We start from the raw sequence: 69,750 nt of genomic DNA, 5'->3' as shown, positions 1-69,750 counted from the left end.
CCAGGAGGGAGGGGACCAAATGGTATGGGGAATGTGGAGGACTCCCTTGCTGGAACACTTCTGCTAGAGACTGTGAGTTGTGATGGTGGCAGGCAACCTGGCAGGGCTACAACACCTGTGGTCCCTATATGGGCTAGATTAGGGAAAAGTCAGGCTTGGTTGACTGTCCCTACAGGTGGAAACATAAATCAGAGTGGGTGAGGGTTGGTTGGGCTTTTCAGAAGCATCAGCTTGCAAATGCTGGCACTGAGCGTTAATTCTGTCAAGTTAAACTGCAGAAACACCTGGAGAGTGCATGATCTGGGGGTGGAGGACACCCAGTAAGGATATAATGGGTACCTCCCTGATGGGTTATCACTCCCACTGAAGAGCATGAAGAGAAGGACTGGGGCAGACCTGGCTGGACAGAACAGCTTTCGCCAGCATGTGTGGGCCTGTTTGAATTGAACTAGGCTTCAATGCCTTTTCACATGTACAAGAGCTGAATAACATGTGGGACAGATTGAACAAGACTGCTATACATACTGGCAAGCACGGGAGCTAGGGCCGGGGCAGGACTGGTAGGGTTATTGTGGGTCGCTCCAACTAGGCTCCAGCTCCCACTGGTTTGGGTGAGGGCCAAGTGTGTGCTAGGCAGAATCGGGCTGGACTGTAACACCCATTGGTTTGTGTGGAGGACAGGGCTGGAAACAGATCTCACCCAGTAATTGCAACCACCAGCATGTGCATAAGCTGATTGGGGTGACAGAAAATGAGAGATCCTATACTGGCAAGCTCATGCAACAATCAGGTCTGGGATCACCTCTGACAAAGTTTCTCCAACTAAAATGATGATCTAAGAACACAACCATGAAGAGAAGTGCAGGCTCCATGATTTGGCCATAGAGTGCAAGTGTCCAAGCTGAGCCTCCTCAGAGGCTTAGACAAAGCACTGGACAGCATATCCAGGTGCACGTGGAGGATATTGCAGTCCATCGCAACCTGGAGAGGACAGCAGGTACCTCAAAAGAGGACAGAGGACAAAACAAATGGATCAACATCTCCAGCCATGTCTTGGCAGTGAAAATCCAGGCAAAAGGAGACACTAAGATATACTATGTTAGTCAGGGGATTCAGCTGGCAGGGGCTGGCACTGGGGGCTAAATCTGTCAAGTTTGTTTTTTTTTTTTAAGTTTATTCGAGAGGTAGCATGATGGATAAATCTGTCAAGTTAAACTGCAGAATCACCTGGACAGTGCATGATCCGGGAGTGAGAGTGGCCTAGTAGGAAAATAGTGGGCACCTCCCTCTTGGGTTACCACTCCCACTAGAGAGCACAAAAACCAGGACAGGGGCAAACCTGGCTGAAGAGAACTGCACCCGCCAGTATGTGTGTGGGCTGGATAGTGGGGCTGGTTGAGTTGAACTAGGCTTCAATGCCTTTTCACATGTATGTGAGCTGAATGGGATGTGGGACAGACTGAACAAGTCTGTGGGACATTCTAGCAAGCACAGGAGCCAGGGCTGGGAGCAGGACACTAAGGTAGACTGTCAGCCAGAGATTCTGGAGAGATTACATCATGCTTGGAATGGCAAGATGGCCAACAATTCAGAATTGTTGAACTCTCAAAACCACTTGAGCAGTGCCCTTGGTGCCTGCCACACATAGAGACCCTGGGATGAGAGGGTGCCTGGGTGGGGCTGCTCCCTTTATCTTTCCCTTTACCCCAGAACAAAACAAAATTAATAATGATAATTTGGAAACAATGGTCTTACACACTTTCCAGTAGCCCTTGACCAAATTGGCCCTAATCCACTATGTGAAGATTATCAAGATAAAATAATTACCAAAAGAAAAAAAAAGCTACTAGGGGAGACTGCAGTGTCGTGGCCCAGCAAGTTAAGCTGTTGTCTGCAACACCAATAGCCCCTATGGGCCTTGGTTTAATGCCCAGCTGCTCCAGTTCCCTGAGAACGTGCCTGTGACGTAACTGATGTCCCATGCACTTGGACCCCTGCACAGACAGGGAAGACCCGGATGAAACTCTGGCTCCTGGCCGTTCGAGGAATGAATCAGCAGGTGGAAGACCTGTTGCTCTCTCCTCCAATGCCAGCAGCACAAATGGGTACTGATTCAACTGGCAGTATTTCCTCTTCAGATGCCTGCTGAAGTGTCTGGGAAAGCAGTGCAAGGAGGTTCAAGTGTTTGGGCCCCTGCACGCACAGGAAAGACCCAGCGGGATCTCGGGGTTTCAGGCATTGAACTGACATAGACCCACAATACCTGGTTTGGAGTGAACCAGCAAATGGAAGATCTGTCCCTCTGTTTTTCTCTTTTGCAACGTCTGTACTTCAAAAAAATTAATAAATGTCAAAAAAAAAATGGGTAAATTTTCCAGAGAGCTAATGTTTTCAAACACCCGAAAGACTGCAGGAGGAGTTGCTGTGGAACCCAGACCAGGTCTGCTGGCCTAAAGCCTAGGGAGCCTCCCACCAGAATAGGCAGGGAAAAGCCTTGTTGATTGCATCTTGTGGAACAAGGAGCCAGGAGCCAGGCTGGCTGCATTCCTGAGCTGCCCAGGGGACTGATGGCTGGCAGTTGCAAGGCAGGGAGGAGCAGTGCAGGGTGGGCACCTGTGGGGGCCTCTGCTCCCTCACAGACCCTCCTTGCCAAACAGGGGCCAGTGTTTCCTTTGGAGCAGTGCAGCTGCATCCAGGTGGCCTGGGTCTGAGTCTGAGTGGGGCCTGCTTTGATCAGGTAAAAGGAAGGCCAGCCCTGAGGTGTCAGCTGTGTTCATGGACCTCAGGGTCTGCTGGTCTTGGCTCATTCCCTCTGCACTGGCACTGCAGGAAACATAAGGATATCCAGGCATGTTGTGCCCCTGGAACCTATTGAGGTTTCCACTAGAAAACCAGCCAGGAGCATCCTGGTGGTTGACCAGATGTACAACGTCAGACTGGCATTATGATGCTTTATTGGTTGGGAAAGAGGACAATGCAATGTTGAAACAAAACATGCTCTCGGCAGCAGGTGGGTCCTGGGACAGGGCGTCTCATGCCCGGATCCCATACGCCCGCCATCATGGGCACATGGTGAACCGGGCTTTGGCCTGCCGGGGTTCCAGGGCCGCTTCCTTCGGGGTGAGTACACCGGCCGAGGGGGGAGGTCTCTGGTGCCTGGCTAGGCAGGCCCACCCGCCGCTCTCATTGGGCGGCGGACGGGATTGGGTTGGAGCGCGATCTTGGGCCTGGGAGCTTACACCTCCCGTCGCCTCTCAGCAGCGGGTGGGTCCCGGATCCCATACACCCGCCATCATTGGCACATGGTGAACCGGGCCTGGCAGCCAGGGCGCCAGTAGGTGCCAGGCTTTGTCTGCTGGCCGCCCGGTAGGGGAGCTCTGTGATTCTGGTGGTTTGAATTGCTGCTTATGTGGCTCCACGTTGAACCTGATGTGTTTCTGCAAGGTGAATACATCCTAAAGTTTCCCAATGACAGTTACTCTTCCTTTAAAGAATGTGTTACCACTTAGCAGTGCTGACCACCAAATACCAGTTCATGCTAAAGCTTTGGCATGGATCTTGTCCAGTAGACACACTAACTGGATTAGGGCTACCGCCAAGGAGCACGTGAGCTGGAATGGGGGCTGCATTCTGATCAGGTTACAGTGAAATCCCCCTTGGCACAAGTGTGGACTGGGACTGGACGCACCAGGCTGGACCAGACCCCAGCACTGTCTGGTGCTTCTGGAGGACCAGGATAGAAGTGGGACGGGTTATGCTAGGTCACAACCCCTACTGAACCATGTGTGCGCTGTATGTAGGAATGGACTGGACGAGCCATGGCTGGGCTGAAATATCCAACAACAAGAACCAGCTTGGGTCGAAAGCTAGTCAGGAACTGGGCTAGGGCTGGCTCATGGACCCACTGGAATGCACAAAATCTGGCACTGGGAGAGGTTCTGATGGAGGAGCCTGGGCAACTCCTCTGGCAGGACACAGACCCCACGGGTAAGCGCAAGAAGCATGAATGGAAACAGCCCAGAGCAGGCCACAAGAAGTTTCCCACTGGCATACATTAGGCATGGATTGGGGGCCGACCAGGCTAATCAGTTAACGTCATCACTGGCAAATCCGAGCACCAGAACAGAGTAAGGGTCGAGCCAGGTTTGGTTGCGATAAAAACCAGTCCACACTACAGAATGCCAGGATGAGGTTGACTGTACCGGATGTGACTGCAGTGCCCATCCAGCACATGTGAGAAACAGGAGGGGAGGGGTCAGAGCCAGCGGGGGAATAAGGGGAGGTTCCTGTGCTGGACAGCTACTCCCACTGGAGAGCATGAACTGGGATGGGGGCAGACCAGACTAAGCAGGGCTACAACATCTGTGCGCCTCATGTGGACTAGACCAGGGAAAAGCCAGGATGGGTTGATTGTTCCTATAGGTGCAACCTACAATTAGAATGGAAGAGGGCTGTTTGGGCATAGCCGTAGCATCAGCTGGCAGAAACTGGCACTGGGGGCTAATCCTGTCAAGTTAAACTGCAGAACCACCTGGAAAGTGCACAATCCGGGAGTGAGAGACCTGGGAGGGAAATAGTGGGTTCCCCCCTCTTGGGTTACCACTGCCACGGGAAGGCACGAGAACTAGGACAGGGGCTGGGGTAGCTAGACAGAGAGGCACTCAACGACACCCGTGAAGGCTTGACTGTTGAGCTGGGTAGATGGATCCAAGCTTCAATGCCATTTGTCATGTACGAGAACCAAGGGGGATGTGGGTCAGATTGGACTGGTCTGCCACACATACTGGCAAACCAGGGTAGGGGGTTGGCCTGGTGGGGGTTACTGTGGGCCGCTCTCACCAGGCTGCAGCTCCCACTGGTTTAGGTAAAGACCGAGTATGTGCTGTGCAGAACCAGGCTGGACTGCATCACCCATTGGTTCCAGTAGAAGACGGGGCTGAAAACAGAACCAACCCAGCAATTGCAACTACCAGCTGACCGGGTGATGGACTGTGCTGGGCCCTGTGCTTGCTGGTGCATACGAGTATCTGGCCTGGGAACACCTCAGACGAAGTTTCTTTGGAGATCTACCCAATTGAAATGCCAGACTCAGAACCCTAACCATGAAGGGACAGAAGATGGAACAAGTTAATCAACCACCTCAGCTATAGGTTGGCAACAAAATACGGGGCAAATAGAGACGCTATGATGGACAATGTCAATTAATGGATTTTTCAACAACCTCATCGTGTTTAGAGAGGCAAGACTGGCAGCAATTTCAAAACTGGTGACCTATTGAAACCACTTCAACGAGTATCTCGGAGCATGCCCCACATGCGGGACTTGGGGTGGGTGGGAAATCAGGTGGGGCTTCTCCCTCAATATCCCCCTGTACCTCAGATATATGAAGGAAACAATATGGAAATAATAGTCTTACCCACTTTCCTGTAGCCCTTGACCTTTTATGTACAAATTAACCATGTAAAGATTGTTAAAATAAAAAATATTAAATTTAAAAAAAAATTTAACCTCAAAAAAATAATAAAGATAGTTATATACTCAAAAAAAAAAAAAAAGAAAAAGAAACAAAACATGGAAGGCAACACTTAACCTACTCCACATTAAAATACAAAAAACACCTAGACTCCCATTCTGACTTCCCAGCAACCCTCCACAACCAGCCCAACTCCCTGGTCCTGGCAATTCCTGCTTCCCAGGCTGCTTTGCCCCTTCATGCTGCAGTTAGAGTCTGAGCCCATCCGACCCACCCCAATGCCAGGTCCTTCCTGCAAGTGTCCAGAAGGAAGATCAGGAAATGTGCACTCAATTAGTCCAGCAGGTTGCAGTAGCACAGCTTAAGGTGATTTTGACCAAACACCATCCGTTTTTGGAGAATTCCTGCAGGGCTTAGTGCTAAACACAGCCCTTATACTCTCTCCTATTCTTTCCAGCATACCCATCAGCTTGCTACAGAGATGGAAAATCCTCTCGTGGTGGACAATGCCCTAGATGTCGTAACTCTCCAACGGAATTGGATACAGCTCAAGTTTCAGAGCACTGAGGCTGCCTGTGTGCTCCACAAGCTTCTCCATCATGGCCATGGAGATGCTGTTCCTGAAAAGACTTAAGCTGGTGAGCTGGTAGCACTGGCTCAGGGCAGGCAGGATGGCATTGAGCTGGGTGTCAGTAATCTTGCAGCCCTTCAAGTTCAGAGTCGTGAGGGTGGCTGCCACCCTCTCCAGCAGAACTCGGAGGGGCTCAGGGCTGATGTGGGTCAGTTTGACACCACTCAGGTGCAGGTGTTTGAGTTCGCTGAGTTTTGGACACTGGGACAGATAGCAGACATCCACTTCCGTGAGCAGGCAAGCCGTTACAGAGAGGGCCTCCAGGGGGCTCTTCAGGCACCTGGGGAGACACCAAGAATGATTCCTTCATGATGACACCAAGGGTGAGAGACATCTGTTTGGGCCAAGCCCCAAAGCCCCAGATCCCACTCATGCCCACCCTCACCAACACACAGTGTGCTCCGGCCCAGTGCAGACCCATCCTTCAAGTTAATCACTCTCAGGTTGAGCCCTCCCACTGCCACTGGAGGGACTGGGTCAAGTTCACAAAACCTCTCAAGGTACCTTTCCTCAACTGCCCAGTAGAGTGCCACTCGTCCAGCCAATGAGTGTCCAGGTGGGGATGAGGATAAAGCTCAGACCCTGGACAGGTGCAGCAACAGCCCTGTGGGTGCCCTCCCAGGAGGCCTCACTCACAGCCCTGGACCCCAGAACCACCTGTCACCTTTCCCATGCATGTCTCATAGGTCACACACCTCCCTGGAGCTCCAGGCACCAGACCCAGGCTCACCTTGTCCACACAGGTGCTGAGTGGACAGTTGACATTTTAAGGTTCTCAATTCACTGATTTATTTTTTTAGGACATACTTCTTGAAGAATTGCCACACTCACCCTTAAGATCAGAACCTGCTTTTTCCCCAGGCTGTTAGCTTCCTGTCTAAGCTATATGCCCACATGGAGCCCTCTTCTTCTGTACTCAGGCTCAGCATTAAGTAGAAACCCTCCTGTCTGTCTCACTGGCCTGCGCTCAAAGCCCATTCTGCCCTTCCAAAGTAACTTGCGTTTGTCTCTCACCTGAGCACCAGGTCCAGGTGGTCTGCCAGGAAATCAACAGAGTTCATATGAAGGCGTTGAAGGTGGGGCAGCTTGGCAAACTGGGAGGTGATCTGAAAGATGAACTGCACCTTTTTCTCTGGGGTGATACGGGATGGAACGCAGATATGGGAGAGATAAAATGTGTGAAGGCTGCTCATCCGGCCCAGGTAGGGAGCAAACTTGGCCAGGGTGGGGAGTCGCCAGTCAGAGTTCACTTGCACCTCCTCGATGCAGCCTAGCTCCAGAATGTCAAGGATTTTGCTTATGCTGTGGATGTTATTTACTGAGATATTCAGCTGGTGACAGCACAGGTGCACCAGGCTGGCTCTCTCCTTCACCCACTGAAGCAGGTGGGTGAGGAACTCATTGGGGGTGACTTCGGCGAGGTAGACATTGGCTATGACCTTCAAGGCTGACTTGGGTCCCTTGTGCTCCACTGGCTGTCTCCTCATCTTGGGCTCTGAAGAGCAGGCATCATCCATGCTTTTGGCCCACACATTCCAGAAATTCAGACCAGCATTCCGTAAATCCAGCACGTGCAGCTTCCCTCTCCTGGGGGTCAAACAGAGAAGACTCAGAGAGTAGGCAGAGGGGACTTCTGAGCTGGGGAGCCCACACCTCACACCCCTGCTGCTGGCTTTCTTCCCATTTCCTCTTTGATTTATTTATTTATTTGATTATTTTGTCTTGATATATTTCTTGATCCTGACAGAGGTGAGGGGATGCAGGCTGAGAGACATGAGTCTTTAGGGAGGGAAGGGGCCCTCCCCTCTGTCTTTCATTCATCCCCATTTCCACTCAACTGCAGCATTGTTCCCACTACCCAGTGCATTCAAGTACCCCTTGGAAGAGGCAAGTGCATATCTTCTCTGGCACCTCAAGGAAGCCTTTAACTGAAGGGTTTCAGCACACATGACCTCTCTCAGCTGCCTCTCTTGCCACCCAAAGAAGCTCCTATAGCGTTCAAGCCCTCTACCCTTCCTGAGCCCAACTCTCTTTAATGGATCTCTGTGTCAGTTACCTGCAGTCAGACTTCTGGGTGTACTTCATATCGAGCCCATCCAACACAGCTTTCAGGATGTCCACTTGAGGCTTCTTCATGAGGGCGCCCAGTGGGAGGACTTCAAAGGGCCAGACCGTCACCATGGCCTTCAGGATGCTCAGGAGCCTCCTGTTGAAGGCCTCCAGGAATAGTGCAGGGAACATCTCTCTGGGAAGCTGGTCCAGACTAAGGATGGCCAAGGCCTCATTACCCAGCAGGCTCTTCTGTGCCAAGTGCAGGAGTCTCGAGGGGAATATATCACTCATCCTGTTTAGTCTTGAATGACAACCCTGGGGAAATATCTGGGCAAAAAAGACCGTTCAGGAGAGCTCTAAGCAAGCGGTGCCCGGCCAAAGTCAGGAGCCAGGTCCCACTCCAGTCTTCATCAAGCTGGTCTTAGGGCTCCAAGCACTTGGGCCTTAAGCCTCTCTTTCCCAGGTGCCCCAGCAGGAAGTTCCATTGGAAACAGGTGGGACTCCACCGCAGGCACTGAGGGGGCGTGTGGGCATCACAAGCAGTGCTTTAACTTGCAGACAAGTTCCAACACTTACGCTGCAAATCAAAAGTTAAATCTACTTAAAATTTAACTAAAAAACACAAGAAGAGATAGGAAACTACTGCCAGGGGCATTGTGAATTAAACAGTTTTCAATTCATTACCTGATTGTGTGGAAGACCTGATAAAATACCCATAAGAGCATGTTAAATATGTTTCAGTCAAACTGACTACCTATCGCCCTTTATTACGATTTTAATTTATTTTCATTGGAAAGTCTGATAAACAGACAGGAGGAGAGACACAGAGGATCATCTACAGTCCGCTGATTCACGCCCAACATGGCTGCAACAGCAGAAGCAGAGCTGATCCAATGCCAGGTGTCTGAGCTTCATCCTGGTCTTCCAGGCAGGTGTAGGGTTCCAATGCTTTAGGCTGTCCTCCATTGCTCTCCCAGCCTACAAGCTGGAGAGTACGAAGGCAGGACAACAAGGATTAGAACCATCACCTATATGGGATCCTGTTGCCAGCAGCACGGACATTAGGTGCTAGGCTACTGTGTCAGGCTCCAATACTAATTCTTAAGCCCTGAAAGGCCAAGGACTATCTTTTCTCCCCATCAGAGCACAGGCAGTGCATCAGGCAGTCTCGTCCATAGAAGACTAGGAGGGAAGTCATAAGAAAAAGTGTCTACAGCCCCGCTTGGTAGCCTAGTTGAGAAAGTCCTTGTCTTGCACACACCTGAATTCCACATCAGTGCTCCAGTTCCCATTCGGTCCTTGCTTGTAGCCTGGGAAAGCATTCCAGGATGGCCTAAAGCTGGAATCCTGCATTGGCATGGCAGACCTGTGCAAACACCTGTCTCCTGGCTCAGATCAGCTCAGCTATGGACATTGATGTCAAGGGGGCAGTAAATCAGCTGGCAGAAGATCTTCCTGTCTCTCTTCCTCTTTGCTTTGTTTTTTCTTGATTTATTTTTATTGGAAAATTGTATATGCAGGCAAGAGGAGATACAGAGAGGAAGATCTTTCATCCAATGGCTCATACTCCGAGCAGCTGCAACAGTCAGAGCTGCGCTGTTCCAAAGCCAGAAACAGGCGCCTCATCCAGGTCCCTCACACAGAATAGGGTCCAAAGGCTATGGCCCATTCTCCACTGCTTTCAAAGGCCACAAGCAGGGAGCAGAGGGAAGCAGGGCAATTGGGACTAAAACCATCCAACATATGCTATCCCAGCCCTTACAAGCAAGGATTTTATCCTTTAGGCAAATGCACTGGGCCATGTACATCTTACTTTCTAATAAAAATAAATACATCTTTACATAGATACTGTCTAAGAACTTTACATAAATACTGTGTAGAAACACCTTAAATTAGATATATAGAGCTTCAAAATAAACACAAAAAAATGCTACAATAAGTAATTACAACTCAAGCCGAGGAAGTGATTCAATTAACTGAATTCTATAAAGTTGCAGAATATAGCCCAACTATCCAGGTCCCTGCAACTCAAGTGCCAGGTTTGAATTCAGCTCTATTCCAACTGTGCAGGAGTAAGGGGCTGAATATCTGACTGTTTCCTCTGGCTTTCAAATGAAACAATTCATAGTAACAAACAACAACAGTAACCTTGTGTTGATATTCTTGCCTTGCAAACACCAGGATCCCATATGGGCACTGCTCTGTATCCAGGTTGCTCCCCTTCCCATCCAGCTTCTCCCTTGTGCCCTGGGAAACAGTAGAAGATGGCCCACACCCTTGGGACCCAGAACCTGTGTGAGAGACCCAGAGGAAGCTCCTGGCTCCTGGCTTCAGATCGGCTCAGCTCTGGCCATTGTGGACACATGCATATCCAACTAGTGATTCTTTCTGTGTCTCCTTCTCTCTGTACATCTGCCTTTCCAATAAATACAAACTTTTGGTACTGGAGTGAAGATCATACAAGAAGAGCGTTTGCAAACCAAAGAGTTACTATCCACTATATAACCCTGTGAGACCCAACACTACAACCAAATAATCCAGTTGAAACATGGCCAGGGCACATTCCACCTGCAACACCCTTATCTCATTTGGGGAGTGAACCAGCAAGGACACAAGTCTCTCCCTCCCTCCCTGTAACTGCCTTCCACATGAATGCATCTTTAAAGGAAAAGGAAGAAAAAGGAAGGAGGAAACATCAAGGGAGGGATACTTGGTGATAAACAAGGAGATCTTGTCATTTGTAACCCAGTGGAGACAACTATGACATGGACTTGAGAAGTAAAATGAGCCAGACACAGCAATCAGCTGTGGTGCTTCAGGGAGGTGAGTGCAGGTGTGGGAGAGAGATGATCAGAGGCTGGGAGGGGTGAGGGAGGAGGCTGGGTAGCAGGTGCTAACAGTGAGAGGAGGGAAGGAGTCACAGTGCCCCACGGCATGATGGGAGCCTCAGGTTCAGAGTGAGCCACTCTGTACTTAATCACACAAGAGAAGAGTTCAAGGGCTCCAACTGCAGACAGACGCTCGTCTCTGTCTGGCTAGGACGTCCTGTCCACACGTGCTCAGCTACTACACATCGCAACCCTACAAATGTGCCCACTCGCCATGGCTTAACCAAAGATTCTCTTTAAAATTTTAAATCTACAAGCCCCGGTGCCGTGGTCTAGGGGCTAAAGTTCTCACCTTAAATGCACCGGGATCCCATAAGGGCACTGGTTGTAATCCCGGCAGCTCCACTTCCCATGCAGCTCCCTGCTTGTGACCTGGGAAAGCAGTCAAGGATGGCCCAAAACCTTAGGATCCTGCAACCACCTGGGAGACCTGGAAGAACTTCCTGGATCCTGGGTTTGGACAGCATAGAATCGCCCGTTGCACTCACTTGGGGAGTGAATCATCGGACAGAAGATCTTCCTCTCTGTCTTTCCTCCTCTTTGTGTATCTGACTTTCCAATAAATAAATAAATCTTTAAAAAAATTTTTAGGGCCCGGCGCAGTGGCACAGTGGTTAAGGTCCTCGCCTTGTACGCCCGGGGTTCCCATATGGGCGCCGGTTCTAATCCCGGCGGCCCCTCTTTCCATCCAGCTCCCTGCCTGTGGCCTGGGAAAGCAGTCAAGGATGGCCCAAAGCTTTGGGGCCCTGCACCCGTGCGGGAGACTCGGAGGAGGCTCCTGGCTACGGATCGGCATAGCATCGACCGTTGTGGCTCACTTGGGGAGTGAATCATCGGACGGAAGATCTTCCTCTCTGTCTCTCCTCTCTGTATATCCGCCTTTCCAATAAAAAAATAAAATAAATCTTTAAAAAAAATGTTATTTATTAAAAAAAAAATTTTTTTAAACTATAAGGTCCAGCACAGTAGCCTGGTGTCTAAATTCCTCAGCTTGTACACAGCAGGATCCCATATAGACACTCGTTCTAATCTCAGCGGCCCAGTCTCAATTGTTCTCCAAAATGGTGGCCTGACAGGGAGTCAAGGACAACCTAAACCCTTGGGACACTGCATCCACTCAGGAGACCTGGAAGAGGCTCCTGAATCCTGGCTTCATATATGCACAGCTCGAGCATTTGTGGCCGCCCCTTCGGGGATAAATCTCATCCTCTCAGTATATTTGATTTTCTAGTACAAATAATTCTTTAAAAATTTTTCTCTGTGTTTTTTTTTTTTAATTACAAGCGAAGTTGTCCAGCAGCAGGATGGGCTCCCATCTGCAACACCAGCAAGTCCTCTGATCCACCTGCTGGCAGGTTCCAGCTGCTCCCCTTCCCAGCAAGCTCCCTGCTAGTGTGCCTGGGAAAGCAGAGGATCGTGGCCCAAGTGCTTAGGTGCCCTGTACCCACATGGGAAGAAGACTGGGACACAATTCCTGGGCTGCAGGCTTCAGCCTGGCCCGGCCCCACTTGTTCTGGCCACGTGGGGAGGGAACCAGCACACGGAAAGATTTCTGTCTCTCTCTCTCACTTGACCTTTCACATACATGAACAAATTATTAAAGAATTGGAAAAGCAGAACACATCCTATCTCAGGCAACATATCATAATTAGGCCTAAGATGTCCAACTCTAAGATGGCCCTCCCAGCCCCCACACTCCCAACCACATGCTGAAATCCTGGAGCATCTTGGGACAGTGTTTCACAGAGACCTGCAGCATTAGGGTCAAAGGAAGCCAAGGGAGAAATGGCTCTCACCTTCTGCTGCTGTGTCCTCCCTGGAGATGGAGCCTGGGCCGCTGGGGAGTCCCGTGGAGGCTGGTGACTTCCTGGCTCTGGGCGAAGCTGGGAGGGCACCCTGAGCTCTGGAGGGAGCAGGCACAGGTGCTGGGACCCTTGGTTGTGAGTAGAGCCTTTCCCCAGGTGGGGGCTTTTATTGGGCCTTATCATCTCCTCGGGGTCCCACCTTGCTGCCACACCCATCGCTGCCTCCAATCCCTGGGTGACTCTTTAGGCCTCCTGACCCACCCAGTTAATCCTCATTGGACCTGGACTCTGTCTGCATTGATTCTGTCAAGTATGCTGCCTGAGGGAAAAGAGGCTGATAGGATTCACCTTTTTAGGGTTTTTGTTGTTGTTGTTTTGTTTGTTTGTATTTTTATGAAAGGTTAGTTACACAAGGAGGAGGAGAGACAGGAGGATTTTCCATCTGGACAGGCAAGATGGTGGCAAAAGCACAAACTCATTTGCTAGGACACCAAATTTTATTTATTGATTCATTAAGTTAGTTTGTTTATTTAGACTTCAGTGTTTTTCTTGATCCTTGCAGAGGTGAGGGGATGAGGCGTGCAGACCCTTGTGGGCCTCTGGTAAGGATGGAGAGGCTCAGGAATGGGAGGAGGGCTGAGACCCCTGAGTCAGCAGGGAGGGAAGGGACCCTCCCCTCCACTCTATGTCTGTCTTTCACTCATCCCCATTTGTGCACAGCTCCTGCCTGGTCCCCATACCCAGGGCCTTCAAGTACCCCATGAGAACACTAAAGTACATGTCCCCTCTGTCACCTCAGGAAGGCCTTCCCCAGAGGGACTCAGGAGACCTGACCTCACTCAGCTGCCTCCCTTGATATCCAAAGAAACTTCTGGAATATCCTTGAAACTTCCACCCTTCCTGAGCCCAACTCTCTCTTCCCTGGATCTCTGTGTGAGTTACCTGGAGTGAGATTTCTGGGCGCATAGCTTGTCGAGCCCATTCAACACAGCATTCAGGATGCCCACTTGACGACTCTGCATGAGGGCGCCCAGTGGGAGGAATTCAAAGGGTCAGACCCTTACCATGACCTTCAGGATGTCCAAGAGCCACCTGTTGAAGGCCTCCAGGAATAGCGCAGGGAACATCTCTCTGGGAAGCTGGTCCAGACTAAGGATGGCCAAGGTCTCATTACCCAGCAGGCTCTTCTGTGCCAAGTGCAGGAGTCTCGGTGGGGACATGTCACTCATCCTGCTGAGTGCTCAGTGACAACCTTGGGGAAACATGCAACAAGAAAAGACCTTTCAGGAGAGCTCCAAGCAAGCCCTGAGTCACCAAGTATAGGACCCCTTCTCAGACTGCCATTACGGATGTGCAGGACCAGCCTGTGTGAGGGCTTGGATCCCCAGTGTCAAGGCAGTTGCCACCTGTGCAGCTTTAGCTTGAAGAGTAATGGTACTTGGACCAGGTGCCATATCATAGTGGATAAAGTTCTCACCTTGAATGCGCTGGGAATCCATGTGAGACCCAGTTCTAATGCCACTGAACAATCATCAAATCCAGCTCCCTGTTTGTGGCCTGGGAAAGCAGTCAAGGATGACTCAAAAGCCTTGGGACCCTGCACCCATGTGGGAAACCTGGAAGAAGCTCCAGGGTCTTGACTTTGGATCTGCTCAGCTTTAGCCATTGCAGCTGCTAAGGACGTGAACCATAGGAGGAAAGATCTTCCTCTTTGTGTCTCCTCCTCTCTGTGTATCCGACTTTGCAATAAAAATAAATAAATTTAAAAGTTAAAAATTTACTTATTTTTATTTGAAAGGCAAGAGTTAGAGAAGGAAAGAGAGAGAGATCTTCAACCCTCTGGTTTACTCCCCAGATGGCCATATGGGCAGGTGCTGAGCTGAGCCAATCTGAAGCCAGGAGCCTGGAGCTTCTTCCAGGTCTCCCATTTAGGTGCAGAGTGTCAAGGATTTGAGCCTTGCTCAAGTGCTCCTTCCCCAGGCCATGAGCAGGGAGCTGGATCAGAGTGGAACAACTGGGACTTAAACCAGTGCCTGTACAGGATGCTGGCGCTGCAAGGGGAATTAGCCTTTTGAGCTGCCTACCACATCAGACCTCACTCCATTCCATCTGAAAGATCAGAATTTTCTCAGCAATCAAACTCAAGACTTACACCTAGAAATAAGTAATCCATTGCCTGAGCTCTTTGCTCTGTAAATCTCCTTTTGGTTACAAGTTTTACATATATATCTGTATCAATACCTTCATTTGTGTATACATTCATATATCATATATATACATGTATTTACAAGTATGTGTATTTTTATATATATATAATTCCATTAAGTAGCATTATATATATGCATGTATATTCATGAAAAGACACATATGACTTAGGCTTTTAAACACAGCAGTTTTATGTGTGCTTGTCACTCATACAAATTCAGACTATCCCAGCTGAAAATTGAGGAACCCCTGGTCAGAGTTGAGTCTTATTTCTGGGGAGGAGCATTCTGGTGCAGTGGGAGCTGGCTTCCCCTATCAGAGTGTCGGTTCAAGTCCTAGAATCTTCACTTTCAGTCCAACTTCCTATTCATGTCTTTTTTGGCCACTTAGGGAGTGAACCAACAGATGAAAAAATCCTCCATCGCTGTACTTCTGTCTTTCCCATGAAAATCAATTAAAAAACACTTAATCCTGTGCTCAGCTTTTTCACATAGAGCTTTCTCACAAAATTGTTTCCTGGGACCAGCACCACAGTTCAGTAGGCTAATCGTCTACCCTGTGGTGCCAGCATCCCATACAGGTGCTGGTTTGTGTCCCAGCTGCTCCACTTCCCATCCAGCTCTCTGCTTGTGGCCTAGGAAAGAAGTGGAGGATGGCCCAAAGCCTTGGGATCCTGCACCTGCACGGGGGTCCCGGAAGAAGCTCCTGGCTGCTGGCATCAGTTCAGCTCAGCTCTGGCTATTGAGGCCATGTGGGGACTGAACCAGCAGACTCTCCATGTCTTTCCACAAATCAGCCATTCCAATAAGAATAAATCATTTTTTAAAAAGATGTATTTATTTTTATTGCAAAGTCAGATATACAGAGAGGAGCAAGAGAGAGAGGAAAACCTTCCATCCAATGATTCACTCTCCAAGTGGCCACAATGGCCGGAGCTCAGCATATGCGAAGCCAGGAGCCAGAAACTGCTGGCTCCTGGCTTCAGATCAGTGTTGTGTTGATTAGCACTCATTGGCCTAGGCAAGAATCAGAACTGGGCTTGTGGCTAAAAACACCTAGATTAATTGGACTCATCTGTGTTCAATATCTGCTAAATGAGAATGTTGGGGGAGAGTATATAAGGAGAGGTGAAAGAGCAATAAAGCGAGATTCACCGAGAGTTCTACCATCACTGGCCTGCTGTCGGTGCTTCATCCCAGACCCTCTCCCTGTCCACCTTACTGGCTCTGCTGGCCGGAGCAAATGGCGCCCAACAGGGGTCCACCCTAAGGGACAATCTGAGGGTCCACTGGACCTACAAAGGTAAGCTTAAAATTTTTGCAGGGGCATAAGTAACTTCATCCCCAGACCCTCTCCCTGTCCTAGGGCACAAGGGACAATGTCTCCAGAAATCTGGACATAAGCTTAGAATGAAATATTTTGCAGGGGCACAAGCTAAATTTATCCTGAGGCAAGAACTCGCCAAAGTGCAGATGATTAAGGAAATCAGAGATCTGCCCCAGTTAACAAAGCACCAACACTAAGCTTAAGGCCTTACAGAAGTTTGTTGAAATTGTCTGCAATATATCCCCATGGTTTGCTCTCCTGTAGCCACCTTTTTCCTCTGGTGCTTGGTAAAAAATGCTTTGTCATCCCTTCAAGCGGTGGTGCAACCCTTCCTTGAACAATTATCCGTAAGAAGGGGAAGGGAACCCCAAACCAGGGTAAGAAAGAAAGAAACCCAAACCAAGGTAAGAAAGAAAGAACCCCAAACTAGAGTAAGAAGACAGAGGGGACCCCAAACCACGATAAAAAAAAAAAAGGAGCTTCCAGACCAGATAACATCTGGAGAAACTGCACACAAAAAAATTTGTGGTCCTCTTCTGAGGAGGAGGAAAGGGATGAGGATAGAAGTAAGATCCTCCACCTGGAGAGCATGTGCCCACAGAGCACGTGCCAAGCCAAAGTCTCTTCTGGTCAGGCATGCAGCCCTCTGCACTGCCTGTGCCATCGACAGCATCAGATCTGGGTGCAGCTGTGAAAGATTTAGAGGAGCAACTTCAGCGTCTCTCCCTTCAGTTGAGGCAAGATTAGCTATAGCCCCAGACAGCATACAACTTGTTTCTCCGTTTAATTATTTAGGATTTCAACGTTTTCAGAATTGTATTAAATCCCCCGAATTTCTATAGCAAAGATGTTTTTAGCCATCTTTAAAAGGACATCAAGAATTCAAGTTTCAAATTCTAGGGCTTCCCTTGGAGTTCTTACAAGGCCTCAAGGATGCCAGTGGATTAATCTCCTGTCTTGTGGAGACAGTAGATCAGGTTGATTGAATTACATTAAAACTATTGCAAATGGACGTGACACACATCCCAGAGTTTGGGACACTAAAGCATGTGCATGTTACTGTCGATACTTGCTCTGAAATTACTCTAGCTACTCCTCAGACAGGGGAACATGTCCGGCACGCTCTAGCCCATTTGCTATGCATGTTTTTCCATCTTGGGAACTCCCAAAGTTACTGAAACTGATAATGGCCCCTGCTATAGCAGCAGTAAGTTTTGTGATTTTGCTGCCTCCCACCATATACAACTAATTAGAGGCGTTCCTTATAATTCTGAAGGACAAGGTATTGTAGAACGTGCCAACCTTACTATTAAGGATTACCTTACTAAAACAATAAAGGGAGAGTACAGCACTCCCCGAGATCATTTGAGCCTTGTATTATTTATCTTAAATTTCCTAACATTGGATGCTGAAGGACGGTCTGCTGCAGATCGTCGTTGGAATCCGTCTCAGAAGCAGAAGGGTTACGTGATGTGGAAGGACCCCCTGACCGCTCAGCGGCAAGGCCCAGATCCCGTCCTCATATGGGGGCGAGGATCGGTTTGTGTTTTCCCAGAAAACGAAAATGACTCATGGTGGATTCCTGAGAGGCTTGTCCAGCAAGCTCCTGCTGCGGAGACTTGTGAAAGCTCGGGTACTGGCCATGGTGATGGCATTTGAGTCAGAAGATCGACGGGAGAAGCAAGTATATAAGGCCTTTATACATTATATAAGTATATTATTATATTGTTAAGCACCCCTCTTTTTTTTTTTTCTTTCTCCTGTGAGCACGGAGGTCCTGATATTTCCCGACTTTTCTAAGTGGCACCTTTGTGGGGACCTGGTATGATCTGCATGCACCTCCCCTTTTTTCTTATTAAGGGAAGCAAATATTTTTTCTTAGGCAACTGGTTTTTAATAAAAATGTTCAGAACTTTCACTGGAATAGATCATCTCTTCAACAAATGGTGCTGGTAAAACCGTATGCACATATGCAGAAAAATGAAATGAGATCCGTAGCCATTAGCATGTACAAAAATCAGCTCAAGATGGATCAACGTTGAAACATAAGACCTGAAACTGCAAAATACTGAAAAAGTATAAGGGAACGCACTCCTATGGTGTGCTTAACAATTGATACAGTAATTTTTTTTTAAGTTTGTAAATATACATTTACAATATATTTACAATTTTTACATAGTTAAATAGGGTAAAAAGGTTCAAGGGCTATAGGAAAGTGGGTAAGACTATTACCTCCATATTGTTTCCTTCATGTTTAAAGGGGGTATTAAGGGAGAAGACCAACACAATTTCCCACCCTCCCCAGGTCCCGGATGTAGGGCATGCTCCGAGGTTATGGCTCAAGTGGCTTTGATAGTTCACCAGTTACGAATTGCTGCCAGTCTTGCCACTCTAAGCATGATAAGGTCTTTGAAGAAGCCACTGATTGACATAGTCCATCATAGAGTCTCTGTTTGCCCCGTATTTCGCTGCCAACATTTAGCTGAGATGGTTAATTGACCTGTTCTGTATTCTGTCTTTTCTTGGTTAGGATTCTGAGTCCAGCATTTCAATTGGAGAGATCTCCAAAGAAACTTTGTCTCAGGTGCTCTCAGACCAGATTCTTGTATGTACTAGCAGATACAGAGCCCAGCACAGTCCATCGCCCCGATCAGCTGGTGGTTTCAATTACTGTGTTGGTTCTGTTTTCAGCCCCGAATTCCACTGGAACCAATGCGTGTTGCAGTCCTGACTGGTTCTGCCCAGCACATTCTTGGCCCTCGCATAAACCAGAGGAAGCTACAGCCTAGTTGGAGCGACCTGCAATAACCTCCACCAGCCCTGCCCCCTACCCTGGTTTGCCAGTATGTGTAACAGCCTAGTCCAGTCTGTCCCACACCCATTCCACCACAACCCCTGTCCTGGTTTTTGTGCCCTCCCGTGGAAGTGGTAACCCAAGAGGGAGGAGCCCACTATTTCCAGCTCAAGTCTCTCCCAATCCTGGATTATGCACTCTCCAGGTGGTTCTGTGGTTTGACTTGACAGAACTAGCCCCCAGTGCCAGCATCTGCCAGCTGATGCTGAGGCTAAGCCCAAACTACCCTCACCCACTCTAATTTTGTTTGCACCTGTAGGAATAATCAGCCCAGCCTGGCTTTTCCCTGATCTAGTCCACATGAGGCACACAGGTGTTATAGTCCTGCTTAGTCTGTACCCTTCCCAGCTCACGATCTCCAGTGGGAGTAGCTGTCCAGCAAAGGAACCACCCCTTATTCCCCTGCCGGCTCTGCCCCCTCCCTTCCTGGTTCTCAGGCATGCTGGATGAGTGCTGCAGTCACATCCGGTACAGGCAACCTCACCTTGGCATTCTGTATTGTGCACTAGTTTTTGTTGCAACTGAACTCGGCTCGACCCACATCCTGTTCTGGTGCTCAGATTTGCCAGTGGATGATGTGAACTGATTCAGCCTGGTCTTCCCTCAACCCATGCCAATTGTATGCCAGTGGGAAACTTTCCATGGCCTGTTCTGTGCTGTTTCCTATCATGCTTCTTGTGCTTGCCTTCAGGGACTGTGTCCTGCCAGAGAAGTTGCCCAGGTTCCTCCATCAGAACCTCTTCCAATGCCAGATTTTTCACATACCAGTGGGTCCATGAGCCAGCCCTACTCAGTTTACCTCCTGTCTTAGCAGGAACAGTGGCTTTTCCTGACTGTCCTTCAACCCAAACTGGTTCTTGCTGTTGTATGTTTCAACCCAGCCATTTCTCATCCATACCCACATACGGCTCACACATGGCTCAGTAGGGGTTGAGACCTTGCCTAGTCCATCCCACATCTACCCTGGTCCTCCAGGACACCAGACGGTGTTGGGGTCTGGCCCGGCTCGGTGCATCCAATCCCAGTCCACACTTGTGCCAAGGGAGGCTACAATTGTTTCCTGTTCAGAACGCAGCCCCCATTCCAGCCCACTTGCCCCTTGGTGGGAACCTCAACCCAGCTGGGGTTGTCCCATTATCTCCCCAACCAGGCCTGTTCCCAGCCATAGATCATGCACATGCCAGTGATTGCTCTGACTCAGCTTAGCTCAGCCCCTCACCTGCCCCATCCTCTGCCTTAGACACTGTGGCTTAGTGTTCCTGACTCACGCAGAGCAGTAGGTACAAGAGCCTAGCTCGGCATGACCTGTGCTCCCTCCTGGTGTCTAGTTTCGCTTGTGGGCTAAGGTTTGTTCAGTCCTACCCGGTACACCCTGTTCCATTACCAATTCACACGTTAGTCAGCTGTTGGAGCTACTTTGCCCAGCTTGTTTGATCCCCAGGTCCGGACCACATGTTCACCAGTGGGAGCTATGACTCACCAAGGGAGTTTCCCAAGTTCCTCCACTTGATCCACCCCCTGACCCAGTTCTCATACATGCCAATGGGGTTTTGGTCAGGTTCTGGTGAAATCTAGCCTTTCATTTGGCCATGTATGAGCTGGTGAATGTTGCAGCTCGGCCCACCCCATACCCTATTCAGGATGCACATTTGGGTGCTGCTGCCTTGACCAGTCCAGACTGTTGGGGGTTCCCTTTCCTGTGATTGATGGCAGGCTTCTTGATCACACCTAGCTTGGTCCATGACCACCCCAACTCTTGAGTTAACCAGTGGTGCTAGAATTTTCACAGGGTTTGGCCCACACATCCCTCACAGAATCTGCCCCAGGATATGGTTCTTGAGTGCTAGTTAATGTAATGGCTCTGCTTAATGTGACCCTTCTCCTGATCCATCATCATGTCAGGTAACAGGATATGATTTTGCTGGACAAGCCCCGAGCCATAGCTTTTGCATGGAGTGGTATTTGGTGGTCAGTATTGTTCAGTGATTACAAGTTTTACAAAGGGAAGAGTTACTGTCATTGGGAATCTTTATGATGCTTCATGTCCTAGAAGCACAGTGGGTTCAACCTGGTGCTACCTAAGCTGCGATTCAAAGAACCAAAACCCCAGAGCTCCTGGCCAAGCAGCCTGAAGGTGGAACCCAGCACCAAATGGTGCACTGGCCGCCTGGGGACAGCTCACCACGTGCACATGGTGGCTGGCATTGGGATCCAGGCATGAGACTCCCCATCCTGAGACCACCGCCACCCCCAAGCAGCCAGGAGGCTGTTGGAAGTTTAAGCTCTCAGGCACAATAAAAATAAATCTTTAAAAAAATTAGTGACAGTGAAGAGAGGGGGTATGCATGTCTTGTTCCAGACATTTGAGAAAATTCTTGCATCTTTTCTCTTCATCGTTGGCTGTGGAACTGCCCTATGCCATGACCTTTGCCATGTTTGGGTGTGATGTTCTGGACTTCTTAAGAGTTTCCTCCTTGGAGGGCATGGCATGATGGTCTAGCAGCTAAAGTCCTTGACTTGAATGTGCCTGGATCCAATATGGACACTGGTTCTAATCCCAGCAGCTCCACTTCCCATCCAGCTCTCTGCTTGTGGCCTGGGAAAGCAGTCAAGGATGATCCAAAGCTTATGGACCTTGCACCTGTATGGGAGACCTGGAGGAAATTCCTGGCTCCCGGCTTAGGATTGGCTCAACTCCGGCTGTTGTGGTGACTTGGGGAGTGAATCACCAGATGGAAGATCTTCCTCTCTGTCTCTCCTCCTCTCTGTATATTTGCCTTTCTAATTAAAATAGAAACAAAATAATTTTTTTATTATGAATGGTTGTTTTGTTTTATCTACCTGCTGTTCTGCAACTGTCCAGATGATCGTATGACGTGTTTGTTGATGTAGCAGATGGCATCTTTTGATTGCACATGTTGAGCCGACATTTCAACACATGAGATAAATCCCACTTAAGCCAAGTGAATGATCATTTGATGTGAAGCTGCTCTTCATTCGCTACTGTTTGCTCAGTGTTTTTGCAGTTCTCTTCATCAGGGTGCTAGGGCCACACTGCTCTTTTTCTGCCACATGCCTGTCTCTTTGGGGAGTCAGGGGAAAGGTCTGGAAGAGTGAGTTTGGGAGAGTTCCTTCTTTTGCAATCTTTTGGGTGTTAATTCTTAAGGTTTTGTAGAACTCAGGAGTGAGGTCATCCAGTCCTGGGCTCTCCTTTTATATATATTTTTTATTATTATTGCTATCATTTCATGATACAGTTCCATACTCCCTTATCACCTCCCCAAATCCATCCCCCCCAACTAATTCCTTTATATCATTACTAACATATACTTTTCACACTCAGTCATATGTCCATCATTGTGGGCATGGACAATGGCAGAAAGTCCAGATTCCTATTGTCAAGATATAGTAAACAGTTTCATTATAAGTCCATCTTTGTCTGGAAACAGAATGCATACTACACTGCATTGTCAAATCTAGATTTCAGTCTCCATTTCATAGCTACTGTACATCCCTTTAAATGAAAAGTCATGATACAAAATCAACAATAGAAAGAGAAATCCAAATTTACAATGCCGTGAAGTTAAATGACATGTTACTAGATATGGCAGTCTCCATTACACAACTACTGTACATTCCCTTAAATGAAAAATATGGCACAAAACCAACAGTAGAAAGAAAAATAGAAATTTACAATGCTATGAAGTTAAATGACATGTTACTAGATATGACAGTCTTCATTACACAGCTACTATACATTCCCTTAAATGAAGAGCCACAAAACAAAATCAACATCCAGGAGAAAAAAGAAATTAACAACACTATGAAGTTAAACAACATGCTATTAAATGTCTAACGTGTAGCTAAAGAAATGAAAATCAAGAACCTTCTTGAAGAAAATGATGCCACTGCATGATCTAGGAGTCACTGAATGATTTAATCAGAAGAAAGTGTTTTGAAGAGAAGAAACCAACAGAAAACAACAAAACCCATGTGATATAGTTTCCACTGATGTTGAAGTGTGTCTCTTACAGACAATAAACAGATGGGTTTTGTTTTTTAATCCAGTCTACTAATATATGATGTTTGATTGAGTTTAAGCCATTTACATTCAGAGTTTAATGTGTTTTGGTGGTATTTTGGTTCTGTCTTTTAGGAATGGGGTATTCATTGATTTAGTCTTCTGTAGTCATTTTACTGGGATGTTCTTCCTGCTTGCCTTTGGTTTTGGTAGGTGCTATTCCTCTTCTCTGTCAAGAGAACATCTTGAAGTATCATTTGTAGGGCAGGTTTGAAAGAGGCAAATTCTTTTAGCTTTTCTTTACTGTGCAAGGATTTGATTTCATTTTCAAAGATGAAAGAAAGCTTTGCTGGATATGTTATCCTAGGCCGACAATTTTTTTCTTTTAGAATCTGGAATATATCAGTCCATTCTCTTCTTGCCTGTAGAGTTTCCTGTGAGAGATCTCCTGTGAGCTTAATTGGCATTCCTTTATATGTAAATTGATTTTTTTCACATGCACAATTAAGGATCTTTTCCTTATGTTCAATTGAAGAGAGTTTGATAATCATATGTCTTGGTGAAGATCGCTTTTGATCAAGCCTGTTAGGAGTTCTGTGTCCCTCCTGGATCTTGTTTCCCAATTCTTTCTCCAGATTAGGGAAATTTTCCTTGATTATTTCATTAAATACATTTGCAAACTCAGCTTCTCTTTCTGCACCTTCTGGGACTCCCATAACTCTGATATTTGGCCTATGAATAAGTAAGTGTCTTTCAATTCTTGAATACTTTTTTTTTTGTCCTGATCCAGCTCTGCTTCCAGCTTCTTGTTTGCTTCCCCCTGATGACAGGAGATATCTGCCAATTCTGAGATTCTTTCTTCTGCTTGCTTCATTCTATTTTGGAGACTCTCTACTGTACTTGTAATTTGCTCTACTGTGTTCTTAATTTCTGATATACCAGCCTTGACTTGCTTTACTGCTTCCTTAAATTCTTTGAACTCTTGTATGTGCTTCTCATTGTTGATCAGAAGCTTTAAAATGAGTCTAATGAATGCTGTGTCCCCATTTTCTCGATGTCTTCCTCAGTTAACGCTGAGATTGGCAAAGGGTTTTGCTGCCTTGCAGTGGAGTTTTTGGTAATATTCACTGTGCTTTTGTCTCTTCTTTTGCTCTGATCATTGTACTTCTAGTTAGCAGAGTCTTCTCCTTGAGGCACATTTCTGAGCTGTGTCACCCACCAGTCTACAATGCAATTTTACTTATTGCAGTTGGTACACAACTTTTTGCTTGCAGCCACTTGTGCCACAACATACAGTGAGTTCCAGGTCTGGGTTCTTATGTCAGATATCCACCGTAGTCTCCACAGCCCCAGCCCCTGGCTTACCCCTCTCCTCCTCCTGTGATACCGTGCTGAGGCTGCACCATTGTCTCTGCAACCTTTCTCCCACCTCCGGTTGGTGCAGGTCCCAGAATTAGAGAGACACCAGGCATCCTATATAGTTAGGTTGTTGGTGGCAATGATCTTGTCAGAACCTGTGGGACGTTAGGTCTGGGTGCCACACGGACCTATTTTGACCAGTACGATGCCACAGTTGGTATTATTTTCAATGTGGGACTTCAGCGAGTTCTAGTGAGCTCAGCACATGTGCAGTTCACTGTTGTCCCATGTAGTCCCAAACCTATTGCCACAGTGTGCAAAATGGCACCTGACGTACCACCACTACAGTCCTTGCTCTGCTGGCCGTCAGGTCTTAGGGCTACACAGACCTGTCTTGGGTGGAACCTGGAGAATGCCATGTCATTGCTGCAGTTCACTGAGTCAAATGAGTTCACTCCCAGCTCAGCGCATGCTCATTTCTTTCCCTTGCCTTTGCCTCCTTACGCAAAATGCTGCCCAGTTCAGCTCTAGGGGCTGAGTGGGCTATGAAATCCAGTCTGTTCTCGCACTGTCTGTCTGGGTTCTGCTGCTCTGTCTCTGCTCCTGGTCACATCAAACGGACCAGCAGGATGGACAGTGCTTTGTCTGGGTTCACCTTCCAAGGTCCCAGTGAAAGTCCCTTCCTGCTTGGTTGCTGGTGGAGGTCCGTCTGTTGGTGGAGTTCAGATCACCGCTTGCTGAATGCTGCTGGAGTATCAGTCACTGCATCACCACACTGCTGTGCCCGCTGCTTTCCTGTGTCTGTCAGACTCCAGGTACCCCTCTGCTGTTTTTCTGTCCTTTCCTATTTCCTGAAATATGTCCTCTCTGCTTCATCCTGATTAAATGTTTTTCCATTCTTTTAAACGTGTCCTTGCCCTATTCCGCCATCTTGATCAAACTCTGATGTTCCTTTGTTGATTTTTTGTCCAGACAACCTGTCTATTGAAGAAGAGAGGGGTTGAAGTCCCCTGGCTCTAGGAAATCAGAGCAAATCTTGCTCTCTGGTTCTAAAGAGGAATATGTAAAATGTTCATGTGAGATTTAATGGCACCCAAATTAAAATATCATTTATTATATAGCTTACATATAAATAGATATATGTAGGGAGAGAGAGAACGAAATGAAAATCTGCATGGTGATTGGCATAATGGAGACACAGAAGAGATTCCATCGGGGAAGGGGAAGGGTTAGGAGTTCAGTAGTAAGCAGGTTTATTCAGGAAAATGTGTGTGTATTTGGAATATAACAAGGCATTTTTTCTTAAAATTCTGGAGTCAATGTGGCTAATTTAATATTTTAAGTGATGAAGTGGTATAAGAACATTATATGTTACTCAGGGCATTTTTATAAGAATTTATTTGTTTTTTGGGAAGGCAGATTTACAGAGAGAAGGAGAGTCAGAAAAAAAGGATCTTGCCTCTCCAAGGGGCCACAATGGACAGAGCTGAGATAACCCTTGCCAGGAGCTTCCTCTGGGTCTCCCTCATGGGTGCAGGTGCCCAAGGACTTGGACCAAGCCCCACTGCTTTCCCAGCCCATGAATAGGGAGCTGAATCAGAAGTGGAGCACAGCTGGGACTAGAATCGGCACCCAGATGGGATGTGGAGGCCACAAGCAAGCAGAGGCTTAGCCACTGCAGCAGCCCCAACCCATCATGCTTTGGGCAGGATGTGGAATGTTACACTGCGCATGTGTGACAGATCGGGAGGCAGAGATAAGCAACATTACAAGCTCTTTGGAGTCGTGCTGTAAAACAGGAGAGCTGCAATGAGAGCAGAGCAGAGTGTGGTAGGAAACAAGAGTCATGTCTGGGCACCTGGCTCTTGCCTCCTGGCTTCAGACTGACCCCTGGCTCCTGGCTCCTGGCCCCTGGCCCCTGGCTTCAGACTGGCTCCTGCCTCCTGCCTCCTTGTTCTTGGCCCCTGGCTCCTGGCCCCTGGCACATGGCCGCTGACTCCTGGCTCCCGGCTCCTGGCTCCTGGCTTCAGACTGGCTCCTGCCTCTTGCCTCCTTGTTCTTGGCCCCTGGCTCCTGGCCCCTGGCCCCTGGCCCCTGACTTCAAACTGGCTCCTGCCTCCTGCCTCCTTGTTCTTGGTCCCTGGCCCTGGCCCCTGGCCCCTGAATCCTGGATCCTGACCCATGGCTCCTGGCTTCAGACTGGCCCCTGGCTCCTGGCTCCTGGCTCCTGCCTCCTTGCTCCTGACCCCTGGCACATGGCCCCTACCTCCTGGCCCTAGGCTCCTGGCCCCTGAATCCTGGCTCCTGGCACATGGCCACTGACTCCTGGCTCCTGGCCCCTGGCCCCTGAATCCTGGAACCTGACTCATGGCTCCTGGCTTCAGACTGGCCCCTGGCTCCTGGCTCCTGGCTCCTGGTCCCTGCCTCCTTGTTCCTGACCCCTGGCACATGGCCCCTGACTCCTGGCTTGTGGCTTCTGACTGGCCCCTGGCTCCTGGCTCCTGGCCCCTACCTCCTGGCCCCAGGCTCCTGGTTTCAGACTGGCCCAGCTCTGTTGGTTGCAGCTGTTTTGGTGCTGAACCAGTGAATGGGCAATCACTGTCTCTCCTCTTTCAGTAACTCTGCCTTTCAAGTAAAAATAAATATTTTGAGAAAAATTAAAACACAAAATTTCCTTTATAATCTTTAAAGATGATTTACATCTTCCCAAAACAAATAAATGAGACACATCTGAGGCAGATATCGATGCTCTGACCTGAGTGTGGCGCACTGCAGGCATGTGCTGAAATAGCATGATATGCCTCACTCACTGGCACCGTGACCACGTGGCAATCCAAGCTATGGCAGCAATTGCTTTGGGGAAAAAGAAGAGCAAGTGCGATTGAGATCTGTGACATGTCTGCAAAGTTCAACACAAATATGCATTCTCAGATCACGTGGACAAGGTAGCAGAGCTTTTACTCCTGTTTTTGTCTTTGCTTTGAGACACAGCCTGGGCCTGGCCAAAGCCCCAGTGCCACGGAGAAACTCCAAGTGAGTAACAGGCAGTAAATGACACAAGTAGGTGCTGTGACATTCCAGGGTCTGCATCAGCTGGGAAACTAGACACCATGGCCTAGCAAACCCCAGGGGATCCTACAGGGACCCTGGGGATGGGGCTGGCCACACTGGCATGCACCTCCGGAATTGGCCAGCAGATGGAAGCAGAGTGCCGTGGTCAGAGACAGATTCACCTTGGGGGAACCCAGTTCCTACAGGATGAAGCATGTTGCAATGCTAGAGTGTTGCGAAGGATGTCCAATGCATTGATTGAGTTCCTCCTGTAGGCCAGTCCACTTAACAGGCCTTGGCTGTGCATCCCTACACAGGCTGTGACCTCCTCCAACCCCACAAGCTTTTTTTTTCATCTTTATTTTTGATGATGATTACATGGTTGATTAGAATAAGGGTCAAGGGCTACAGGGGGGTGGATGAGACCACTATTTCACATTCTCTTTTTTTCCCTTCCTGTATCTGAGATAATGAGGGAGATAAGGGGAGAAGCCACACTCAGCCTCCCAAATGCCTCTGCACCCCGTGATGGAGGGCAGCCACCTGACACCATCCCAGGATCCCCAATATGGGCCACGCTCTGAGGGTCCGGCTCAAGAAGTTGTGATAATTCAACAGTTCTGAATTTCTGCTGATTTCACCACTCCAAGCATGATGAAATCTCTCCGGACTCCACTGGCTGACATAGTCAACCTTTGTGTCTCTGTTTCCATGGATATTCACTGCCAACACTTGGCTTGGGAGTTGATCAACTTGCTCCGTCGTCTGTCCTCCGGTAGGGTACCAGGCATCCTCTGCAGGGTCCAACGGACTGCCGTATCCTCCATGTGCACCTGGATATGCTGTCCACTGCTCCGTCTGAGCCCAGCTCTGACACATGCACTCCACAGTCAGACCATGGAACCTGCAGTTCTCTCCTTGGTGGGTGTTCTGCTCCAGCAGTTCAGGTAAGGAGATTTCCAAAGAAACTTCATCTGAGGTGATCCCAGACCTGATTCTTGTGAGTGTTGGTGCGTCCCATGTTCACTCCTAGTTCAGCCAGTCACCACCCCAACTCTTGAGCTAACCATCAGGACATATATTTCCACAGGGTTAGGCCCACTTATCCCCCACAGAATCGACCCCTCAGGCCTGGTTCTCTCATGTGCTGGTTAGTGTCATGGCCCTGCCTAATGTGACCTGTCCCCTCAATCAGCTACTTGCTTCTAGGTCTGCAAGACTGGCCCCAGCCATAGCTTTCATGTGGTATGGTGTGTGATGGTCAGTGATGCTCTGCGCTAACAAGCCCATCTCAGGACTCCCATGTAGGCTGATGAATCAGTCTGACCTATACAGATCCTCCAGTCACTCTCCTCCATACCCCCAGGTCTCAGTCCCCTCACTTACCAGCCAGTACAGTGGTCCTGTTGACAGGTGTCCCTCAGGATTCATTCCTCTCTTGCACATATTTTGTCCATATCCATGGAGGTCCCTAGACAAAGTATTGTCACCCCCAAGTCCCCAGAGCTAAATGGCAGGTGGCCAGTGGACAAAGCCCAGTGCCCAATGGGTGCACTGGCCGCCCGTGGAATTAAGATGGTAGCAGCTGCCTAAAAAGCAGCCAGGGCAGCAGGATGGGCTACTTCTTCCACTCATACTCTAACCATGAGTGGGGTTCCCCCCCCAAATGCCCCCATATGGTGCTTTGCCCTTAACCATAGGAGCCTGGGCTGCCTGGCTAGAGGTACCTTGTGTGTCAAAAATCCTGGCCTCCGGGATGGGGTTGTCCCAGAAGCCTGCTGGTTCTCCTGCCCACAAGGGAGCCAGTGTGCTCAGTTGCTCATAACATTCTCCAGGCAGCCCCAACTCTTGTGCATACCAGTCATACTGTGACCTGGCAGGGGAATTCTCCAAGTTCCCCATCCGGCTGGCTCCCAGCAATGGAGCTTGCAGGTTTGATCTGGTGCTATTGCCCTAGTCCCAGTGGGTACTGCGGATTAGCCCAACTGGACCTCCCAAGACTTGGCTCATAGGTGACCTGGCAGATGCCACAGCCTAGCCCAGCCTGTCCCACACTGTTTCTGGTTCTCACACTCTCCAGGGCATACTGGAGCCTAGGCTAGCCTGGCCCAGCCCCAGACCCAGTCCAAACACATGCCTTGCCCAGCCTGGTCTAGCCACTGTGCCAGCTCTTGCACTCAGCAGTGGGAGCTGGAGCCCAGCGGGGGAGTATCCAGAGTTTCCCCGCCAGGCTCATTCCTAGCCCTGGGTCTTGTGCCTGCTGGTAGGTGCCTCAACCCAGCGAGGCATGACCCACCTGCAGTCTCAGCGTTTGTTGGTGGGTGTTGTAGCTCAGCCCAGCTGCATGGCTATGACCCACATCCCATTCTGCCTCTTCTGCATGCCAGCACGTGCTCAGCTTGGCCCAACCTGGCCTGTCCCTAGACCCAGTTTACACAAACCCTGACAAATGCTTCAGCCTTGCATGGCCTGACCTGTCCCTCAGCCCTGGTTTTTGTGCTCCCCAGTGGAAGCAAAAGCCTAGTGGGGAACTTGTCATGCTTTGCTACCAGATCTGCTCCCAGCTCTGCATCTCACACATGCCATCAGCTGCACAGCCCTGCTTGGCATGGTCCTCCCTTAGTCCTGGCCTTTGCATGTGCCAGCAGGTGCTGCAGCCTGGCCTGGTCTGGCCTTCTCCCAGCCCAGCTCCCTCAAATGTCAGGTGGGGTTCTGTCAAGTGGGTTCTGTGGTCCAGCTTGGCTCAGCCCATCACCACTCCAAGCTCTCTGCAGAAATCAGTGGGTGCTATAGTCCTACAGAGGCAAACGCACAGTCCCATACAGAATCTGCCCCCGGATCTGGTGCTCTCCTGTTACGCTGTGTGCTGTGGCACAACCTGACACGGCCCACTCCCTGCCTCTATACTCATGGATAAGTTCTGTGGCTTAACTCAGCAATGCATGCCTCCACGCCCCAGCCTTTGTGTGCACCAATAGACTGCATCTCAGCTCCCTCCCCTACACGACAAGTGCTGTGCTCTGGTTTGTGGAAGAACCTAGAAGTCATTCCTTCACTGTCAAACTTGCCCTCAACCACTCCCACTCCAATGCTTCTCCATATCCCCTTCCCTGGGCAATCTACAGCACCTCCCCACCCGCTCTGGGGGTCAAGCTGACAGGTCCTGGCCAGCACCCACAACTTCCATACTTAATTGTTTTAAAAATTGGTTTTTCTTTAAGTAAGAATGAGCATAAGCAAGTATACTGGCATACTGTTATAGTTAACACAAATTTGCATTAAGCTAGCCCTGAATGCCCACCAGCTACTGGGTGCTTTTCTCCCAGCAGTATCACTTGCCTACACACAATACAACCTTGGCAGCTGCCTACAGCTGGAGTAAACCTGATACAGCCAAGCTGATAAGGGCAGATGTCATGTTAGGGACCAGTCTCTGGCAGAACAGGCTAAGCAGATGCTTCCCAATGGCTTGTTGTTTTTCTAAATTGACTACACAACAACAAGCCAAGATTGCTTGCCCTAAGCATGACATCTGTCCTCATCGATTGGCTGTATCAGACTTTGCTTTGTAGCCTGCAAGCTTGCATTGTGTTGGGGACCAGCCTGCAACACCTCGATCCTCTATCAGCACCCGTTCAAGTTCCAGCTGCTCCAGTTTCAACTCAGCTCCCTGCTAGCATGCCTGGGAAAGCAGCAAGGGATGGCCCAAGTGCTTGCCCCCTGCCAGACGCTGAGAGACCTGGATGATATCCCAAGATCTCCACCTGGCCCAGTCCTGGTCACTATAGACAAGTGCGAAGTGAACCGCTGGGTGAAAGGTCTCTGTGTGTGTGTGTCTTTCTCTATTTCTCTGTTTCTCACTCATTTTCCACTCTGCCTTTTAAATAAACAAGTAAATTTTACAAAAAACAAACAAACAACGAAGCAAAAACAGATTAAAAAGACAAACTGACAGTGTATACCACTAGTTTTCAGGTAAAAAAAAATTTTTAAATGATTTATTTATTTTTGCCGGAAAGTCAGATATGTAGAGAGGAGGAGAAACAGAGGAAGATCTTCTGTCTGCTGACTCACTGCCCAAGAGGCCGCAATGCCCGGAGCTGAAGCAATCCAAGGCCAGAAGCCAGGAACCCTTTTGGGTCTCCCATGCAGGTGCAGGGTCTCAAGGCTTTGAGCCGTCCTCGACTGCCTTCCCAAGCCACAGGCAGGGAGCTGGATGGGAAGTGGGGAGGGGGGAGGTGTCTCCAGTGGCAGCACATTATATGGGAACCCCTTTGAGTCCTAATTGTTCCACTGTTGATCCAGCTCCCAGCTTATGGATTGGGAAAGCAGAGGATGGCCCAAGTTCCTGGGTCTCTTCATCTTTGTGGGTGACTCAGAGGAAACTCCTGACTCCTGCTTTGGTCTGGCCCAGCCCCAGCCATTGTGGTATTCGGAAACTAAACCGGTGTGTAGGAACACAATGAGTGGAGCTCATTGGAATGGGAACAATTGATTGGATATACAAAATAAACAGAGATTTTCAAGCAAGGATGTAGAAACAATTGATAGGTTCCATAGTCAGGCTTATGGGGACAATGTAAGCTCCTCCATATCGCCTCCCCTATCCTGTGTGACCCTTGGTCCATAAAAGCCCGATGACATGGATAAACTTTGGCTGTTGACCTCCTTCAGTAGTGTGCTATCATTGGCTCCATCTCTTTCTGTCTCTCCATGGGACTCTGCCTTTCAAATACATACATCTTTCTCTTTTTCAAAGATTTCATTTATTTATTTTATTGGAAAGACAGATTTACAGAGAGAGAGGAACAGAGACGTTGCATTCCTGGACCTCTGTGTGTCGCATCCTGATTGGGCTGTGGTTTTCGTCAGAGGAAGCTGATTGGATGAGACACAGAAGGAGTTAGGGGGGGACTGCAAAGCAATGACTCTCAGCCCACACCATGGACTGGGTTTTACGCTTGTGTTGCACATCAGAGAGGAACGGGACAAGACAAAACGCTGCAGCCCCTGCCTTCACACTGCACCTGTTCCCTCAGGGGCTGATCCTTGCTCAGCCCTGCAGGCAGATGTGTGAATCCTAGAGGAGGTCTGCTTGCAGCTTGAGGTTTCCACAAATAGGCCCCTGCCTAGAGCGCGTCTTCCCCAAGGACACGAGGAGGATTGTTCCTAGGAAGGTCTTCCAGTCCCTGCTCCTGCAAAGCTGCATCTCCAAACCAGCCAGCCCAGGACAGAAGGAGCATCACTCCTCATGGGTAGCTGCTGTCTGGGCCATCTGCACCCTCCCCACTTCCTTCCTCCGCTAACTAACCATCCCTCTTACAACGTAGACAGAAGATGTTTTCTCAGACGACTAGTCTTGCTGGCACTATGAATAAATAAACTTGTTTTCTCCAGTGGCTATAACGCCTCACTCTCAAGGTACTGCCTTTCTCAAGCACTCAGAGTTAGTGAACCAGTCAGGAGCAGGCTACTCATGCTGAGGCCAGCTGGGTTCTAGCAAATGCTGCAACGTTGTTTTGTTCTGAGGCCTTTGCTTCAAGCTCCCTGAAACAGTTAGCCTCCCCCATCCCCACTCTGTTGCTTCCTGTTGAGGCAAACGTCCCTGTATCTGGGGTCACAGAGCCACCATGAAGCCTCTGCCTGTGATGCTGGCACCCCACACCTGGCCCAGCTCCCTGACACTGCATCTGGGAGAGCAGCAGAAGATGGCCCAAGCACTTGGGTCCCTGGACCCACATGAGACCTGGATGCAGTTCTGGGCTCCTGCTTTCAGCCTGGCTCAGCCTCGGTCTGTGAGACCATCTGCAGAGTGAACAAGCAGGTGGAGGATCCCTCTCTTTCTGTCTGCTTTCTCTGTGACTCTGAAATATGGGTTCCATGGGCCATGTGACATGCCAGTGAAGAGGAGGGAGTGACCTCATGGGGTTCCACCCCTTCCTTTGGGTCACCACTTGGGTGGATTATGGTCCCTGACATGCTGAGGGCTCCCCGCTGGGAAAGGAGTAGGGTTTGCACGACTTTCCCTGAGCTGTGCACCTGCTCTTTAAATGCTTAGCTCATTTTTTTTTTTGAAACTAAAGCCTCTTTTATGACTTTTGTTTGTGGATGACTTATCTAGAACCAAACTTCTTTCTTTCTCTTCCATATATATTTTTTTCAAGTATAAAATAGGATGGGAACTGTATTCCCCAGGTCTCAGGAAGGCCCAGTGTGGTAAATGGTGTGACTACAGCTAAAAGCATAATCAAGGGAAAGAAAAACATTATCTTGTGGTACCTTAGCCTTTCCTTCACATGCTAGAGAATCAATGAACAATATCCCAAAAATTGCTTGATACATTATGACACCACCCCAAATCAGAGCTTTTCTGAAAAGGTTTATTAAGATGAATCCACCAGGTGTCAGCATTTATGCTGTTACGCTGAGCTGAACAAAGGCAGAGATGGCACCACCTCCCAGCACAAGAACCAAGAGGAAAACCAGAAAGAACAGTCACCTGGGAGGGACTGGGCAGTGCGGCACAAGACTTCAGGCACCACATCCATCACCATTGCTTTTCTTCAAAGATTTATAGGTCTTTATTTGTAAGGGAGAGTGACAGAGGGGGAGAGAAAGGGAGAGAGACAGATCTTTCACCTGCTGTCTCACTCTTCAAATGACCTGACAGCCAGGGATGGACCAGGGGAAGCCTGACACCCAGAACTCTGCCTGCATCTTGGGCCATTCTCTGCTGGTTTCACAGGCACATCAAGTTGCTGTGAATATTACAGAGAACTAATGTTCTCAAACACCCAAAAAACTGCTGGAGGAGTTGCTGTGGAACCCAGACCAGGTCTGCTGGCCTAAAATCGTAGGGAGCCTCCCACCAGCACAGGCAGGGAAAAGCCTTGTTGATTGCATCTTGTGGAACAAGGAGCCAGGAGCCAGGCTGGCTGCATTCCTGAGCTGCCCAGGGGACTGATGGCTGGCAGTTGCAAGGCAGGGAGGAGCAGTGCAGGGTGGGCACCTGTGGGGGCCTCTGCTCCATCACAGACCCTCCTTGTCACATAGGGGCCAGTGTTTCCTTTGGAGCAGTGCAGCTGCACCCAGGTGGCCTGGGTCTGAGTCTGAGTGGGGCCTGCTTTGTTTGATCTGGTCAAAGGGAGGCCAGCCCTGAGGTGTCAGCTGTGTTCATGGACCTCAGGGTCTGCTGGTCTTGGCTCATTCCCTCTGCACTGGCACTGCAGCAAAGACATGGATATCTGGGCATGTTGTACCACTGAGGAGTCCCAGCAGGGAGCATCCTGGAGGTTTACCAGATGCACAACTTGAGATTGGTGTTATGATGCTTTATTTGTTGCCACTGAGGACAATGTAATGTTGATGACAGAGCATGGAATGCAATAGATAGCCTACTCCACATGAAAACACAACAACATGGGCTCTGGCCAGATCATCCCAGGACAACTTTCCCAGCAACCCTCCCAACTCAGGCCAGCCCGCAGGCCAACCCTGAGCCTGGCAAGAACTGCTTCACAGACTGCTTTGCCCCTTCTCGTTGCAGCTAGAGTCTGAGCCTATCTGAAATAGTCATCCCAGGTCTTCCATGGAAAAATCTGGAAAGAAGATCTTGACATGTCTACCCAATTAGTACAGCAGGTAGCAGTCACACCAATTATGGTGATTTTTGCAAAAAACCGTCTGATGTGCACATTTCCTGCAGTGTTCTGTGCGAAACTCTACTTTCTTGGGCTTTCTATTTCTCTCCAGGATGCCCATCAGCTCTGTACACAGATGGAAAAACCTCTCCCGCTGGACGATGCCCTGCGTGTGGTAACTCTCCAGGGGAGCTGGGTACTGCTCTACTCTCAGAGCACTGAGGTTGCCTGTGTGCTCCATGAGCTTCTCCATCATGGCCATGGAGATTCTGTTCCCGAAAAGACTTAAGCTGGTGAGCTGGTAGCACTGGCTCAGGGCAGGCAGGATGGCATTGAGCTGTGAGTCAGTGATGTCACAGTCCATCAAGTCCAGGGTCATGAGGGTGGATGCCACTCTCTCCAGAAGAACTTGGAGAGTCTCCGGGCTGATTTTGGTTAGTTTGACACAGTTGAGGTGCAAGTGTTTGAGTTCGCTGAGTTTTGGACACTGGGACAGATAGCAGACATCCACTTCCGTGAGCAGGCAAGTCATTAGAGAGAGACTCTCCAGGGGGCGTTTCAGGCACCTGGGGAGACACCAAGAATGATTCCTTCATGATGACACCAAGGTGGGAGACATCTGTTTGGGCCAAGCCCCAAAGCCCCAGACCCCACTCACGCCCACCCTCACCAACACCCAGTGTGCTCCAGCCCAGTGCAGACCCGTCCTTCTAGTTAACCACTCTCAGGCTGAGTCCTCCCACTGCCACTGGAGGGACTGGGTCAAGTTCACAAAACCTCTCAAGGTACCTGTCCTCACCTGTCCAGCAGAGAAGCAATTGTCTGGGCTATAAATGGCCAGGGAGAGACATGGATAAAGCTCAGACCCTGGACAGGTGCAGCAACAGCCCTGTGGGTGCCCTCCCAGGAGGCCTCACTACTACACTGGACTCCCAGGACCACCTGTCACCTTTCCCATGCATGTCTCACAGGTCACACACCTCCCTGGGGCTCCAGGCACCAGACACAGGCTCACCCTGTCCACACAGGTGCTGAGTGGACAGTTGACATTTTAAGGTACTCAATTCTCTGACCTATGTTTTCATACACACTTCTTGACAAATTTGCAAACTTACCCTTAAGATCAGAACCTGCTCCCTCCGCCAGGCTGCTAGCTTCCTGTCTAAGCTATATGTCCACATGGAGCCCTCTTCTGTACTCAGGCTCAGCATGAAGTAGGAAGCCTCACGCATGGCTCACTGGCATGTGGATGGTGGTTGCCCCACAATCAAAGCACACTCTGCCCTTGCAAACCAGCTTGCCTTGGTCTCTCACCTGAACACTTGGTCCAGGTTGTCCTCCAGCAAGTTGACAGAGTTCATATGAAGGCGTCGAAGGTGGGGCATCTTGGGTAGCTCGGAGGTAAACTGGGTGTTGAAGTAAACCTTGCCCTCTAGGGAGATGGGGGTTGGGAAAGAGAGGTGGAAGGCAGACAACTTGTGAAGGCTGCTCATCTGGCCCAGGTAGGGAGCAAACTTGGCCAGGGTGGGGAGTCGCCAGACAGGGAACACTTGCACCTCCTGGATGCAACCAAACTCCAGACTGTCCAGGATATCGCTCATCCTGTGGATGAGACACCTTGCGATCTTCAGCTTGTGACAGCACAGGTGCACCAGGCTGGCTCTCTCCTTCACCCACTGAAGCAGGTGGGTGAGGAACACATTGGGGGTGTCTGTGGTGAGGTAGACATTGACTATGACCTTCAAGGCTGACTTGAGCTCCTTGTGCTCCACTGGCTGTCTCCTCATATTAGGCTCTGAAGAGCAGGCATCATCCATGCTTTTGGCCCACACATTCCAGAAATTCAGACCAACATCCCGTAAATCCAGCACGTGCAGCTTCCCTCTCCTGGGGGTCAAACAGAGAAGACTCAGAGAGTAGGCAGAGGGGACTTCTGAGCTGGGGAGCCTGCACCTCACACCCCTGCTGCTGGCTTTCTTCTTTGATTTATTTATCCATTTGATTATTTTGCATTGGTGATATATTTCTTGATCCTTTCAGAGGTGAGGGGATGGGGCCTGCAGACCCTTGTGGGCCTCTGGTAAGGATGGAGAGGCTCAGGGAGGGGAGGAGGGCTGAGAGCCCTGAGTCTGCAGCAAGAGAAGGGAGCCTCCCCTTCACTCTATGTCTGTCTTTCATTCATCCCCATTTCCACTCAACTGCAGCATTGTTCCCACTACCCAGTGCCTTCAAGTACCTTTGGGAAGGGCAAGCGCGTATCTTCTCTGGCACCTCAAGGAAGCCTTTAACCGAAGGGTTTCAGGGGACATGACCTCTCTCAGCTGCCTCTCTTGCCACCCAAAGAAGCTCCTATAGCGTTCAAGCTCTCCACCCTTCCTGAGCCCAACTCTCTTTAATGGATCTCTGTGTCAGTTACCTGCAGTCAGACTTCTGGGTGTACTTCATATCGAGCCCATCCAGCACAGCTTTCATGATGTCCATTTGAGAATTCTTCTTGAGGGCGCCCAGTGGGAGGACTTCAAAGGGCCAGACCCTCACCATGGCCTTCAGGATGCTCAGGAGCCTCCTGTTGAAGGCCTCCAGGAATAGTGCAGGGAATATCTCTCTAGGAAGCTGGTCCAGACTAAGGATGGTCAAGGCCTCATTACCCAGCAGGCTCTTCTGTGCCAAGTGCAGGAGTCTCGGTGGGGACATGTCACTCATCCTGCTGAGTGCTCAGTGACAACCCTGGGGAAACATGTAAGGAAAAAAACCTTTTAGGAGAGCTCCAGCAAGCCCTGAATCACCAAGTGTAGGACCCCATCTCAGACTTCTGCCATGGAAGTACAGGACTGCTGAGTCACCCCAATTGTCCTCTGGGCCTCTTGAGCACACTTCAACATCAGCCTCACCCGACACTCTGACAGTCCTCAGGCCCTGAGGTGGCTGTAATGGGACTGTTGGCCCATCTGTACCAAACACTGTGTCACCATGGTGAGGACTAGTGAGGCAGCCTGCAAATGCCCTCACACTGGAAGGAACTAGTCTGACCATCATTCAAGGCCCCAAAGAAACAGAATCGCTCATGCCAGGTGGCCCACACTGCCAATCCACTCAGACACACTTTTGGAAAGGCAGAGTGGCAGAGAGGAAGAGACAGATTTGCTGAGCACCAGGTCCCACTCCAGTCTTCATCAAGCTGGTCTTAGGGCTCCAAGCACTTGGGCCTTAAGCCTCTCTTTCCCAGGTGCCCCAGCAGGAAGTTCCACCGGAAACAGGTGGGACTCCACCGCGGGCACTGAGGGGGCATGTGGGCATCACAAGCAGTGCTTTAACTTGCAGACAAGTTCCAACAGTTACCTTGAGCATCAAATTCTAAAATATACTTATAATTTTACTGAAACAATGAAAAACTGAACGGCTATAGGTCATAACAGTTTTCGATTCATTATCATGTTGTGTGGAGGACCTGATACAACCACCATGGCATGCATGTTAAAAATGTTTGAGTCAAACTGATTACCAATCTTCTTTTTTAATGATTTTTGTTTATTTTCATTGGAAAGTCTGATAAACAGACAGGAGGAGAAACAAAGATGAACATCTTTGGTGCGTTGATTCACTCCCCCAGTGGCTGTAACAGCAGAAGCAGAGCTGATCGAATACCAGGTGTCTGAGCTTCGTCCTGGTCTTCCAAGCATGTGTCGGGTCCCAAGGTTTTAGGCTGTCCTCCTCTGCTCTCCCAGCTCATAAGCAGGGAGCACGATGGTAGGTGGGCCATTGGCATTAAAACCATCACCTAGATTGGATCCCAGTACCAGCAAGGCAAGGATTATCCTTTAGGCTGCTGTGCTGGGCCATGTACATCTTAAACCTGGAGGAAGTTCTTGGCTCCTGGCTTCAGATCAGCTCAGCTCTGGCCGTTGTGGACACATGCATATCCAACTAGTGATTCTTTCTGTGTCTCCTTCTCTCTGTACGTCTGCCTTTCCAATAAATACAAACTTTCCAATAAATATAAATGCTAACAAAACCTAAAAAAAAAAAAAAAAAAGGAAGATAATCTAATGCTCAAAGACCTACATGTAAGAGCAGTAATGAGAAACCCTGGGGAAACAATTCAAGGCGTGGGATTAGGCAGCGATTGCTGGATGAGATCACAAGAAAACGGGCAACAAAATGAAAAATAGACAATGGAACTGGAGAAAGCTGGGAAACGTGACTCGAGGAACTGGAGTGAAGATCATACAAGAAGTACATTTGCCAACCAAAGAGTTACTATCCACTATGTAATCCTGAGAGACCCAACACTACAACCAAATAATCCAATTGAAATATGGCCAGTGTTAGTTATTTAAAACAGTTTCAGTTTTAGTCATACAATATTATGATATTGTTACGCACAGCTAATTCCCATAACCTGGTTCTTTATCATGAACTGAGAATAGCAGATGCAAGGAAGTATCTTAGGAGATTAATTCCAGTGGGGCAGGGACTAGTGAGGGTGGGAAGGTGGAGGAGATCAGCAGGGAAAAGGGAAGGGAGTCCAGAAGGAAAAGAAAGAGAGAACCGCACCTGGGGGCCTTGTCCTCTGCAAGTGTGGGGGGTAGGGATTTGTAGGGATTGAGGTCAGGACCCAGAGGATTGGTGCCTGCAGGTGAATCCCTAGGGATGATTGGTGAGTGGGCAGGGTTAAGGAATGGGCTGAAAGATTGGGGGTGGGATCTGAGGTGGAATGCCAGGTTACATGTGATTGGAGAATGGCTAGACCAGTGCGAATTTTGTGAGCTGTGAGAAGAGGAAATGGTGCCGGGTCCAGGGTGGGATATTCGTATAGCTCCTTACATTCCTCCCTTTTGTTATATATAAAGGAAGAGGGGCATTGTTCTCTATGGCTTCTTGGAGCCGTTTTCTCTTGGCAGTGGTTGCAACCTTTTCAGAGAAATGGAAGATGGAGAGTCGCTTTCTAGTCCTGCTAAAGAAACTGGTTAATGGTTTGATTAAAAGCAATTTTACATTTCAGTGGATGGCACCGGAATGGAGGGAAGGGTTATTAAGAGTCCTTATGAACAGGTGGCTTGATTTCATTTTCTCTTAGCCAAGCCTTCTTGTACTTTAGTCCTTGATTCTTCATTACTCCTGAATGGTCAATGTGGACAGGGTAGCTTCACCAGGAACCAGAGACCCTGACTGCCCATCATCCTATCTAACTCCTCACATTTCCAAACAGAGCAGTGAACAGGGATAAAGGGACGATGACCTCTTTAGCTGCTTCGAGCTGAAAGGGGGCGTTGTTGAGTAACCATAACAGTAGGAGGTTCTAGAGGTTCCTGATAGAAGGTAGAAGTCATTAGATGTCTGAAGTACTGCCTGGCACTTGAAGGCTTCTCTTTGTTGAAGTCTAGATAACACAACATAACATAATCATAATCTTTTCCAACCTAACAGGTTGTGAGTTCATTTAGAAACCCAGTTGGAATACTTGGGCTTTTCAAGCTTAGATATTAAAGAATTGTCAGGTTTCAAACCTTTGTCAGAGTAAACATTACTTTAGTTTAAAACGAGGGACTAGATTTATATCAGTTTAACTTAACTACTTCAAATCCCAAATTTTGAAACATACCCAATGAATGCAATGGAACACATGAAACCTTTGGGGTTGTATGAAATTGTTATCTGAAACAAAGAAAGGATTGGTGCATGGCATCAGAATACAAAGCCATCACAGGAGAGGTAAATGCAAGCTGACTCCTTGACTAACCTTGACAATTATTGCATTTGATGTTTGGAAATACTATAGTAGTTTTGAATCTAGCTAGGAAGCAGGCAAGTGCTAGATTTTCTAAATTATACTTTACCAATCACTGCAAGCCCTAAGAGTCTCAGGAAGACATCTATAGCCTAAAACATAAAGCACAGCACTGAAAACGTTCTGTTGCAAGACTTACTACTGGTCACATAATAGATGCCAACAGATTTAAACTAGTTTTCATTTATAATAACCCAGCAGTTTATGCTATTCCGAAAAGATCTTACAGAACTTTATACACTTTCTGGCAGAGACAAGCAATCTACTAATTTATAGGCTAACAAGCCATGTACTTGCCATTGAAGAACACAAGAATCTTAAGTAGATAAGTTGAGAAATTCCAAATAACTTGGCCAATGAGGAAGACATAAAGTCTGCCTTATGACAGTTGCGGTATCCTACCTCAGTGAAGTCTAGTAAAACCAAAGAGGGAGATGGCAAACATGTCTATCAGGAGCCTGATGCTGTCTATCAGCCTGATGCAGGCTGAGCAGTTATAGGCTAACTAACTTTTCCTTAGAAAAGCTTCTTTTCTGAGCTAGACTTCTGTCACCTGAGCTAATCTGAGGCTCCTGAGAGACTCCATTGGTCACCATAAAGGAGAGAAGAAGCCCAGGCTAGCTAGGACAGAGAAGGAAGTGTCCAGATGGACACTTACAGTTTTCCCTTCCACTGTGAGAACCACCCGTGGCTCGTGGGTGCTACTCCAAGGTGTCACCAAAGTCCATGAATCACCTTGAGCCTGTGGAGGTTTCTGGGCTGCTTCCGTCCCATGTGGGAGGTCCAACAGGAAATGACTGACCAGAAGTACTTGGCCTTCAGGGGCAGTCATATCTCCAATGACCTCCTTGGTAGTTGGGACATGGCCCTGGATGTCCTTTCTGATGATTCTTGGTGAAGTGTCCATTGCTTCTGCAATGAAGAGCACTTGGGAGGTCTCCAAAGGTCTCACTGGAACCAAAAGATCATGGTGACCCCTTTAAAAGGATATCAGGGTACTTTCAGGTCCTGTTATAAATTTCTAAACTGTTTCCTAATGTCCAGGGCAGTTAGGGATCTCTTATCACCTATTCTTCTCTACATAGAATCTAATGGAATATGCTCAAAGTCATTCCTCAAGCATTAGAAGAAGCTGGAGAATTTCTCTGTGACCCTAATTTCAAGGAATTATTTAAATAAAAATTAAAAGATTTAGTTTAGCAATTCTCGTCTGTGAACATTTTCATCTATAAGTCAATTAGAACAGGTGCATAGCTTGCCAAGTAAACATGCTCATGTATATCAATTAACATGCATTAAAAAACAAAATAGCTTTTGTAACAGCTTTTGAAAAACAAGTTTAAAGTTTTAAAAATGCTTTAAAGTTACCAGCTTACCAGTTATTTAGAATTACAACTTGCTCTTAGCAACCCGAATTAAAGATCCATTCAGTTGGAACCTGTAGCTTACTGTTTTAATTTAGCTCTATCTGCAATGGATACAATAGTATCTATTGGAACCTAGAAGATGAGGCATTTAGTGTTAGAATTATAAAGTGTCAGGGTCTCAGGCTGGGGTCTCTCATGCCTGAAACCCTGACACCAGCCACCACATGCACGTGGTGAGCTGTCCCCTGGCTTAAGAGTTGGGGTGATGATGGACTAAGGTAGGTGTGACCAAGGAGCCTGCCATCAATCACAGCTAAAGGAACCCACAACAGTCTGGACTGGTCAAGGCAGCAGCACCCAAATGTGCATCCTGAATAGGGTGTGGGGTGGACTGGGCTTCAAGGTTCACCAGCTCATACATGGCCAAATGGAAGGCCAGACTTCACCAGAACCTGACCAAAACCCCATTGGCATGTATGAGAACTGGGTCAGGGGGTGGATCAAGTGGAGGAACTTGGGAAACTCTCGTGGCGAGTCATAGCTCCCGTGGGGAACATGTGGTCCAGACCTGGGGGTCAAACAAGCTGGGCAAAGTAGCTCCAACAGCTGACTAACGTGTGAATTGGTAATGGAACAGGGTGTACCGGGTAGGACTGAACAAACCTTAGCCCACAAGCGAAACTAGACACCAGGAGGGAGCACAGGTCATGCCGAGCTAGGCTCTTGCACCTACTGCTCTGCATGAGTCAGGAACACCAAGCCACAGTGTCTAAGACAGGGGCAGGTGAGGGGCTGAGCCAAGCTGAGTCAGAGCAATCACTGGCGTGTGCATGATCTATGGCTGGGAACAGGCCTGGTTGGGGAGATAAGGGGACACCCCAGCTGGGTTGAGGTTCCCACCAAGGGGCACGTGGGCTGGAATGGGGGCTGTGCTCTGAACAGGAAACAGTTGTAGCCTCCCTTGGCACAAGTGTGGACTGGGATTGGATCCACCAGCTGGGCCAGACCCCAACTCCGTCTGGTGTCCTGGAGGACCAGGGTAGATGTGGGATGGACTAGGCAAGGTCTCAACCCCTACTGAGCCATGTGTGAGCCGTATGTGGGTATGGATGAGAAATGGCTGGGTTGAAACATACAACAGCAAGGACCAGTTTGGGTTGAAGGACAGTCAGGAAAAGCCACTGTTCCTGCTAGGACAGGAGGTGAACTGAGTAGGGCTGGCTCATGGACCCACTGGTATGTGGAAAATCCTGCATTGGAAGAGGTTCTGATGGAGGAACCTGGGCAACTCCTCTGGCAGGACACAGTCCCTGAAGGCAAGCACAAGAAGCATGATAGGAAACAGCCCAGAACAGGCCATGGAAAGTTTCCCACTGGCATACAATTGGCATGGGTTGAGGGAAGACCAGGCTGAATCAGTTCACGTCATCCACTGGCAAATCTGAGCACCAGAACAGGATGTGGGTCAAGCCAAGTTCAGTTGCAACAAAGACTAGTGCACAATATGGAATGCCAAGGTGAGGTTGCCTGTACCGGATGTGACTGCAGCGCCCATCCAGCATGCCTGAGAACCAGGAAGGGATGGGGCAGAGCCGGCACGGGAATAAGGGGTGGTTCCTTTGCTGGACAGCTACTCCCATTGGACATCATGAGCTGGTACGGGGGCAGACCAAACTAAGCAGGACTATAGCACCTGTGTGCCTCATGTGGACTAAATCAGGGAAATGCCAGGCTGGGCTGATTATTCCTACAGGTGCAAACAAAATTAGAATGGGTGAGGGTAGTTTGGGCTTAGCCTCAGCATCAGCTGGCAGATGCTGGCACTGGGGGCTAGTTCTGTCAAGTCAAACCACAGAACCACCTGGAGAGTGCATAATCCAGGAGTGGGAGAGACTTGGGAGGGAAATAGTGGGCTCCTCCCTCTTGGGTTACCACTTCCACAGGAGGGCACAAAAACCAGGACAGCCAGGACAGCGGCTGCGGTGGCTAGGCAGAGAGGCACCCAACAACATCCATGAGGGCTGTATAGTTGAGTTGGTGCAAGAGCCAAGTGGGATGTGGGACAGACTGGACTAGGCTGTTACACATACTGGCAAACCAGGATAGGGGGCAGGGCTGGTGGAGGTTATTGCAGGTCGCTCCAACTAGGCTGTAGCTCCCACTGGTTTATGAGATGGCTGAGCATGTGCTGGGCAGAACCAGTCAGGACTGCAACACGCATTGGTTCCAGTGGAAGTCGGGGGTGAAAACAGAACCAACACAGTAATTGAAACCACCAGCTGATCGGGGAGATCGACTGTGCCGGGCCCTGTACCTGCTAGTACATACAAGAAGCTGGTCTGAGAACACCTGAGACAAAGTTTCTTTGGAGATCTCTCCAATTGAAATGCTGGACTCAGAACCCTAACCAAGAAAAGATAGAATACAGAACAATTCAATCAACCACCTCAACTATATGTTGGCAGCAAAATACAGGGCAAACGGAAACTCTATGATGGACTATGTCAATCAGTGGATTCTTCAAAGAGCTCATAGTGCTTGGTTTGGCAAGATTGGCAGCAATTCATAACTGGTGAACTATCAAAGCCACTTGAGCAAGACCCTTGGAGCATGCCCCACATCCGGGACCTGGGGTGGGTGGGAAACTGGGTGGGGCTTCTGCCTCAAAATCTCCTTTACCTCAGATACGTGAAAGAAACAATATGGAAATAATAGTCTTACCCACTTTCCTGCAGCCCTTCAATCTTTTTACCCTATTTAACTATGTAAAGATTGTCAGAAATATCTTTTAAAGGTATTATAAAAGTAACAAATGTAAACATCTATTTCCTTCACACAGTACACTGTGGAACCATCTGTCGGACTTTATACACGCTTGTCCTGGTTAGGGCTCTAGGCCTTGTTCATTAGGATAAAAATTGTGGGGCCCGGGAGGGTGGAGGCCTAGCAGCTAAAGTCCTCACCTTGAACATGCCAGGATCCCATATGGGTACTAGTTCTAATCCCGGCAGCCCCACTTCCCATGCAGCTCCCTGCTTGTGGCCTGGGAAAGCAGTCGAGGACGGCCCAAAGCTTTGGGACCCTGCACCCGTGTGGGAGACCTGAAGGAAGTTCCTGCTCCTGGCTTTGGATTGGCGCAGCACTGGCTGTTGTGCTCGCTTGGGGAGTGAATCATTGGATGGAAGATCTTCCTCTCTGTCTCTCCTCCTCTCTGTATATCTGACTTTGTAATAAAATACATCTTTAAAAAATTGTGACTAATAATGCAATAAATTCTTCAGACTGCAGTGATATTTTGACATTTGTACCAAGATCAGTCTGTTAACATTTCATTATTATAAAGTTTATACCACTTCACATCCTAATAGCACCTTTTAGTAAATTCCAAACAGCCTAATCAGTGGTCATCTCTACAAAATGAGATAAGTTCTTTTTGACATTCCCTGAGGCCTCGCTGGGAATATCAAAAAGCATTAAGTTTGAATGTTTGAGTGTTTAAATGACTGTGAAGGGTGCCAAGCAGGCTTAAAATATGTGGTAGATCAATTGATTGAAAAACACAAATAATCCCATAACTTGGAACAACTTCATAATTAGAAAACATCTTGGCTAATAAGCATAAGCACCAGTTTGCATTAGCCATGTGTGAAATTTTTACCAAGAACCTTTATAGTCATGCAAGTATTCATTCACTTTAAAAGAGCATACAAGCTGACATGCAGAATTTGCTCCTCTTCATCGCAAGCACTGCTCTAGCTACACACAAATGACATTAGAGCAACAAGTTTGGCATAGCAGTACAACGGCACAATGTACTTCGCATGAGCTAAATTATCCGAAATGACAATCATATCCAAATTATTTTAAATTATATTTATATTATCTAAATTTTGTCTCAACCTTTGAGAGTTCCAGGGATCTATCTGGCTGGAAATCCCAAGGTCGGGAGACTTGGGTTAAAACTGAAGAATTAAAAATCAGTCACACGCACACCCAATTCAAAGCAAGAACTACTATGACTAAGCAAACACATACACAAACACCAAACACTTCAGAACAGAGAGACATAATCGCACAGAATGCAAAGCTCTCAAACCTATAACTTCCCACACCATCTTCAACATACTTTAACCTGGAATTTTTGTAAAACAGGCACATGAGTTGGTCTTATGCTTCGGAGTAATTTAACAGTGAGTTAAGACAGCAGAGTATTTTCTATATAACTGTTACATTAAGTTACAGAACAAGTTTCATTTTCTTTCTCTCTTTTTTTTTGTTTTCTTTTCCTCTTTTTTATAAAGAAAGTTTAAATCACTTATCTTTTACCCCACCCCTCTCACCTAAGGGGTGGGAGTGAGAGGTAAAGCTGGATAAATTTAACAGCTGAGGATGGCTGGGTGTGGTTAAGTCAAAAGTAACTGGGAGAGCAAGTTAGGCCAAGGGTTAAAACAGAAAAAAAAATTTTAAATAGGAAATCTTTGTCTGCTACCCAGTGAGGAGAGCAAACTGAGAACTTCAGACAGAGAGGGAGGGAGGGAGAGAAAAGGCAAGATGGCGGACAGAGGCATAGGATGGAGGTTGAGACCTCAGGTGGAGGGTAAGATGGGGGTTTGTTGGAAAGATGAAAAAACATAGGGGAAGCAAATGGCACCAGAGCCCTGGAAGAGGCTGGAGTTTCCTACTTCATGGCTAGAAAACTATGGAAAAGACAGACAGAAAGCTGAGAGGAAAGAGGAAATGAGACCCTCCCTGCCCCCCACCCCATTTCTCCGAATGCAGGCAATAATCAGCTGGTTCCGAAGGATGTCCGGATCCAAAGTGCCACTAAGTGGCCACGCAGAAGAGTTAGCTGGCGGGGGGAAGGGGGAGAGGAGGGAGAGAACCGCAAAAGGGGACCTTGTTGGCTGCAAGGTGTAGGGGGTAGGGATTGGAAAGGATTGAGGTCAGAACCCAGAGGATTGGTGCAAATGCCTAGGGATAGGGGCCCGGCGCGGTGGCGCAAGTGGTTAAGTCCTCGCCTTGCACGCCCGGGATCCCATATGGGCGCCGGTTCTAATCCCGGCAGCCCCGCTTCCCTTCCAGCTCCCTGCCTGTGGCCTGGGAAAGCAGCAGAGGACAGCCCAAAGCTTTGGGACCCTGCACCCGTGTGGGAGACCCGGAAGAGGCTCCTGGCTTCGGATCGGCATAGCATCGACCCGTTGCGGCTCACTTGGGGAGTGAATCATCGGATGGAAGATCTTCCTCTCTGTATCTCCTCTCTGTATATCCACCTTTCCAATAAAAAAAAATAATAATAAAAATAAATCTTTAAAAAAAAAAAATGCCTAGGGATGACTGGTGAGTGGGCAGAGTTAAGGAACGGGCTGGAAGATTGTGGGTGGGATTCTGGGGGATGAGAGGTTACATCTGATTGGAAGATGGCTAGATGTGAGCTTTGAGGAAGAGGAAATGGCACCGGGTCCAAGGTAGGATATATGAACAACCCTTATGTCCAGGGACAACCCTTATGTCCAGGGCACATTCCACCTGCAACACCCTTATCTCATTTGGGGAGTGAACCAGCAAGGACACAAGTCTCTCCCTCCCTTCCACATGAATGCATCTTTAAAGGAAAAAAAGGAAGGAGGAAATGACAAAGGAGGGATACTTGGTGATAAACAAGGAAATCTTGTCATTTGTAACCCAGTGGAGACAACTATGACATGGACTTGAGAAGTAAAATGAGCCAGACACAGCAATCAGCTGTGGTGCTTCAGGGAGGTGAGTGCAGGTGTGGGAGAGAGATGATTAGAGGCTGGGAGGGGTGAGGAAGGAGGCTGGGTAGCAGGTGCTAAAAGTGAGAGGAGGGAAGGAGTCACAGTGCCCCACGGCATGATGGGAGCCTCAGGTTCAGAGTGAGCGACTCTGTACTTAATCACACAAGAGAAGAGTTCAAGGGCTCCAAACACAAAAAATTCTCCTTACCCTGACCAGACCAGGCCATCCTGTACACACCTGCTCAATTACTACACACTACAACCATACAAATGTGCCCACTTGCTATGGCTTAACCCAAGTTGCTCTTTAAAAAAATTTAAAACAAGGTCCAGCTAAGTAGCCCGATGGCTAAAATCCTCACCTTGTACACTGCAGGATTCCATACAGACACTCGTTCTAATCTCAGCAACCAACTCTCAATCATTCTCACAAATTGTGGCCTGACAGGGAATCAAGGACCCAAAGCCTTGGGACTCTGCACCCACTAAGGAGGCCCGGAAGAGGCTCCTGGTTCCTGGCTTCATCTATGCACAGCTCGAGCCTTTTCACCACTTGGGGAATAAATCTCATACTCTCAGTATTTTTGACTTTTTGATAATAATAATCTTTACCAAAAAATAATCTTTTTAAAATAAAAGTCAATTTTGTCCAGCAGCAGGATGGGCTCCCATCTGCAACACCAGCAAGTCCTCTGATCCACCTGCTGGCAGGTCCCAGCTGCTCCCCTTCCCAGCAGCTCCCTGCTAGTGAGCCTGGGAAAGCAGAGGATCGTGGCCCAAGTGCTTAGGTGCCCTGTACCCACATGGGAAGAAGACTGGGACACAATTCCTGGGCTGCAGGCTTCAGCCTGGCCCGGCCCCACTTGTTCTGGCCACGTGGGGAGGGAACCAGCACATGGATTTCTGTCTCTCTCTCACTCACTGGGCCTTTCACGAACATGAGCAAATTATTAAGGAATTGGAAAAGCAGAACACAAACTATCTCAGGCGACATATCATAATTAGGCCTAAGATGTCCAACTCTGAGATGGCCCTCCCAGCCCCCACACTCCCAACCACATGCTGAAATCCTGGAGCATCTTGGGACAGTGTTTCACAGAGACCTGTAGCATTAGGGTCAAAGGAAGCCAAGGGAGAAATGGCTCTCACCTTCTGCTGCTGTGTCCTCCCTGGAGATGGAGCCTGGGCCGCTGGGGAGTCCCGTGGAGGCTGGTGACTTCCTGGCTCTGGGCGAAGCTAGGAGGGCACCCTGAGCTCTGGAGGGAGCAGGCACAGGTGCTGGGACCCTTGGTTGTGAGTAGAGCCTTTCCCCAGGTGGGGGCTTTTACTGGGCCTTATCATCTCCTGGTGGCCCCTCCCCACTGCAACACCCACCACTGCTTTCAATCCCTGGGTGACAATTCAGGCCTCTTGACCCACCCAGTTAATCTTCATTGGACCTGGACTCTGTCTACATTGATTTTGTCAAGTATGCTGCCTGAGGGAAATGAGGCTGATAGGATTCACCTTTTTAGGGTTTTGTTGTTGTTTTGTTTGTTTGTATTTTTTATGAAAGGTTAGTTACACAAGGAGGAGGAGAGACAGGAGGAATTTCCATCTGGACAGGCAAGATGGTGGCAAAGGCACACACTCATTTGCTAGGACACCAAATTTTATTTATTGATTCATTAAGTTAGTTATTTTGTTTATTTAGACTTCAGTGTTTTTCTTGATCCTTACAGAGGTGAGGGGATGAGGCCTGCAGACCCTTGTGGGCCTCTGGTAAGAATGGAGAGGCTCAGGGAAGGGAGGAGGGCTGAGAGTCCTGAATCAGCAGGGAGGGAAGGGACCCTCCCCTCCACTCTATGTCTGTCTTGCATTCATGCCTATTTGCAGAGAGCTCCGGCCTGAGCCCCACTACCCAGTGCCTTCGAGTACCCCATGAAAACTCAAGGTACATGTTCCCTCTGTCACCTCAGGAAGGCCTTCACCAGAGGGACTCAGGAGACCTGACCTCACTCTTACATGACTCCCTTGATATCCAAAGAAGCTTCTGGAACATCCTCCAGACCTCTACCCTTCCTGAGCCCAAGTCTCTCTTCCCTGGATCTCTGTTTGAGTTACTTGGAGTGAGATTTCTGGGCGCATAACTTGTCGAGCCCATCCAACACAGCTTTCAGGATGTCCACTTGAGGACTCTGCATGAGGGCACCCAGTGGGAGGAATTCAAAGGGCCAGACCCTCACCGTGGCCTTCAGGATGACCAAGAGCCACCTGTTGAAGGCCTCTACCAAGAGCGCAGGGAACATCTCTCTGGGAAGCTGGTCCAGACTCAGGATGGCCAAGGCCTCATTATCCAGCAGGCTCTTCTGTGCCAAGTGCAGGAGTCTCGGTGGGGTCATGCTGCTCATCCTGCTGAGTGCTCAGTGACAACCCTGGGAAAACATGCAAGGAGAAAAGACCTTTCAGGAGAGCTCCCAGCAAGCCCTGAGTCACCCAGTCAAGGACCCCATCTCAGACTGTCGCCACGGAAGTGCAGGTCTCCTGAGTCACCCCAATTGTCCTCTGGGCCTCTTGACCACACTTCACACTTCAACGCCAGGTTCTTCTGCAAGACTCTGGAAGTGCCAAGCTCTTGGTTTCTGGGTGGTGGTTGTGAGGAGTGGCGCATCAGGAGGCTCTAGCTGGATGGAATGATGAGAATGAGGGGAGTGGTCCACGGGAGAGCATGGAGACTCCTCACCTCACAGCGGCCTGAGGCAAGGCAGGGAGAGCTGCGCTGCTGGTTGGCTGGACAGGCAGCACTGTGTCAGCCCTTGTCCAGACTGAAGGCCACTGATCCTGGCAGGTGCAGGCTCCTGAGGATACCACAGAGTCACCAGCCTGGGTAAGGGCTTGGATCCCCAGTGTCAAGGCAGCTGCCACCTGTGCAGCTTTAGCTTGAAGAGTAATGGTACTTGGACCAGGTGCCATATCATAGCGGATAAAGTTCTCACCTTGAATGCGCTGGGAATCCATGTGAGCACCAGTTCTAATGCCACTGGGCCTGCTTCCCATCCATTTGGGGAGTGAATCATCGAACGGAAGACCTTCTTCTCTGTCTCTCCTCTCTGTATATCCGCCTTTCCAATAAAAAAAATAATAAAATAAAATAAAAATAAATCTTTAAAAAAAAAAAAATAAAAGCTTCCTGCTTGTGGTCTGAGAAAGCAGTCGAGGACGGCCCAAAGCCTTTGGACCCTGATCCCGTGTGAGAGACCCAGAAGAGGCTCCTGGCTTCTGGCTTTGGATCAGTGCAGCTCTGGCTGTTGCAGCTGCTTGGGGAGTTAACCATGGATGGAAGATTGAGGAGTCCACCATGGAGGGAGGGTTGGGAAAGGGATGGGGGAATCCCAGTGCCTATAGAGAACTGTGTCACATAATACAATGTAATTAAAATATATATATAATAAAAAAATAAGTAATAAAAAAAAGATTTTCCTCTCTGTCTCTCCTCCTGTATGTATATACAATTTTCCAATAAAAATAAATCTTTTCAAAACAAAGAAAGCCATATATGCAAAGAGGAGGAGAGACAGGAAGATCTTCTGCCAACTGATTCACGCCCCACGTGACATCAATGTCCAGAGCTGAGCTGATCCAAAACCAGGAGACAGATGTTTGCATAGGTCTGCCATGCAGATGCAGCGCCCCAAGGCTTTAGGTCATCCTCGACAGTTTTCCCAGGCCACAAGCAAGGACCCGGATGGGAAGTGGGGGACTCATGTGGGATTCAGGTGCATGCAAAGCAAGGACTTCCCAATTAGGCTACCACTTTGGGCTGTAGAAACTTTTTCTTACTGACTTCCCTCCTAGTCTTCTATGGACGAGTCCGCGTGATTCACTGCCTGTGCTCTGATGGGGAGAAAAGATAGTCCTTGGCCTTTCAGGGCTTAAGAATTAGTATTGCAGCCCAACATGGTAGCCCTGCAGCTAAAGTCCTTGCCTTGCTGTCACTGGGATCCCATCTAGGTGATGCTTCTAATCATGGGTGACCTTCCTCCCATCCTGCTCCCTGCTTGTGGGCTGGGAGAGCAGTGAAGGACAGCCTAAAGCCTTGGGACCCTACCCTTCCTGGAAGACCAGGACAAAGCTCACACACCTGGTGTTGGATCAGCTCTGCTTCTGCTGTTACTGCCAATGGGGGGAATGAATCAATGCACTGAAGATTCCTCTGTGTTTCCCCTCCTGTCTGTTTATCTGACTTTCCAATAAAGGTAAATAAAACTTATAAAAAAGGAAGATTGGTAACCACTTACTGAAACATATTTAACATGCATGTAATGGGTGTTGTATCACATCCTCCACACAACATGGCAATGAATCGAAAAATGTTTTTACCTACACCCCTACAGTAGCTTCCTACCTTTTTTTAAATTATTATATTTTTTACAATCTTTACATAGTGATTATGGTGAAAAGATACAAGGGCTACAGGAAAGTTTGTAAGACTATTATTTCCATATTGTTTCCTTCATATATCTGAGGTAAAGGAGCTATTGAGGCAGAAGCCCCACCCAGTTTAATTCCCGCCCCAGGTCCCGGATGTGGGGGATGCTTCGAGATTCTTGCTCAAGTGGTTTTGATGTGAATCACTGCCAGTCTCACCACTCCAAGCACCATGAGGTTTGAAGAATCCATTGATTGACATAGTCCATCATAGAGTCTCCATTTCCTAGTATTTCGCTGCTAACATATAGCTGAGGTGGTTGATTATCCTGTTCTGTCTTCCATCTTGTTCGTTAGGGTTCTGAGTCCAGCATTTCAATTGGGGAGATCCCCAAATAAACTTTGAGGTGTTCCCAGAGCATATTCCTGTATGTACTAGCAGCACAAGGCCTGGCACAGTCCATCACCCTGATCAGTTGGTGGTTGAGATCACTGGCTTGGTTCTGTTTTCAGCCCCAACTTCCACTGGAACCAATGCGTGTTGCAGTCCAGCCTGGTTCTGCTTGGCACAACTTGGCCCTCACATAAACCAGTTGCATCCTATTGGGAGCCTCCCACAATAAACCCCACCAGGCCCGCTGCTACCCTGGTTTGCCAGTATGTGTAACAGCCTAGTCCAGTCTGTCCCACATCTCATTTGGCTCTTGTACTTGTCGATGGATATTGAAGCTTAGTTCCAGCTAACCAGCTCAACTATACAGCCCTTATAGATGTTGTTGAGTGCTTCTCTGCCTAGCCACCCCAGCCCCGGTCCTGGTTTTTGTGCCCTCCCGTGGAAGTGGTAACCCAAGAGGGATGAGCCCACTCTTTCCCTCCCAGGTCTCTCCCACTCCCGGATTATGCACTCTCCAGGTGGTTCTGTGGTTTGACTTGACAGAACTAGCCCCAAGTGCCAGCTTCTGCCAGCTGATGCTGAGGCTAAGCCCAAACTACCCTCACCCACTCTAATTCTATTTGCACCTGTAGGAATAATCTGTCCAGCCTGGCTTTTCCCTGATCTAGTCCACATGTGAGGCGCACATGTGAGGCGCATCCTGCTTAGTTTGGTCTGCCCCCGTCCCAGCTCATGCTCTCCAGTGGGAGTAGCTGTCTAGCAAGGGAACCAACCTTTATTCCCCTGCCGGCTCTGCCCCCTCCCTTCCTGGTTCTCAGGCATGCTGGATGGGTGCTGCAGTCACATCCGGTACAGGCAACCTCACCCTGGCTTTCCATATTGTGGACTGGGTTTGTTGCGACCGAATCTGGCTCGACCCACATCCTGTCCTGGTGCTCAGACTTTCCAGTGGATGACGTGAAATGATTCAGCCTGGTCTTCCCTCAACCCATGCCAAGTGTATGCCAGTGGGAAACTTTCCATGGCCTGTTCTGTGCTGATTCCTATCATGTTTCTTGCGCTTACCTGCAGGGTCTGTCTTTTGCCATCAAAGTTGCCCAGGCTCTCCTAGGGGAACCTCTACCAGCGTCAGATTTTGCCCATACCACGGAGTCCATGAGACAACATTACTAGGTTCACCTCCTGTCCCAATAGGATTTCTTAATTTCAGTTAAATTTTAAGTATATTTTAAAATTTGATTCTCAAGGTAACTGTTGGAACTTGTCTGCAAGTTAAAGCACTGCTTGTAATGCCCACATGCCCCCTCAGTGCCCGCGGTGGAGTCCCACCTGTTTCCAATGGAACTTCCTGCTGGGGCACCTGGGAAAGAGAGACTTAAGGCCCAAGTGCTTGGAGCCCTAAGACCAGCTTGATGAAGACTGGAGTGGGACCTGGCGCTCAGCAAATCTGTCTCTTCCTCTCTGCCACTGTGCCTTTCCAAAAGTGTGTCTGAGTGGATTGGCAGTGTGGGCCACCTGGCATGAGCAATTCTGTTTCTTTAGGGCCTTGAATGACAGCCAGACTGGTTCCTTCAAGTGTGAGGGCATTTGCAGGCTGCCTCACTAGTCCTCACCATGGTGGCATAGTACAGATGCACCCCAGACCCATTACAGCCACCTCAGGGCCTGAGGACTGTCAGAGTGTCAGGTGAGGCTGATGTGTGAAGTGTGATCAAGAGGCACAGAGGACAATTGGCGTGACTCAGCAGTCCTGTACTCCCATGGCAGAAGTCTGAGATGGGGTCCTACACTTGGTGATTCAGGGCTTGCTGGAGCTCTCCTGAAGGGTCTTTTCTCTCTGGATGTTTCCCCAGGGTTGTCACTGAGCACTCAGCAGGATGAGCAGCATGACCCCACCGAGACTCCTGCACTTGGCACAGAAGAGCCTGCTGGATAATGAGGCCTTGGCCATCCTGAGTCTGGACCAGCTTCCCAGAGAGATGTTCCCTGCGCTCTTGGTGGAGGCCTTCAACAGGTGGCTCTTGGACATCCTGAGGGCCATGGTGAGGGTCTGGCCCTTTGAAGTCCTCCCGCTGGGCGCCCTCATGAAGAATCCTCAAGTGGACATCCTGAAAGCTGTGTTGGATGGACTCGATATGAAGTACACCCAGAAGTCTGACTGCAGGTAACTGACACAGAGATCCATTAAAGAGAGTTGGCTTCAGGAAGGGTAGAGGTCTGGAGGATGTTCCAGAAGCTTCTTTGGAGAGCAAGGGAGTCATGAAAGAGAGGTCAGGTCCCCTGAGTCCCTCTGGGAAAGGGCTTCCTGAGGTGACAGAGGGAACATGTACCTTGAGTTTTCATGGGGTACTTGAAGGCACTGGGTAGTGGGGCTCAGGCCGGAGCTCTCTGCAAATAGGCATGAATGAAAGACAGACATAGAGGAGAGAGGATGCTCCCTTCCCTCCCTGCTGACTCAGGGCTCTCAGCCCTCCTCCCCTCCCTGAGCCTCTGCATCCTTACCAGAGGCCCACAAGGGTCTGCAGGCCCCATCCCCTCACCTCTGCAAGGATCACGAAATATATCAATGCAAAATAATCAAATAGACAAATAAATCAAAGAAGAAAGCCAGCAGCAGGGGTGTGAGGTGCAGGCTCTCCAGCTCAGAAGTCCCCTCTGCCTACTCTCTGAGTCTTCCCTGTTTGACCCCCAGGAGAGGGAAGCTGCACGTGCTGGATTTACGGGACGCTGGTCTGAATTTCTGGAATGTGTGGGCCGAGAGCCTGGATGATGCCTGCTCTTCAGAGCCTAATATGAGGAGACAGCCAGTGGAGCACAAGGGAGCCAAATCAGCCTTGAAGGTCATAGCCAACCTCTACCTCGCCGAAGTCACCCCTGATGAGTTCCTCACCCACCTGCTTCAGTGGGTGAAGGAGAGAGCCAGCCTGGTGCACCTGTGCTGTCACCAGCTGAATATCTCAGTAAATAGCATCCACAGGATGAGCAATATCCTGGACATTCTGGAGCTAGGCTGCATCCAGGAGGTACAAGTGAACTCTGACTGGCGACTCCCCACCCTGGCCAAATTTGCTCCCTACCTGGGCCAGATGAGCAGCCTTCACAAGTTGTCTGCCTTCCACCTCTCTTTCCCAACCCCCATCTCCCTAGAGGGCAAGGTTTACTTCAACACCCAGTATAACTCCGAGCTACCCAAGCTGCCCCACCTTCAAAGCCTTCATATGAACTCTGTTGACTTCCTGGAGGACAACCTGGACCAAGTGTTCAGGTGAGAGACCAAGGCAAGCTGGTTTGCAAGGGCAGAGTGGGCTTTGATCGTGGGGTAGCCACCAGCTGCAAGCCAGTGAGCCAGGCGTGAGGCTTCCTACTTCATGCTGAGCCTGATTACAGAAGAGGGCTCCATGTGGACATATAGCTTAGACAGGAAGCTAGCAGCCTGGCGGAGGGAGCAGGTTCTGATCTTAAGGGTAAGTTTGCAAATTTGTCAAGAAGTGTGTATGAAAACATAGGTCAGAGAATTGAGTACCTTAAAATGTCAACTGTCCACTCAGCACCTGTGTGGACAGGGTGAGCCTGTGTCTGAGGCCTGGAGCCCCAGGGAGGTGTGTGACCTGTGAGAAATGCATGTGAAAGGTGACAGATGGTCCTGGGACCCAGGGCTGTGAGTGAGGCCTTTTGGAAGGGCACACACTGGGCTGATGCTACAGCTGGCCAGCCCAGGCCTCTTTCCGTGTCTCCCTCTAGGCAAAAATAGGCCAGACAAGTGATATTCTGCCTTGCAGATGAGGAAAGGTACCTTGAGAGGTTTTGTGAACTTGACCCAGTCCCTCCAGTGGCAGTGGGAGGACTCAGCCTGAGAGTGGTTAACTAGAAGGACGGGTCTACACTCGGGCCGGAGCAAACTGGGTGTTGGTGAGGGTGGGTGTGAGTGGGATCTGGGGCTTTGGGGCTTGGCCCAAACAGATGTCTCTCACCTTGGTGTCATCATGAAGGATTCATTCTTGGTGTCTCCCCAGGTGCTTGAAACGCCCCCTGGAGACTCTGTAACGGGCTCCCTGCTCACAGAAGTGAATGTCAGCTCTCTGTCCCAGTGTCCAAAACTCAGCGAACTCAAACACCTGCACCTGAGTGGTGTCAAACTGACCCACATCAGCTCTGAGCCCCTCCGAGTTCTGCTGGAGAGAGTGGCAGCCACCCTCATGACCCTGGACTTGATGGACTGTGACATCACTGACTCACAGCTCAATGCCATCCTGCCTGCCCTGAGCCAGTGCTACCAGCTCACCAGCTTAAGCTTTTATGGGAACAGAATCTCCATGGCCATGATGGAGAAGCTCATGGAGCACACAGGCAACCTCAGTGCTCTGAGAGTAGAGCTGTACCCAGCTCCCCTGGATTGTTATGACACTCATGGCGTTGCCAAGCGGGGGAGGTTTTTCCCATCTCTGTACAGAGCTGATGGGCATCCTTGAAAGGATAAGAGAGCCTAAGAAAGTTGAGTTTCGCACAGACACCTGCTGGAAGTGTGCACAACCGGTGTTTGGCAGTAATCACCATAATTGGTGTGACTGCTACCTGCTGTACTAATTGGGTAGACATGTCAAGATCTTCTTTCCAGATTTTTCCATGGAAGACCTGGGATGAGTGTATTTCAGATGGGCTTAGACTCTAGCTGCAACGAGAAGGGGCAAAGCAGCCTGGGAAGCAGGAGTTGTTAGGCTCAGGGTTGGCCGGAGTGGAAGGGTTGCTGAGAAAGTTGGAATGGGATGATCTGGCCAGAGGTCAGGTTGCTCTTGTGTTTTCATGTGGAGTAGGCTATCTATTGCATTCCATGCTCTGTCATCAACATTACCATTGTCCTCAGTGACAACAAATAAAGCATCATAACACCAATCTCAAGTTGTGCATCTGGTAAACCTCCAGGATGATCCCCCGCTGGGAGTCTTCAGTGGCACAACACGCCTGGATGTCTTTGCTGCAGTGCCAGTGCCAGTGCAGAGAGAGTGAGTCCAGGCAAGGAGACCCTGAGGTCTATGAACACAGCTGACACCTCAGGGCTGGCCTCCCTTTGACCAGATCAAACAAAGCAGGCCTCACTCAGCCTCAGACCCAGGCCACCTGGGTGCAGCTGCACTGCTCCAAAGGAAACACTGGCCCCTGTTTGGCAAGGAGGGTCTATGAGGAGCAGAGGCCCCCACAGGTGCCCATCCTGCACTGCTCCTCCCTGCCTTGCAACTGCCAGCCATCAGTCCCCTGGGCAGCTCAGGAATGCAGCTAGCCTGGCTCCTGGCTCCTTGTTCCACAAGATGCAATCAACAAGGCTTTTCCTTGCCTGTTCTGGTGGGAGGCTCCCTACGATTTTAGGCCAGCAGACCTGGTCTGGGTTCCACAGCAACTCCTCCAGCAGTTTTTTGGGTGTTTGAGAACATTAGTTAGCTACAAAATTCGCAGATGTTTTTAGACATTTATTAATTTGTTTGAAGTACAGACATCGCAAACGAGAAAAACTGAGGGACAGATCTTCCATTTGCTGGTTCACTCCCTAAGCAGGTATTGTGGGTCTATGTCAGTTCAATGCTAGAAACCCCGAGATCCCGCTGGGTCTTTCCTGTGCGTGCATGTGCCCAAACACTTGAACCTCCTTGCACTGCTTTCCCAGACACTTCAGCAGGCATCTGAAGAGGAAAAACTGCCAGTTGAATCAGTACCCATTTGTGCCGCTGGCATTGGAGGAGAGAGCAACAGGTCTTCCACCTGCTGATTCATTCCTCGAACGGCCAGGAGCCAGAGCTTCATCCGGATCTTCTCTGTTTGTGCAGGGGTCCAAGTGCATGGGACATCAGTTACGTCACAGGCACGTTCTCAGGGAACTGGAGCAGCTGGGCATTAAACCAAGGCCCATAGGGGCTATTGGTGTTGCAGACAACAGCTTAACTTGCTGGGCCACGACACTGCAGTCTCCCCTAGTAGCTTTTTTTTTTCTTTTGGTAATTATTTTATTTTGATAATCTTCACATAGTGGATTAGGGCCAATTTGTTCAAGGGCTACTGGAAAGTGTGTAAGACCATTGTTTCCAAATTATCATTATTAATTTTGTTTTGTTCTAGGGTAAAGGGAAAGATAAAGGGAGCAGCCCCACCCAGGCACCCTCTCATCCCAGGGTCTCTATGTGTGGCAGGCACCAAGGGCATTGCTCAAGTGGCTTTGAGAGTTCAACAATTCTGAATTGTTGGCCATCTTGCCATTCCAAGCATGATGTAATCTCTCTGTAAGAATCTCTGGCTGACATGCCTACCTTAGTGCCCTGGCTCCTGTGCTTGCCAGTATGTACAGCTGACTTGTTCAGTCTGTCCCACATCTCATTCAGCTCACATACATGTGAAAAGGCATTGAAGCCTAGTTCAACTCAACCAGCCCCACTATCCAGCTCACACACATACTGGCTGGCGGGTGCAGTTCTCTTCAGCCAGGTTTGCCCCTGTCCTGGTTTTTGTGCTCTCCAGTGGGAGTGGTAACCCAAGAGGGAGGTGCCCACTATTTTCCTACTAAGCCACTCTCACTCCCGGATCATGCACTCTCCAGGTGATTCTGCAGTTTAACTTGACAGATTTATCCATCATGCTACCTCTTGAATAAACTTAAAAAAAAAAACTTGACAGATTTAGCCCCTAGTGCCAGCCCCTGCCAGCTGATGCTGTGGCAAAGTCCAACTAACCCTCACCCACTCTGATTTATGTTTGTTCACTAGGAACAGTCAGCCCAGCCTGGCTTTTCCCTGATCTAGCTCACCTGAGGCCCACAGGTGTTGTAGCCCTGCCTGGTGTGATCTGCCCCCATTGCAATTCACACTGTCCAGTAGCAGTTGTGTTCCAGCAAGGGAGTCCTCAATGTTCACACTGCCGGCTTTGCCCCCTCCCTTCCTGGTTCTCACATGTGCTGGTTGCCTACTGGGGCCCAGTCTGGCATGGCCCCTTCACCTTGGCATTTGCCCGTGGTGCTGTAGACTGGCCTGGCCTAGGCCACACCCAAGTCCAGCTAACACTGGTGATGGTTACATTCTAGCCCAGACCAGCAGGTACCCAATCCCAGCCAGAATGTGCACCTGTGTGTGTTGTGACCGAACCTGGCCTGACCCACACTGTTTTGGTACTTGTATTCTCCATCAGGTGATGTGAACTGGTTCAGCCTGGTCTGCCCCCGACCTCTACCAAATGTATGCCAGGGTACCATGCCCTGACCTGGTCTGGACTTCTTTCTATCATGGTTGTTGAGCTCACCTGCAGCAACTGAGTCCTAAAAGAGGAGTATCCCAAGATCCTCCATCAGAACCTCTCCCAGTGCCAAATCTCACACATACTGGTAAGTCAATGGGCCAGCCCTACTTAGTCCACCTCCTGTCCTGGCAGGAGCAGTGGCCTTTCCTGACTGGCTTTCAACCCACTCTGATTCTTACTGTTGGATGTTTCAGTCCAGCCAAGGTTTGTTCATACCCAGACACAGCTCACACATGACTCAGTAGGGGCAGAGACCTAGCCTAATCTGTCCTGCATCTACCGTGTTCCTCCAGAGCACCAGAGGGTGCTGGAGTCTAGCCTGGCTCGGTGTACCCAGTCCCAGTCCACACTTGTGCCAAGGGACACTTCAGCCATATTCAGACGAGAACACAGGCCCACTCGGGCCCTAACACTCATCAATGGGAACCTCAACCCAGCCAGTGTGTCCTCTTAGCTGCCCACCAAGCCTGATCCCAGCCATAGATCGTGCACATGCCAGTGGTTGCTCTGACCCAGCTTGGCATAGCCCCTTACTTGTCTTGGACTTTGCCTTAGATGCTGTTGTTGGTCTAACACTCCCTGCTCATGCAGATCAGTAGGTATAAGAGCTTAGCTAGGCATAACCTGAGCTCCAGCATGATTTCTGTTCTTGCTTGTAAGCTAAGACTTGCTCAGCCCTGCCAAGTGTGTCACCTTCCATATCCAACCCACACATTAGCCAGCCTTTGGGGCCACTTTGCCCAGTTTACCCGACCCCCAGGCCTGGACTATGTGATCACCAGTGAGAGTTGTGACCCACTAAGGGAATTTCCTAAGTTCCCCCACTTGACCCACTCCCAGCCCCTGTTCTACATGCCAGTGGGTGTTAGGCCAGTGCCCGGCATAATCTGCTCTTCCATTTTGGCCTTGTATGAGCTGGTGGACGTTGTAGCCCAGCCCAGCCCACAACCTGTCTTAGGATGCACATCCGGATGCTGCCTTGACTTGCCCAGTCTGTTGTTGGTTCCTTTACCAATGAATGATGGCAGGTTCCATGGTCACACTTAGCTCAGCCCACCACCACCCAATTCTTGCGCTAACCAGCAGGATTAGTATTTCCACAGCATTTAACCCACACATCCCCACAATGGGGTCACGAAATTTTCTGACAAGATGGGGACTGAGACCTGGTGGTTTGGAGGGGAGAGTCCATAAGATCTACTTGGGCCAGACTGATTCACCAGCCTAAATGGCAATCCTGAGATGGGCTGTTAGCATAGAGCATCACTGACTGCCACATAGCAGTCCACGCAAAAGCTATGGATGGGGGTCTATCTGGCAGGGCTAGGTACCAGTACCTTATTGGGTGATGTAACAGTGGATAGGTCACACTTGGCAGGGTCAAGACTCTAACCAGCACGTAAGAGAACCATGTGTGGGGGTAGAATCTATGGGGGAAATGTAGGCCCAACCCTGTGGAAATACAAGTCCTGCAAGTTAGCTGGGATGGCAATGGGCTGAGCTAGGTGTGACCATGGAACCAGCCATCACTTACAGGTTAAGGAACTGACAACAATCTGGGAAGGTCAAGGCAGCAGCACCCGAAAGTGCATCCTAAAATAGGATGTGGGGCGGGCCAAGCTGCAACTGGAAGGGGACAGACTGGGCAGGGCCGAGCAAACCTCAACTCACAAGGAAGAACAAAAATCAGGATGGAGCACAGGTCATGCCAAACTAGGCTCTTACACCGACTGGTCTACATGAGTCAAGGATACTAGGCCACAGCATTGAAGGCAAAGGCTGAGACAGGTGAGGGGCTAAGCCAACTGGGTCAGAGCAACCACTGGCACACATGTAATCTAGGGTTGGGTTTAGCTTCAGTTGGGGAGCTAAGGAGTATACCCTTGCTGGGTTGAGGTTCCCATGAGAAAGTGTCGGTGCAGAGTGAGGGCTGTGTTCTGGTCTGGATATGGCTGAAGTGTCCCTTGGCACAAGTGTGGACTGGGACTGGGCACACCTAACAGGGCTAGATGCCAGCACCCTCTGGTGCTCTGGAGGAACACGGTAGATGCAGGACAGATTAGGCTAGGTCTCTGCCCCTACTGAGCCATGTGTGAGCTGTGTCTGGGTATGAACAAACCTTGGCTGAACTGAAACATCCAACAGTAAGAATCAGAGTGGATTGAAGGCCAGCAAAATTGGCTGGCCCATTGACCCACCAGCATGTGCAAGATCTGGCACACAGAGAGGGTCTCATGGAGGAGCTTGGGAAACTCCTCTGTCGGGACACAGTCCCTGCAAGTTAGCTCTGTTAGATTCACCACTGGCCAAAATGTTAGATTCGCCACTCGCCAGGGAAAGAATAACTCAGCCAAATATATGAAAAGAATTTAGATGGCCTTTATTTCAGGGAACCACGGTCAAGGGCTTCCCTTCCCTGTGCAGCAGGAAAGACGGACGTGAAGGAGTGGGCTGCAGAGGAAGAAGAGGGAGGAAGAGATGGGGAAGGGGCTATTTAAACTCTGCTTGATACTTAAGCCAAAACTGGGGTCGCTGTGGCCGATACTGGTGGGGGGACATGGGTCTGTGCCCCTAATTGGTGCAACGGTGGTCTCAATGCCTGAGGGGACCACCAGAATTCCGCCATCCATTCCAGATTTGGTTGGAGGCAAACTCCGCCCTTCTCAGTTACCGTGGTAGCCATCAAGCTCAACAACCAATATAGGGAGCAACCAAGACCAGGCCAAAGAAAGATACCCCCCGGCATACATTTAGCACAGGATGGGGGTTAGACCAGGCTGAACCAGGTCACATCACCTGCTGGCAAAACCAAGCACCAGAACAGAGTGTGGGTCAGGCCAGGTTCAGTCACAAGAAAAACCAGAGCACATTACGGAATCCCAAGGTGAGGTGAGCTGTACCAGATGTGGCCGCAGCGCCCGAACAGCACATGTGAGAACCAGGAAGGGAGCGGGCAAAGCCAGCAGGGCGAACATTGAGGACTTCCTTGCTGGAACACAACTGCTACCGGACAGTGTGAATTGCAATGGGGCAGATCACACCAGGCAGGGCTACAACACCTGTGGGCCTCAGGTGAGCTAGATCAGGGAAAAGCCAGGCTGGGCTGACTGTTCCTAGTGAACAAACATAAATCAGAGTGGGTGAGGGTTGGTTGGACTTTGCCACAGCATCAGCTGGCAGGGGCTGGCACTAGGGGCTAAATCTGTCAAGTTTTTTTTTTTTTTAAGTTTATTCGAGAGGTAGCATGATGGATAAATCTGTCAAGTTAAACTTCAGAATCACCTAGAGAATGCATGATCCGGGAGTGAGAGTGGCTTAGCAGGAAAATAGTGGGCACCTCCCTCTTGGGTTACCACTCCCACTGGAGAGCACAAAAACCAGGACAGGGGCAAACCTGGCTGAAGAGAACTGCACCCGCCAGCCAGTATGTGTGTGAGTTGGATAGTGGGGCTGGTTGAGTTGAACTAGGCTTCAATGCCTTTTCACATGTATGTGAGCTGAATGGGATGTGGGACAGACTGACCAAGTCTGTGGGACATTCTAGCAAGCACAGAAGCCAGGGCTGGGGGTAGGGCTGCTTTGGTTATTTAGAGTTTTCCCAACTAGGCTACAGTTTCCACTGGTTTGCACCAGGGCCGAGTATGAAGTGGGCAGCATGGACTGCAACACTTATCACTTCTCATGGAAGACAGGGCTGGAAACAGAACTGACCAGTAATTGCAACCACCAGCATGTGCATAAGCTGATTGGGATGACAGTGCCCGACCTTGCACTAGCAAGCATACACAAGAATCAGGACTGGGATCAGCTCAGACAAAATTTCTCTAACTGAACTGATTATCTCAGAAGCCCAACCATGAAGAGACTATGTCAGCCAGCAGATTCTGAATAGGTTTAATCGTGCTTGGAACAGTGAGATTGGCAGCAATTCAGAATTGTTCAACAATCAAAACTGCTTGATCAGGACACTAGGAGCATGCCTAATATCAGGGTCTGGGATGGATGGGAGGCTGGGTTGGGCTTCTCCCTTTGTTTCTCCACTTACCCCCGATACAGGGGAAAAAATGATACTAGTGTGGGAAAAAAAAATTTATTTATTTATTCAATTGGAAAGGCAGATTTACAGAGAGAGAGAGGAACAGAGAGGTCGCATTCCTGGACCTCTATGTGTCGCATCCTGATTGGGCTGTGGTTTTCGTCAGAGGAAGCTGATTGGATGAGACACAGAAGGAGTTAGGGGGGGACTGCAAAGCAATGACTCTCAGCCCACACCATGGACTGGGTTTTACGCTTGTGTTGCACATCAGAGAGGAACGGGGACAAGACAAAACGCTGCAGCCCCTGCCTTCACACTGCACCTGTTCCCTCAGGGGCTGACCCTTGCTCAGCCCTGCAGGCAGATGTGTGAATCCTAGAGGAGGTCTGCTTGCAGCTTGAGGTTTCCACAAATAGGCCCCTGCCTAGAGCGCGTCTTCCCCGAGGACACGAGGAGGATTGTTCCTAGGAAGGTCTTCCAGTCCCCGCTCCTGCAAAGCTGCATCTCCAAAGCAGCCAGCCCAGGACAGAAGGAGCATCACTCCTCATGGGTAGCTGCTGTCTGGGCCGTCTGCATCCTCCCCTCTTCCTGCCAGCGGTAACTAACCATCCCTCTTACAAGGCAGAGAGAGATGAGATGTTTTCTTAGACGACTAGTCTTGCTTGCAGGGGGATAGTGGGTACCTCCCTCTTGGGTTACCACTCCTACTGGAGAGCACGAAAACCAAGACGGGGCAGGGGTGGCTAGACAGAAAGGCACCCACTAGCATGTGTGTGGGCTGGATAGTAGGTTGGTACGATTGAACTAGGCTTTAATGCCCATTGACAAGTATGAGAGCTAAATGGGATGTGGGACAGACTGAACAAGTCTGTGGTACATACAGGCATGCATGGGAACCAGGGTAGGGGGGTAGTCCTGGTGGGGTTATGGGGAGTCGCCCCAATTAACCTGCAGCTCCCTCTGGTTTGCGTGAGGACCGAGTATGAAGTGGGTAGGATCAAGCTGGACTACATCACACATTCGTTCAAGTGGAAGACAGGGCTGGAAACAGAACTGACCGGCAATTGAAACGACCAGCATGTGCATAGGCTTATTGGGGCGACAGACTGTGCCAGACCCTGTACTGGCAAATACACAGGAATTAGGCTTGGGATCATCTCAGATGAAGTTTCCTTGGAGATCCGTCAAATAAATTGCTGATCTAAAAACCCCCACCATGAACAGATAATGTCAGCCAGCAGATTCTGAATAGATTTCATCGTGATTGGAACGGCGAGATTGGCAGTAATTCAGAACTGTTGACCTATCAACACTGCTTGATCAGGACCCTCGGAGCATGCCTCACATCGGGGACCTGGGATGGGTGGGAGGCTAGGTGGGGCTTTGCCCTTTGTTTCTCCGCTTACCCCAGATACAGGGAATAAAATGATATTAGTGTGGAAACAATGGTATTACCCACTTTCCTGTAGTCCTTGACCTTTTGTATCTTATTCAGCCAAGTACAATTAATTAAAAAAGTTAACTTTGCAGAGAGCTAATGTTCTCAAACACCCAAAAGACTGCGGGAGGAGTTGCTGTGGAACCCAGACCAGGTCTGCTGGCCTAAAATCATAGGGAGCCTCCCACCAGCACAGGCAGGGAAAAGCCTTGTTGATTGCATCTTGTGGAACAAGGAGCCAGGAGCCAGGCTGGCTGCATTCCTGAGCTGCCCAGGGGACTGATGGCTGGCAGTTGCAAGGCAGGGAGGAGCAGTGCAGGATGGGCACCTGTGGGGGCCTCTGCTCCTCACAGACCCTCCTTGTCACACAGGGGCCAGTGCAGCTGCACCCAGGTGGCCTGGGTCTGAGGCTGAGTGGGGCCTGCTTTGTTTGATCTGGTCAAAGGGAGGCCAGCCCTGAGGTGTCAGCTGTGTTCATAGACCTCAGGGTCTCCTTGCCTGGACTCACTCTCTCTGCACTGGCACTGGCACTGCAGCAAAAAACATCCAGGCGTATTGTGCCACTGAAGACTCCCAGCGGGGGTCATCCTTGAGGTTTACCAGATGCACAACTTGAGATTGGTGTTATGATGCTTTATTTGTTGCCACTGAGGATAATGCAATGTTGATGACAGAGCATGGAATGCAATAGATAGCCTACTCCACATGAAAACACAAGAGCAACCTGAGCTCTGGCCAGATCATCCCATTCCAACTTTCTCAGCAACCCTCCCAACTCAGGCCAACTCCATGGTCCTGGCAAGCCCCACTTCCCAGGCTGCTTTGCCCCTTCTTGCTGCAGCTAGAGTCTAAGCCCATCCTACCCACCCCCATCCCAAGTCCTCAGTGCAAGGGTATGGCAGGAAGATTTGGAAATGTGCACTCTTAGTCCAGCTGGTAGCAGTGGCACTGATTAGGGTGGTTTAGGCCAAACACCATCCGTTCTGCGCACTTCCAGCAGGGGTCAGTGCTAAACAAAACCTGCTTAGGCTCTCTTATCCTTTCCAGGATGCCCATCAGCTCTGTACAGAGATGGGAAAATCTCCCTCCATGGGCAATGCCCTGGGTGTCATAGCTCTCCAGGGGAGCTGGGTACAGCTCATATATCAGCGCACTGAGGTTGCCTGTGTGCTCCACAAGCTTCTCCATCATAGCCATGGAGAGTCTGTTCCCATAAAAGCTTAAGCTGGTGAGCTGGTAGCAGTGGCTCAGGGCAGGCAGGATGGCGTTAAGCTGGGAATCGGTGATCTCACAGCCCATCAAGTCCAGGGTCATGAGGGTGGGTGCCACTCTCTCCAGCAGAACTCGGAGGGGCTCAGGGCTGATGTGGGTCAGTTTGACAACGCGCAGGGCCAGATATTTGATCTCGCTGAGGCATGGGCACTGGGACAGATAGTTGATATCAGCTTCTGAGAGCAGGCAGGCTGTTACAGAGAAGTCCTCCAGGGGGCTCTTCAGGCACCTGGGGAGACACCAAGAATGATTCCTTCATGATGACACCAAGGTGAGAGACATCTGTTTGTGCCAAGCCCCAAAGCCCCAGATCCCACTCATGCCCACCCTCACCAACACCCAGTGTGCTCCAGCCCAGTGCAGACCCATCCTTCTAGTTAACCAGTCTCAGGCTGAGTCCTCCCACTGCCACTGGAGTGACTGGGTCAAGTTCACAAAACCTCTCAAGGTACCTTTCCTCACCTGTCCAGCAGGGTGCCACTTGTCTGGGCTATAAATGGCCAGGGAGAGACATGGATAAAGCTCAGACCCTGGACAGGTACAGCATCAGTCCTGTGAGTGCCCTCCCAGGAGGCCTCACTCACAGCCCCGATTCAGAAAACCACCTGCACTTCTCACAGGTCACACACCTCCCTGGGGCTCCAGGCACCAGACCCAGGCTCACCCTGTGCACACAGGTGCTGAGTGGACAGCTGACATTTTATGGTGTGTAATTCACTGATCTATTTCTTGGGACATACTTCTTGAAGAATCACCAAGCTCACCCTTTAGATCAGAACCTGCTCCCTCCCTCAAGCAGTTACCTCCCTATCTGTGCCTGCTACCTCAGTACTCATGATGAGGATGAAGTAGGAAGCCTTGCTTGTCCCTCAGTAATCCAGGCTTCCTGCTGGTCCAGGAATGAGGCTCCTCTGCCCTCCCAGGACACTTTGCCTTTGTTCCTCACCTGAGCAGTTGATCCAAGTGGTTATACACAAAGTAAAGGGAGCGAATATGAAGGCTGCGAAGGTGAGGCAGCTTGGCAAACTGGGAGGCGAACTGAAAGAGTGACTCCATCATTTCCTCTATTGTAACCAGCAATGAACCGCTTAAGTTAACAAGACTCAATTTGTGAAGGCTGCTCATCCGGCCCAGGTAGGGAGCAAACTTGGCCAGGCCAGAGGGTTGCCAGTCACAGCACACTTCCAACTCCTCGATGCAACCAAACTCCAGACTTTCCAGCATATGGCTCATGCTGCAGATGAGATTCGCCAAGATCTTCAGCTTGTGACAGCACAGGTGCACCAGGCTGGCTCTCTCCTTCACCCACTGAAGCAGGTGGGTGAGGAACGCATCAGGGGTGGTTGCAGTGAGGGAGACATTGGCTATGACCATCAAGGCTGACTTGGGTCCCTTGTGCTCCACTGGCTGTCTCCTCATATTAGGCTCTGAAGAGCAGGCATCATCCATGCTTTTGGCCCACACATTCCAGAAATTCAGACCATCATCCCGTAAATCCAGCACGTGCAGCTTCCCTCTCCTGGGGGTCAAACAGAGAAGACTCAGAGAGTAGGCAGAGGGGACTTCTGAGCTGGGGAGCCCACACCTCACACCCCTGCTGCTGGCTTTCTTCCCCTTTTCTTATTTATTTATATATTTACTCATATAATTTGCCTATAGTCTTTTTCTTCATCCTTGCAGAGGTGAGGGGATGGGGCCTGCAGACCCTTGTGGGCCTCTGGTAAGGATGGAGAGGCTCAGGGAGGGGAGGAAGGCTGAGAGCCCTGAGTCAGCAGGGAGGGAAGGGAGCATCCCCTCCACTCTATGTCTGTCCTTCATTCATGCCTATTTGCAGAGAGCTCCGGCCTGAGCCCCACTACCCAGTGCCTTCAAGTATCCCATGAAAACTCAAGGTACATGTTCCCTCTGTCACCTCAGGAAGCCCTTCCCCAGAGGGACTCAGGAGACCTGACCTCCCTTGCTCTCCAAAGAAGCTTCTGGAACATCCTCCAGACCTCTACCCTTCCTGAGCCCAACTCTCTTTAATGGATCTCTGTGTCAGTTACCTGCAGTCAGACTTCTGGGTGTACTTCATATCGAGTCCATCCAACACAGCTTTCAGGATGTCCACTTGAGGATTCTTCATGAGGGCGCCCAGCGGGAGGACTTCAAAGGGCCAGACCCTCACCATGGCCTTCAGGATGTCCAAGAGCCAACTGTTGAAGGCCTCCACAAAGAGCACAGGGAACATCTCTCTGGGAAGCTGGTCCAGACTAAGGATGGCCAAGGCCTCATTACCCAGCAGGCTCTTCTGTGCCAATTGCAGGAGTCTCGGTGGGGTCATGCTGCTCATCCTGCTGAGTGCTCAGTGACAACCCTGGGGAAACATCCAGAGAGAAAAGACCCTTCAGGAGAGCTCCAGCAAGCCCTGAATCACCAAGTGTAGGACCCCATCTCAGACTTCTGCCATGGGAGTACAGGACTGCTGAGTCACGCCAATTGTCCTCTGGGCCTCTTGATCACACTTCACACATCAGCCTCACCCGACACTCTGACAGTCCTCAGGCCCTGAGGTGGCTGTAATGGGTCTGGGGTGCCTCTGTACTATGCCACCATGGTGAGGACCAGTGAGGCAGCCTGCAAATGCCCTCACACTGGAAGGAACCAGTCTGGCCGTCATTCAAGGCCCCAAAGAAACAGAATTGCTCATGCCAGGTGGCCCACACTGCCAATCCA

At 49.5% G+C, this 69,750-nt stretch overlaps 4 protein-coding genes across 4 annotated transcripts; 1 reads left to right on the top strand and 3 right to left on the bottom strand.

The window, feature by feature from the left end:
* Positions 1 to 5,984: 5,984 nt before the first annotated feature.
* LOC121161302 (PRAME family member 12-like) lies at positions 5,985 to 14,078 on the bottom strand. The gene is made up of 4 exons (XM_040987608.1): positions 13,914 to 14,078; positions 8,161 to 8,483; positions 7,119 to 7,691; positions 5,985 to 6,384 (listed from the first exon to the last, which is right to left on the bottom strand). Exons 1-4 carry the CDS (start codon positions 14,076 to 14,078, stop codon positions 5,985 to 5,987), a joined length of 1,461 nt encoding a protein of 486 aa, XP_040843542.1.
* Positions 14,079 to 35,294: 21,216 nt separating this feature from the next.
* Positions 35,295 to 38,008, bottom strand: LOC121161301 (PRAME family member 12-like). The gene is made up of 3 exons (XM_040987607.1): positions 37,722 to 38,008; positions 36,620 to 37,192; positions 35,295 to 35,871 (listed from the first exon to the last, which is right to left on the bottom strand). Exons 1-3 carry the CDS (start codon positions 38,006 to 38,008, stop codon positions 35,295 to 35,297), a joined length of 1,437 nt encoding a protein of 478 aa, XP_040843541.1.
* A 16,886-nt stretch (positions 38,009 to 54,894) lies between these two features.
* Positions 54,895 to 57,486, top strand: LOC121161299 (PRAME family member 12-like). The gene is made up of 3 exons (XM_040987606.1): positions 54,895 to 55,181; positions 55,713 to 56,282; positions 57,120 to 57,486. The coding sequence occupies exons 1-3, from the start codon at positions 54,895 to 54,897 to the stop codon at positions 57,484 to 57,486; spliced, it is 1,224 nt and encodes a 407-aa protein (XP_040843540.1).
* Positions 57,487 to 66,687: 9,201 nt separating this feature from the next.
* LOC121161298 (PRAME family member 12-like) lies at positions 66,688 to 69,367 on the bottom strand. Its single transcript, XM_040987605.1, has 3 exons — positions 69,081 to 69,367; positions 67,982 to 68,554; positions 66,688 to 67,264 (listed from the first exon to the last, which is right to left on the bottom strand). The coding sequence occupies exons 1-3, from the start codon at positions 69,365 to 69,367 to the stop codon at positions 66,688 to 66,690; spliced, it is 1,437 nt and encodes a 478-aa protein (XP_040843539.1).
* Between the last annotated feature and the right edge of the window lie 383 nt (positions 69,368 to 69,750).

Source organism: Ochotona curzoniae, unplaced genomic scaffold, assembly GCF_017591425.1.
Source record: "Ochotona curzoniae isolate NIBS_2020 unplaced genomic scaffold, NIBS_Ocur_1.0 contig_4792, whole genome shotgun sequence".
Classification (NCBI taxonomy): Eukaryota; Metazoa; Chordata; class Mammalia; order Lagomorpha; family Ochotonidae; genus Ochotona; species Ochotona curzoniae.
The sequence above is the reverse complement of the archived record's forward strand: the minus strand, read 5'-3'. Positions and strand labels throughout refer to the sequence as shown.

What these genes read in the sequence shown, in the direction of transcription:
- LOC121161302 (XM_040987608.1), bottom strand. Translation starts at nt 14,078, where the DNA reads ATGAGTGACATGTCCCCACCGAGACTCCTGCACTTGGCACAGAAGAGC. An exon ending in ACCCAGAAGTCTGACTGCAG is followed by an intron (nt 7,692 to 8,160) that starts GTAACTGACACA and finishes TTTGACCCCCAG; the next exon opens with GAGAGGGAAGCTGCACGTGC. An exon ending in CACCTGGACCTGGTGCTCAG is followed by an intron (nt 6,385 to 7,118) that starts GTGAGAGACAAA and finishes GTGTCTCCCCAG; the next exon opens with GTGCCTGAAGAGCCCCCTGG.
- LOC121161301 (XM_040987607.1), bottom strand. Translation starts at nt 38,008, where the DNA reads ATGAGTGACATGTCCCCACCGAGACTCCTGCACTTGGCACAGAAGAGC. An exon ending in ACCCAGAAGTCTGACTGCAG is followed by an intron (nt 37,193 to 37,721) that starts GTAACTGACACA and finishes TTTGACCCCCAG; the next exon opens with GAGAGGGAAGCTGCACGTGC. An exon ending in AACCTGGACCAAGTGTTCAG is followed by an intron (nt 35,872 to 36,619) that starts GTGAGAGACCAA and finishes GTGTCTCCCCAG; the next exon opens with GTGCCTGAAACGCCCCCTGG.
- LOC121161299 (XM_040987606.1), top strand. Translation starts at nt 54,895, where the DNA reads ATGAGCAGCATGACCCCACCGAGACTCCTGCACTTGGCACAGAAGAGC. An exon ending in ACCCAGAAGTCTGACTGCAG is followed by an intron (nt 55,182 to 55,712) that starts GTAACTGACACA and finishes GACCCCCAGGAG; the next exon opens with AGGGAAGCTGCACGTGCTGG. An exon ending in AACCTGGACCAAGTGTTCAG is followed by an intron (nt 56,283 to 57,119) that starts GTGAGAGACCAA and finishes TCCAAAACTCAG; the next exon opens with CGAACTCAAACACCTGCACC.
- LOC121161298 (XM_040987605.1), bottom strand. Translation starts at nt 69,367, where the DNA reads ATGAGCAGCATGACCCCACCGAGACTCCTGCAATTGGCACAGAAGAGC. An exon ending in ACCCAGAAGTCTGACTGCAG is followed by an intron (nt 68,555 to 69,080) that starts GTAACTGACACA and finishes TTTGACCCCCAG; the next exon opens with GAGAGGGAAGCTGCACGTGC. An exon ending in CACTTGGATCAACTGCTCAG is followed by an intron (nt 67,265 to 67,981) that starts GTGAGGAACAAA and finishes GTGTCTCCCCAG; the next exon opens with GTGCCTGAAGAGCCCCCTGG.